Raw genomic sequence first — 72,089 nt, forward strand, 5'->3', positions numbered from 1 at the left:
TAAACTTGGGTGTATTTTGCCAAAGGAAGGGCTGTTGATGGCCACGCTTCCAAATATAGAAATCAGTCCAAGATAGTTCACATCCCTACATAGAGACTGCTTTTCACAAATGAATAAACTCATATTGAATCTTATTTCCATATATATCACAAAAATGGAAGCAAAGTCCATCTCATTCATAAAAGACAATTGTTATGAACTTGATACAATTTTCTACTTTTGACATTATTGAAATACAAGTCTGTACTTTGTTACCATTGAAATTCTAGTTTCTACTTTTGATACCATTGAAATTCTCTGGCCATGTTTGCTAAAGGAAAGGGCTGTTGCCCGGAACACTCTCAATGCTTAAAATCAAGAAATTTCCTATTTTAAAAACCAGTGGTAAGAGCGTGTGGGGAGGTGACATCTTTGTAGCAGAGCAGGTTTTGATTAGAATGCCTCCTCGGTGGTCTTGAATGTATAGGGATCTGGCAGTGCCATGGACTTGCACCCTTGGAGGAACAAGGGCAGCCTTGCAATCTTAAATATTTGAAATTAGAAAATTGTGCTAACTAGGAAAAGAAGAGGACTCTGCAGTTTGGCCTCCAACCCTGCACCATTTTCTATCAGAGATTGTGTGCTAACCAGGACAGGCTCACTTACTTCTCTTTCATCATTGTATATTTCTAGCCTATGTCCAGGTCTGGCTTCTCTATCAGATGATGGCTGTCTTTTTCCTACAACTCTAAGCAAACTTTTGATTAGTAAACTGGATTCCATGGCCTCTCTGGCTTTCAAAAACCTCCCTTCTCTTGAAAGTATATCCATCTATAGGTACCCTAAGCTCCAGTCCAAAGGGCTTCCTGAAACACTTCCAAGACTTGAGATAAGCGACTGATAACAATGTTCCACATGAATTCCAGGTTTTCTTCATGAAAAAAAAAAAGGAAACTCAATCAGGTATGGTATGGCTATTTGGAACTCAATCCCAGTTCCAGATTGTCCTCTCATGAATAGATGGCTTTAGCAGCTGTTACTAATTGGCATTTTCTCTTTAACTCATTGGCCTCAGTTCCACACAAGCATGGTTAGTTCTACTGTTCTATTGAAATTTGCTTATGATTTTATGTTCTTAATAAATAGAACAAACATAAAGCTAAAACTATGTTTAGACTCTTTTCACATGCTTAACTGACCTGTTCTTCTTTATTTCAGATCAAGACATCCCACATCCATTGCCTGCCATTAGATATTCATCATATGGGCTGCTTGAAATGAAGGCAATGATATCTCTTCCCCTTTTTTCAGTAAGGTAAGCCTTGCCCATTCACAATGTGCAGCTCCTGTTTTCATTGCCCCAATACTGAGTTCATTTTCAGATAAAGAGTGGAAGTTTCTTCTCTACATTTAGGAAAGAAAGAATAAAAAGAAGATGCAGGTGAAACCCAAAATTTCCAAAAATCAAGAAACATATTTGCATGTCGATATGTTCTTGACCTCAACAATTCATGATTATCTGTTTTCTAAACACTTTTTGGGTAAGCCGGATAAGTTACTGCCTCATTTTTTAAATTTAGTGCTTCATTTTTAGAATTTCTTCTCTCAGGTAAGAAGAAAAGAATGATGAAGGTGGTGAATGCTTATTAGGACTTTCTTTTCTGCAATTATAAAAGTGATCAAAAAGATTGAAGATTGGCAAGCATGAATATGTTACTTTGAGTTATCAACATGTTTTTTTTTTCTTTTTTTTTGGAAATGTTTCATGTTTTCAACATGTTTTTAATCAATTTTCATTTCTTCCATTCTCAGAAAAAAAAAAAATAAGAGCATTCTCATCTCTGCTGCCAAATAGACCCTTATACAAGTTTAGCATTCAGCATCACTCATCTAAGATTTCACTCTTCCTTTTCTTCTTTGTGTTTGAAATCAGCTGGAAAATAAAAATGTCAGAAAGTATAGAGGTGGCCAAGGCATTGCTGCATACACTTGAAAGAGACCTGTTCCTCAAGGTCTCTCTCTCAAACCAGCTCTTTCTCACATAGCAGTAGACTTACGAAGGAAGTAGATGATAGCTAGTGCTGACATGGTGGTTTGGTTTGTATGTAAAAATAAACAGGTCCATGATGCTGGTCAGCCCTGAGCTGCGCTAGAGCTGTTGAAGAAGTGGACTGAAGACAAACTTCCTCAAAAACCCATGCACTGCTGAATCAAAAAAGGCAGACAAATGGGCTGCTCAACTGTTATTGCCTCTGTTGTGTTGAAGCCTATATCTTGTTTTATATTACACACAGTTGAATAATTTGTCCATGCTGAACATTGCATGCAGCCCTTGAATTCTCAGTATGCTTGTAAATATTTGCCCACAGCCCACAACTACAAACTCTGGACTCAACAGCTGATGAGGTAACCAAAATTTCTTTTGGGAATAAGAATGTATGCAGCTTGTGTATATCATTCCTCTTTCTTGTTATCTTATTGTTTGCTGTTCTTGTGGGCTTATTCCTTTGACTTGGATTTGAAGTTTAATAAAAGTGTACCACTCTTTCACTGCCATTGCTGCTACAAGCCTATTACTTTCTTCTTGTTTCTTTCTTCCTTCTCTGTATTTTACTTTTGGACTTGCAAAATACATCTGAATCCTCTGTTTCAATTAGATCATTGGTTTAAGTTTTACTTCAATATTATAATATTAAAAAACTGAAAGATATTTCATCTTTTTTATCATTGGTATTGACATATTAAAGGATTTTGATAACATATGAATATATTAATATTTCTAATTTTATTAAATGGCATAATCATATTTAAAAAGATATATTCAACAATAAAATAAAATTTTATAATTTACTTTATCCAAATTTTGGGTGTTTTATATTTTAATATTCTGATATTATAATATATTAAAAATTAGAGATATTCGGTTATAAAACTTCAAATATTTTTTAAATTGGAAGAATAGTCTCCATTTTGGACATTATTACCCTTTTTTATTTCCTCAAAAATGTCATTTCCCTCTCATGCTCGAATCATTTTCCTCTCATTTTTCATACATACACACTCTCTTTTCTTCTAGTGAAATTCCAAACCTATAATGAAGATCAATGAATAAAAATCAACTACAACTCTCTCACATCCTTATTTCTTTTTTAATATCATTCATCTTAATTTCTCTTTATGTTAGGGGTTTTGTGGTTGTTTTTTGCAATGGCGTCTCTGTTGAGATTTTTTAAGTTGTTTTTTGTTGAGATTTTTTGAGGTTGTTTTTTGTTGTTTTTTTTTAAATTTTATTTAAACTTCAACAATGTTTTTTTTTTTTTTTGTTAAGGTTTTTTATGATTCTTTTTAGTTGGATTTTTTTGTAATTGTCTTTCATTGGAGGTTTTTCGCAATTATTTTCTATCGGAACTTTGACTGAAGTTTTTTGTGGTGGAATTTTGGTTAGAATTCTTTTGCAGTTGTTTTTTATTGGGGTTTTTTGTAGTTGTTTTTTGTTGGTTTTATTTTTTTTGGGTAGTTTTCTTTAATCTTCTAAAATGTATGAAGATGAGATTGTAGAGTCCTATAATCTAATATTTAAGTCGAGATGAATATTCTAATGAAAAACTTAATCTTAAGCAAGTTTGAGAGTTTCAAACTGTGCTTGTGGGAAAATGGTTAATTGTCGTTTTCCACATGCTAAGGATAAGTAAAAAGATTTGATAGATAACTTGTCATAATTGGATTTCTTCCAATCTATTTTATCACACTCATCTCTTGTAATTGAGCTTGTTTGCAATTTTCTAAAAAAGGTCTCTACTCTTTCAAATTCCCAATCATAGAACTCTTTGGAGAAGTGGGAACTCCATTAATCCACCTCCCTTACTTGTTCCCATGTCTCTACCACCCAAGAGTTTTTAGCGATGACTATAATAAATAAAGTCGAGAAATGCTCTTTCAAAGATAGGCCACCACACTACATACTAACCCCTCTCCTACTTGCTTCCACACCTCTACTACCTTAGAGTCTTTAATGATGGCTATAGAGAAAAGGGAAAAACTTTTCTAAAGATGTCACCATGTCTTCTATCGTTTCAAACTTTAACTATTCTTCTATTACCAACTGTGAAACGAGATATACTTTTAAAAACCCTCATCATTTCTAATTACTTTGCACACCCCCACTCCAAAACCTTCCCTCACACCCCTCAAGCATTATCTTCCCTCTTCTTCCTCAAACTTTCCCATCATGGCCCATTCCCAAGGTGACTCTCTTAATTGTGAATTTTAACTCTATTTGTCAATGAAAGCCTTATTTAGAGTAAATAAATTTTTAACGTCAAGACTTTCATTCTTTTTGTCCAAGTCGATAATAAGCCAATTTACCCAATAAGGTCTTTTTTACAAATGCTCCCTCACTCCAAACCATATCTCTTTGGATCTACTCTAATATTAATATCACCTTCTTGTAATGATAAATAGAGACATTAAATAAATTAGAAGGCTTAATCACATATTTTTGATCGAAGTAAATTTCTCTCCTTTTGTGAGGTGTTACCATTGTACGCATGACTAGTCTTCTTTGAAATCTCTATGCTATCACATCTTAAATCCCTTGCAGTTTTGTTACGACGCTTTCAAAGGTAGGCTCAAGTATGTAATGGATGGATTTCCCACCCTACAACCTAGCAATGGCTCTCCTATTTTGAAGTAATTTATTTTTCTCCAACTTAATTTTTAAACCAAATATTACCTAAAATCATAAATATTCAGCTGAGATACTTTGGTTAGAGTATAATTCGAATAAATTTGATATATCATTTACTCACTAACTAATCATTCAAGTTTTTGTGTCAATTTTTAACTTGACATGATATCATTGATATCATATTTATTTTCCATGATTTGTTATGCTTAGTTCAAAGCCAAAAGGCAAGGAAAGTACATGTTGGTTTGGCATGTTTTCTAAAATTTATTTTTAAAAATTACTTTCAAATTAAATAACAAACAAAAATAGTTTTCTTGTATTTTCTAAAATAAGAGTATTTGAAAAGTTATTTTTAAAAATATTTCTTAAAAAAATAAAAAACTCATTTAAGTAAATATATTTTAATAATTTATTTTTATTTTTATTTTTACTTTCAATTTATGTTAATATCCATTAAATTCAATTCAAGTCTTATTACAAATAAAAAAAAAATGGTTTCATAATTAAAAATAAATATTTTTTAGTAAAGTATGAATACTAATATTATAATAAAATCATTAATAATATTTTTATTTAAAAAATATATTATTTTATTAGATATTATAAAATATGGATATTTACATTTGTAAATTCATACTTGAATTCTCTATATAATGAAGAATAATACTTTTAAAATAAGAATGGTTAAAATATTTTATTTAAAATGAATTTAAAACTAAGTGAAATCTTTTAAAAATATATATATTCAAGCTTTTTTATTCTATGTACATATTTACTGCTCAATTATAGAAAAAGTATTTTGAATCAATTTTACTTAGTACGCTATTAATTGAATCGGTAACTTAAATTTCAAATTACTATTAAAAATTAATAGATTCATTAGAAATAAAAAAAATTAAAAATAAAAATTAAAACAAAACATTAAGAGCATATTTAGGAGTATTTATATTTGAATTATTTTCTCTAAAATTATTTTTAAAATAATCATTTATCAAATATTTATCTATGAAAAACTATAAGTGATTCTTTCAATTTTTTAAAAGAGTTTTCCAAATTTTGTCAAATGCCTAATTTTTCTTCAAAAGTTCTTTTTAAACTATAAGCATTTTTTTTTTAAGTACTCTCAAATGGACTCTAATAGGTTGTTTGCTAAGTTAATTTATTGATTTAATAATTTAATTTAAATCATTAAGTAGATTAAACATATCTAGTAAAATAACTTAATATTGTTAATAATAACTTTTAAATATTAAGTCAAAATAATTAACTTATTTTTAATGTCAAATTTATTTTATCTCATTTACCCATATATAGTGAGTGTCTATTTTATGAGTATAACTCTACATCCATGATTGAATTTTATAGTAAATATCTTTTGATTATTTTATGTATTTGTAATATTTTAAATATAAATATTTAACAAACTAATTCATTGTTTGAAATTAATAGCATGAGATATTAATTAAAACTAATCAGTGTAAATAATAGTTAAGATTCATAAGAGTGATTATGTCAATTCGATGATTTATAATAAATTTTAAGTTAATAAAGACCTTTAATACTTAAAGTAAAAACCAAATAATAGGTTTTAAGTAAATAACTTAATAATAATTTTAAATTAAGTAATTAAATAATAAATATTAGGTTTTACCAAACAACCTTTAAGTCTTCCTTGATTTATTGGTCTCTTTTGATTTAGAATTTATTTGTTTATATGCAAAGGAAAAATAGTAAAGATAATTTGTTTTATACTAGGTTTTTTCTTATATTATTTTGTTACATTGATTTTGTTTTTTTTTTTTTTTTTTTTAATTTTAAGATATTTTTAAAAATTACTGTTAGGAATTTGAGGCTAATCCAAACTATGGTAATCACCCTAGAGGGGGGGAGGGGGTAAATAGGGTGATGGTCTCTTTTTCACAAATTTAAACTATGCAAAAATAAGAGACAATTATATGCAAGTATATAATAAACAAAATAAAGACAATTGCATATAATGTAAAAGAGTTAGGAAAGAGAGAGTGCAAACACGAGAGTTTATAGTGGTTCGACACTTCTTTGCCTACGTCCACTCCCCTCAACCTCCTAACTGAGTGAGGGTTCCACTATCTTGAAGCTTCAACCAAGCTTTCAATCTCTTTACAATTGGATTATGGTTCCAATTCACCCTCTTGGACTTTTGGCTCTAAGCACCCTTTACACTTCTCAAGAGTTATCCCACTCTTGAACAACCTCTCAAGTGATACCCCTCACTTGAGAAAATTCCTCTCAAAGATATACAAATAACGATCTCTCAAAATCCTAGTAATGGAACTTTAGGCTCAAAGATACAAGAAAAACTAAGATTGAATGGTGCACTAAAGATATGCAAGTTTTGGAATAATGGTGCACTTAAAAATACTCTTCCAAGGCTCAAATATAATCAAGAAAGATTTGGGAAGGTTTAACTTATGAAACAATGAAGTTTGGAGCCTTTTTATAGAAGAAAAAAGTCATACTAATCGTTGGGGGTTCGACTGGTCGAGCTAGGGGTCGACCGGTTGACTAGCCGTTAGGAAAAGTGACTGTTGGGCCTCAATCGGACCTCAACCGGTCCTCAACCTTGGTTTCACAATTACTAAACTCATTAACAATATATTAAATGTCCTTTAATTTGAAATTCATTTATCGAATGAAAAAAAATCATAAAAATGCAATTATATACAAAGTAAAAATAATGAAGTCATTTTAGATGAGATTTAACTCATAAATTTTTATAGTAAAGTTACTTTTTTGTTTTAATTACATTGTAAAGAGAAGCTAATAAAATCATTCAAAATCACTTTTATAATACGACTTTATGGTATTTAGAGTGTGTTTAATAGCGTTTTTCCTTTGAAGAGTTTTTAATGAAAATGTTGTTTTTAAAGTATTTTTGAAAGAATCACATATTATGTTTCTCTAGAAAATATTATAAATGATTTTTCAACACTATTTATAACTAGTTCGGTAATGATTTTAAGAAGTGTTTCTAAACTTTTTAATACTTTAAAATTTGTATTATTCAAGTGTTAAAAATGTTAAAAACGTTTTCTAAAATCACTACCAAACGTGTTCGTGTGTTTGGTAGTGATTTTAGGAAGTATTTCTAACTTTTCTGATACTTACAAGATAAAAATTTTCAAGTCTTAGAAAATCTAAAAATACTTCCTAAAATCACCACCAAACTCATAAGTGTTTCTTAAATTTTACCAAACACTAGTTTTTTTAAAAAAAAAAAAAAAAAACATTTTTTAAACTAAAAACATTTCCTATAATCACATTTAATTGTACTCTTATTAGATTGATTTTCTAGTATTAATTCAATCAATGTTTAAGTTCTAAAGATTTTAAATGAAAAACAAATGATTCTAGAAAGAAAAATGAGGAGCTTCTATTTTTTTTTTCTCTTTATTTGTTTTCCTTAAATTTTTCTCAAAGAAAATCATATTTCAAGATTTTAGTTCTAAGCAATGGAAAAATAAATAGATTATTTGATTAGAAGAGTTATTGAAAACTCCATTTTGAAAATTTAATCATTCATCATTTTTTTACCACATTTTACAAAAATGCTCTCATTTTTTTCTTATAAAAATAACCATTTCTTTTAAAGCTTATGTATAAATATTTAAAATAATTAAGAACATTCATGTCAAAAATAAATTATTCTTTAAGAAAAAAAAAACATGAAAAATATTAAATTCATAAACAGGGGATTATTTAATATCTTTTAACCAATTAATTCAAAATAAAATAAGAAAGAGAACATGTTGTTTGTTGTAAAATAATAATGTTGTAAAATAATAAAGTAAAAGAAGAAGAAAAAGGAAAAGAAAATAGAATGTAAAAAGAAAGTTGAACGAATTTTATTAGAGATTCCCCTTTTACAATGAGTCAAAAAAAGATATATTGAAAGAATGTAAAAATAATCGGTTTCGTGAACAATAAAAAAATACTGAAAACATTTCTAAAAAAAAAAAAGGGCTTTTAAGAACAAGAAATACAAAAAATAAAAATACATCCCATTTCTCAAACATGTTTTTAATGTTTTTTGTTTTCAAAACAGCAACCAAACTTCCATCCTTTCACAAATCACATTCCATTTAAATTCTGAATCATCCTTTCTTACTTTCTTTCTTTCTTTCATTCATGGATCATCATACACAGCTGTTTTAAGCTTTGTTTTTCTAAATCACTTTCTAATTTTGAAAACACAAAAACAAAAACAAAACACTCTGAATCTGAATCTGCTTTCAGCTAATATATTTTCAAAAGATGAACAACAGTAATGACGTCAGCACTGAGACAAAATCATTATCCACTGGTTCTGAACTTTGTTACAAAAAACAAGGCAAAGTATTGTAACCACAATCGGAGCCACCCAATCAGCTTCCTCCACCTACACCGCCCAAACTGCCACGTGTCCGGCGGCGTCCGTCGGCGAGAATGCCAACAACATGAGGGCGGCCATAATGCCCACGGGGAAGAAGAGAAGCATCAGCGGCGGGGGAGGCAGCGGCGGCAGCATCAACGGCAGGACCACCAGCGACGCGGCTAGAACCGCCAGCACCACGACGGACCCCACACTGAAGAACCGTACCATCGTAGAATAGTAATGCCTTGGCTTTCTCTCACTGTCTGCCTCGTCGGACCTCTGACCATTTCTCTCGCCACCGGCTACCGTCCAGTATCAGGGGTGTGGTTGTTGGGCTTGGGGTGGTTTTTCAGAGACGAAGTGCGATATGGCTGGGTGGGCCGTCTATTTATAGAGGTCGATGAGCGTGATTTGATCCTCGCCGTCCATTCCTGGTCTTAATCTCATGATGATGCGGTGAACTTGCCTTTGAAGGAAAGTAATAGTACGAGTGAAAACGTGGTTTTTTGTTTTTTTTCTATTTTCCTTTTAATTTATTTTAATTATTATTTCTGTGGGTCTTTGAATGTTGTTGGAAATCAGGTTTCGTACTGTGGTCCGAATCAGACAGTATCACACCTACAGATCCCCATATATTCGGCCAAAACGCTACGTTTTGGAGGAAGATATACTAAACTTCTATTATTTATCCATTTTTATGCTCTTTAAATTATTATTAATTTATTAAGATAAAAATAAGTTATTTTATTGAGCTCTTAAATAAAATAAAAGGGTCGTTCCTATCTCTTGCATACCAATAATATATATGTTAAAAATAAATAATTCATTTTTATAAATATTAAAATTATTTCTTTCTTTTTTTCATTATCTTATAGTCTTATATAGTAATTATTTTAAAAAACTATTCCAAAAAATAATCTTCCAGAATGGTTTAAAAAAATTATTTTTCAATGTTTTATAGAATAAGGGTATGTTTGGAATCATAAATGTTTTTAATGTTTTAAAAATAATTTTATATATGATATTTTACTTTTATTAATTATATATGTATAATTATTTTTTTAAATAATTATAAAAAATAGTCAAAAATTTTTAATTTTTTTTTTTGTTATTAAACCTATTTTCAAAACGATTCCTAAAATGTATGCAAATGTAAAAATAATAAAATAAAATAAATAAATGGTTTTAGTGCAAAAAAGGGTCCAATAGATGAATTAGGTATGGAATTAAACGTGACAAGTTTAATAGAAGTAGAAAGAAAACATGTGAATAAGAGAATAAAAAGAAGCGAAATCCCAATAAAAGAAGTCCTAGTTGATATGATTTCCACTACTCTTCTAATTCTAGTCCACCATCATAATTTTGAATTTGTCTTCCACACATACTAAAAAAGAAATGAAATTTAACATATGGCAGAGACAAAAAAAATCTTATTAAAGTTATTTTTGTCTTTTTGACCAACATATTTTCTAAACAAATTAAATTTAGGTATAAATCAACTTCCTCTTTTTTGGTCAACTAATCAAAGAGATGTGATTAGATTTTCTACTTTAATAGCATAGAGGCATAGAGGCTATATTCATCACTTTTTCTTTTACCCATTTTAGATGTAAAAATCAAAATTACAATGAATTTTTTTTTAAAATAAAAATAAAGATGAACCCTTTAATGGGTGGCAAATGGGCTGAATGGGCGGAGGAGAGCAACACACATAAGCTGATGAAGTAGAGGAAGAGAGAAAGGGAGAGAGAGAGAGAGAGAGAGAGAGAGAGAGAGAGGAGAGGAGACTGAATTGGAAAATGAGAGAGATTCAAAGATTCTCTCAAAATCCAAGAATGCTGGTGATTGAGGAAATGAGGGAGTGTCCTGGTTCAGAGAATGGAGTCTTTTTTTTCTTCAAAGGTGGGTGGTCAGAGGGAGGGAGAGAGGGAGAGAGGGAGATGATGATGATGATGATGAATGATGGGTGCTTTGTATAGAGAGAATATATGTGGAAGTAGATAGAGATACGAATCAGAATTGGGCATCATCTGCTTTAATGTGGTACATTGTATGTGTTCTCCCTCCAGCCTCCCCCTACTTCTCACTTTCCAACACACCCTACTCCTCTGACTCTGCCCCCCCTATCTTTGACCTTTTTCACTTCTTTCTTCCATATTCTCCCCCCTCCTCCTGTCAAACTCCTATTGCTCCTTTTTTTTTTTTTTTTTTTTCACTTTTCATGTTTTTTTTCTTTGCTTTTAGAAATAATTTTTGTTTTTTCCTCTCTTATTTATAACAAATTTCAATAGCATAATGATGGATTAGAAATAAAGGTTATTAATTTCCAAAAGTTATAAAGTTGTAGGGATTTCTTAATTTTGAACATTCTTATAAAATTTATTTAATTTAAATTTAAAATATGATAAAAGTAATTTAACAAAGAATAAAATTCGAATTAGAATTTTAAGATAATAATGATGATTCTCTATTTTATATTGAATTATTTCCTTTACTGTAAAATATATATATATATATATATATATAATGGTTTTTATTCATTCCCGTTACCTTTCAAGAAGAATCTTGAAGTGAATTTAGAATTAATGACTTAATATGAGCTTATTCACAAGGTTATGCACTCTTTAAATAGGAATTCATTTTTAAAAAGATTTTGACTTTCGTATTTTGGTGGGTTTTCGAGATACTTTTGATGACCCATTTTTCTTCTAACTTCAAAATTTTATGAGTTAATTTTTCTACCATCCTAATAATTTTTTATTATTTAAATATTATGATAAATTTATTTATTATTTTGAAATTTAAATTGAAAACATACCTTATTAAAGGTAAAGAAAAAAAAAGGATTAATTAGGTAAATTTATAATTCAAAACATGTTTCTTTTTTATAACTTTTTATTGAAAATAATTTGTTTTAAATTTTACATTGTTTGTTTTTCTATTTTTTCTTAACTTATTATAAATTTTTTATTAAATGGAAAAAACATGTTGATTTTTCTTTATTTTTTAATACTTAATAAAAATAAAATATTATAAGAACAAACAACCTAATACTTAATATTATTAAGCATTAAAGTTCTATTTAGATTTAAGTAGAAAAACAAACACTACCTAAAGTTAAAAAAAATTAAGAGTTTCAAATGCTAGTAAAGGTAGTTAATGACATGTTCAATATATTTTTAGTTTAAATTTTGAAATTAAAAAAATTTAAATATTCAAATAATAAAAGGATTTATAAGGATGTTGGACAAAATTAACTTATAAAATTTTGAAGTTAAGTAAAGAAAGGAGGGGTTAGATAAGTAAGTTTCATAGGATAGGACAAAAGAGTTATTCAATTAAGAATCTAGAGCAACTTTACGAAGATTTATTAATTTTTTTAAAACAAAAATTCATTAGGATAATTTTGAGGAATATAACTACATTTATATTAAACTTTTATACAATGAAAATCTCAAAACTGTTCAAAGTTATTTAGCGTAGTATTATCCAACACTCATTTATTACCGATTAACAAATTTTTTTTTTTTCACGTGACACTTTATCATGATGATTTTGACAAATATAACCACTTCTTTATTGATATTTTGTTTTAATATATATATAATTTTTAAGAGGTTTTTCAATATTTCAATGAGTTTTAATTAATTTTAGTTTTATTGATATTTTGTGTCAAAATATCCACCAATATTTTTCGATATATCTTGATATATTCATAAAATCAGGTTATCAATATATTTTTATCAAAATCGATATTTTCATCCTTGTTCACAATCATTTGAGAGGTAAATTCGATTCTAAGGTTTTTTTTAATGTATATTTCTAGGTCCAAAAAAAAAGGCAAAGTGTTATCATCCACCAACTAGACAAACATAAGTTAAATTTCAAACCCCACTTTGGGAAGGGTAGAATCATAATAGTGAGGAAGATAGGTTTTTTATGACAATGGGAACAAAGGAAGTAGTAATTTGAATGTTGCTCAAAACCAAACTCTTTCAAGTTTTCTTAATCAAAACCAAGTACTTCTAGTGTCCTTAAACAATTTCAGTACAAAAGAGTCTGAAACCATACTTTTATTAGACCCTTCACTAGAAATAACATTTGCTAAAAATTTAGAAATGTAAAAACATCACCGATTCTTATAGAAACGGAGAATTTGAGGTCCAACATGCCTACTATGAAGGTGTACTCTAGGAAAAAAAAAACTTTTTATCATTCCACAAGTCCCAAATTTCGACTTGATATCAAGCAATGAAAATGTTAATCATGATGTTTATGCTAACAATGATTTGGATTTGCTTATTACTCTTAGGAAGGAACTCGGTCATGCACTCAACATCCAATCTCTCACTTTGTGTCATTTGAGAGACTATCCCCACAATATCGTGGTTTCACTTCCAAAATATCATTCCATGAAACGGTGGAAGGAGGCTATGAACAAGGAGATGAGAGCCTTCTAAAATAAATAAATAAATAAAAACACGGGGAATTGTACACTTATCCAAGGAGAAGAAAATAATTGGATGTAAATGGATCCACACCATTAAATCCAAAGATGATGGAACCATTAAATGGTATAAGGCAAGGTTAGTTGCTAAAGGGTACACTCAAACATTTGAAGTAGACTACTAAGATACATTTGCATCAGTAACCAAGATGAACACCATTAGGATTCTATTTTCTTTAGTAGCTATTCTAGATTGGTCATTACAACAACTTGACATAAAAAATGTATGTCTTCATGGCAATCTAGAAAAAAAAGTGTACATGGGCGTCCCACTTGGATATGTTCACAAAGCATTGATGAGCAAAGTGTGTAGACTTGGAAGGTCTCCCTATGGACTCAAATAGTCCTCATATGCATGGTCTGAGGGGTTTGCAAAATCCATGGTAAAAAGAAGGAATTGTCAAATTCAAGGTGAACACACATTGTTCATAAAGCATTCTCCCTAAGAGAAGATAACTAATATTTTTTGTCCATGTTGATGATATTATAGTTACTAGAGATGATCAATAGAAGATTATAAAACTAAAAACATACTTAGCAAATTAAATGAAATTGAAATTAAAGATTTGGGAAGGTCTACAATATTTCCTGTGTATAGAAGTTGCTTGATCTAAATAAGAGATTTTATCTCGCAACAAATATATATACAAGAAACAGGTGTGTTAGGATGTAAACCAATTAAGACTCTTGTTAAGGCAAACCAAATGCTAGGGGAGAAAATCGAAGAAGGTTCAACAAATCGAAGCACTTATCAATGAATGATGGGAAAATTGATTTATATATCACATGTATGGGCAAATATCGCTTATGCTATAAGTATAGTCAGTCAATTTATACATGTTCTACTAAAATCCCACTTAGAAGTTATATTCAAAATTACCAGATATCTAAAGGCTACCTTGGGTAAAGGAGTAATATTTCAAAGAAATGATGATTTAAGATTGGAAGCCTACACTGATGTAGATTATGCATGATTTGTAGTAGATAGAAAGTTAACAAATGGATATTATATGTTTGTAGGATGTAATCTCATCACTTGGAGAAGTAAGAAATAACCCATTGTTACTTGATCAAGTCTAAAAGTTGAGTTTAGAGTTATGACTCAAGGCATTTGCAAGCCATTATGGCTAATAATTATGCTCATTGGCCTTAAGATCAAGATAAAAGATCCTATGATATTGTATTATGACAACAAGATAGCTATTAATATAGCTCATAACCCGGTATATTATGATTGTACAAAAAATGTGGAAATTGATTGGCATTTCATCATATCTTAGACAAGCTTAGAATGCAAAATATCTTTGCACCCACTTGAGGAGAAGTGTTGGAAGATTTAAGTTTGAATATGAACCTAAATACACTCAAATTTTTCTATAATTACTCTCGTATAGTTGACTAGTATAGTTGTATATGTTACAACCATCTATATAGCTGTTAGATATATATTCATTAGATAATTCTTTAATTGATAAAAATTAGGCTATCAAATCTCTAATTAGGTTAGGAATATTAATTCCTTTTTCTCAATTCTTTTGCATTTTAAATACTCTGTACAAACTCATAATGAATAAGAAGAGAAGATTTTTTTTTCTTTACTACTTTCAACTTCTTTCCATTTTAATCAATCATTTTTATGTCGGGATTCTTCACATTTTGAGGTTTGGGATCTTAATCATTTTTTATGAGCTCAAAAGCCACTTGAAAAGCCAAAGTGTTGTTAATAACTTATTAAGATCTCATTATTGTAAGATACATATGCCTCTTCAAGGGCTACTCGTTCAATTTATACTTCTTTAGTGGGCTACTTATTAAATATGTCTCTTTAGGAGTTATTTGTTTTATTTGTGCCTCTTTGAGGGCTATTGTTAGTCATTGATCAACCATTTTTTTTTTAATTCTTCAAGAGTGTTAATTTTTCCTTGTATTCTCCTTCTTCAGAGAATTATATCCTTTAAGTTAGTAAGTCTAACACACTTCGGGACTTTGCTAGATTCATTTATTAGTTGTCATGCAAGGACATCAATTCACGTTGGAGTATTTGCAATAAAATATATGACAACATATGATCAATAAGCCTCATATTTGTATGATACAACCAAGGATGAAAATATCGGTAATCACGGATATATCGGTAACTTGATTTTATGGATATATTGGATATATCAGAGAAATATCGACAAATATTTTGAAAAAAAAATTTGTAAACAAAAAATTGATCAAAATTCATGGAAATATAAAAAAACCTTATATTAATATAATTAAAAGTATAATAGACAATTTAAAGTTGTTTTGGTGAATAATTTGATATATATAGATATATATAATACGATTTGTGATATTATACATAAGTATATTTTATCAGTTGTACTTATACACTCATTATGAAGTTTCATAAAAAACTTATTTTAGTAAATATCAATAATTTATACATATTATTATATAGCTTGAGGTTCAATTCTGACCATTGGATCATATCCAGTTTCAATTTGGACCATCAAATGCAAAAGGGTCCAAATTGAAATATCAATAAAATATTTTATTTGAGATTTAATTTCTAAAATTTTATTAAAAATATGTGATAATAACTTTTTTTATTAATATTAATTTATTTAAATAATTAAAATTATTAATAATTTGTCTTATCAAATTAATTTTAATTCATAAAATATCATCGATAAAAATCGAAATTTTAATTCATGGTAGTTATTTAATCAAAATAAAGATGGATAATTAATAATTATTTATACAGAGAGTGGAAAATTGTTCTCAAGATATGTTTCCTTCTTCTTCTTTTTTAATCTCTACTAAATCTAAAATAAAAAGGCCACCCACTTCTCTCACTCGGGCAGCAAGAAGCACTTTTCTGAAGTTGCCCTCCAGGCGAGAGAATCCCTAAAAAGGCCCTATTTTCCTCTGCCACTCTCAATCCTCCCAGGTACTAATCTAATCTTGTTATTTATTTTTATTTTTCTGCAACCCCGTTTGATTCCCAAGAAAATCCATCCCCCATTCGTTTTCCGGGAGAGTTCATCCTCGTTTGATTTCCGAGAAAATCCATGCAAAATCCCCAAGGAAAACAAGAAAGATTGCTTTTTTTTTTTTTTGCTTCCTGTGTTTTCTGGATCTGTTCTAGGGGTCGCTTTGCTTTTGTGCCATTGGATTTAAATTTCACGAACCTTAAATCCACGATTTTTGAGCCAGGCTAAAAAACACAACCTTTGCCTGCAAATCATGATCAGATTTTGTATCCTGTGCGCGGGCTGGACTGGTAGGAAATATCGGGAAATTTCCCGAAAAATCGGAAATAAAATCGGCGATACAAACCGAAAATTCGCCGATAAATTGCAGTATCCGGCGATTTTTGGAAGATTTCGCCGATTTTTCGCCTGCATCCATTTTTCGGCGATTTTTTCGCCGATTTTAACCGAAATTTGGCGAAATTTCTCCCATCAACATTTCGCCCCCCCCCTTTTCGTATCGCCGGCCACCGAAACCCGAAATTTCGGCCAAAAAATGGAAACTTTCATCCTTGGATATGAGAGAGAAGTCGGGTTGGGAAGGGTGGAGAGAGGGAGAGCAGAGCAGCAAAGAAAAACCCCTTCTTGTTTGGTTGCCGAGAAATTCTAACTTTTTTCTACAAGAGCTCCAGGTATTTCCATTCTTACTGCTTTGGTTCATTCGCTATTCGATTGAGTTTATCTCCTGATTTTTCGGTAGCGATGTTGTGGAACTTCATAAATATTCAATCCAATTTTTATTTTTTTTCTTTTTCTTTTTAATTTAGAATGTGCTAACAAAAATTTGGAATTTCAACCATCTAAAAACGAAAAAAAAATTATGCAAATTAAGTGAAGATAAGAGAAAGGTTTAGTTAGAGGAGGTTAATATCTTGAGAAATTTAAGCAATGAGTAGAGGCAAATAGGATTGAGTACAAAACTTGAGGATAAGATATCAGAGACTGGAGATAGAAGTTTGGGCTAAACTTAATCTGTCTTCTACTTTTCTACCTTCCAATTCTTGTAAAGAGTAAATTTGAACCTCTAGTGTTTGTCTTATGCTAGATTGGTTGCTTAGAAGAAAACAATGTTTGTTCATGTGTAGCGCTTTAAGATTTCTTCAAATTTTTAGGGTAAAAAATTCAAAGCAGTCCAAATATGATATGAAAATTATGGGCAACTTTGAGAAAGCATGAATTTCGAGTTGCATGTATTTTAATGTTATTTAAAATCAATGGGTTAGGTTTATTAAGTTCTAGAACAGATTTATCAAAAATGTGTGCACATCTTTATATTTGATTCCAACAAAGGATTTGAATTCGACCCCTTAAATCTGAAGCTTCTCAGTCCAAATCCAAGTTTCCAAGCCCAACCTTAATGTCTTGTGCTAAATAAAAACCAGATATGTGTTTAATGGAGTAGAAGGACCATATCACTTATAGCCACTATCATTCAATCATGATGTAGGTTGGATTTCTTGAATTGCAAGACATGAAAAAAAATCACTTGAGCCAATTTTTCACAAGCTTAATGATTAAATTGTTGTATATAAGTCTACGAATTATCTTCTTGTGATACACACATAGGTTAGACATTTTAATACACCAAAAAATATACTCTTCTGAGCTTAATGTTGGAAGATCTTTAAGAGAGTTTTCTTTTTTTCCTTTGATAAGTAAAGATGTAAGATTATAGACATGGGCCAAAGAAATAGTGCATCAAGATATGCAGGTCTTTAAGAGAGTCAGTTTTGACTGAACAATAGAGTTAGAAGTTGTTTTGCTGCATTTGAACTGCGTGGAGGTGATCACTATGATCCTGTCTCTGCTATAAAGAAAACTTAATTTAGAATAAGCTTATGAGAGGACATGAAGCTATTTTCATTTATATTTTAATGAACAATTAAGTGAACCAAAGAAAGGAGTTGATTAAAAATATAAAATTTTTGTTATACAAATTCTGTTTTATGTATTCCTATGCTTGGTTAAATATCTCCCTATTTTTTTATGTGATGTTTAATGCAATAAGAAGCTGAAAATATAAGCAATGTGCTTTGAAGTGAGGTGTGTAGATCAGTAGATTGAATGAAAATGACAAGGGAAAACTTTGGTGGCCAAGAAATTAGGGGTTTGAAGAAATATTTTTGTTGGGTGATGGTACAAAAATATGCTTCTAGGAAGATCTTTGGTTGAGAAACTCTTATTATTTTCTTAGTGCTAGTTTCTTCCTCCCCATCTATATCTTATAACTTCAATTTTTGCTGCAAGCCTGCAACTTCTTAAAGCAAGGAATTGAGGAACCTCTAATATTTGCTTTAGCCCATGTCTATTTGTCACTTGCTTTTTCTAACAGGAGAGTTTGGTCCTCATCACCCTTAGGATTGTTCTTAGGATTGAGGAACTAGCTCCTTCTTTAATGCTATCTTTGCTTCTATCAATTCAGTTCCTTTTATTCCTGTAAGTTTTATTTGGAAATCCAAAGCCTGACCAAAAGTGAAGGCCTTTGCACGAGTTGTGGAAAACAAGAATGTCAATACAAATGACTTGCTCCAACAACGAAGACCATACAAAGCATTTAACTCAGAATGGTGTATCATGTGTAGGGGGAGTGGGGAATCTATACATCATGTTGTTTTTCATATGGCAGTAGCATCAATATTATGGTGTAGATTGTTTCGATTTGTAAGGATTGATTGTGTTCAACCTAGAAGGATGGAGGAGATATTGATTATGTCCTTTAGAGGTTTTGGGGAATTGCCTACTGTCCTCTACCCTGTAACCAGGATGACTATTTATTTCAATCCTTTTATACAAAACTTGTAATATGCATAAGAGGATGGTTTTTTATTGCTATCTTTCATACTAAACTTATAATGTGCATACATAAAAAATGAAAATAAAATGTGTATCAATTCTTACACCATTCAGATCTGTTTTTGTGAAAATTAGTTTGAAAAGCTGATTTTATAACTGGCCAGTTTAAAATATGGTTTATTTTATAAGGTTTTTAAACTTTTCCAATAAGGATTGTATTTTTCTTTAAGTCCATTCAACCTCCTCCTCACCTTTCTCAGATCTGCACTCAAATATTTCTCTTTCTTGACTTCCAAGCCTTCAGAATTAACTGATTCTAGCCCCTCATCATTTTCTTTAATCTAACATTAGGAACTTTTAGTACTAGGTTCAAATTTTGGGAATCAATGTAATATATTTAGTTTGGTTGACATGTAAGTAGACCAAGTTAAACAGTAGTTTGACTTGGTTTAAAATCCACAACTTCATTTGCAAAATCTAATTTTTTTATTCCAACTGGCAAACCCTAATTTTACTCTATTCCCAATTGAAGAAGAGCTCTAGGCAATTCTCATTCTCACACTGATTCTATTGGAACTTTATGGGAATTAGATGAACTTATAATTATTTCTAGTGGTTGATTTGTTATTCAATTAAATTAATCCTGTGACATTTTTGTTGATATGTTGATCTATGAAATGTTAGATTTTTGTTCTCTCTCTCTATCTCTCTCTCTTTCTTTTTGTTTTTTTTTTGGCTATATTTTGGAAATTTTCGGACAGCTAAAAAATCTGTCATTTGATCTTGAAACTTTTAGTTGCTTTTCTGAAATAATATAGGAATATAACAAGAGTTAGCATTTTGTCTCTTCTGTGGAGTCTGACTTGTTGTTGCTTTGTTTAGAACTTCACATGTTTAAGTTTTTGTTGAAATGAAGAAGTTGATCAATACAGAAGCTGGTTCATACTTGCTTGTCAATGCTTGAGGAGCAATAATATTCGAAGCTCATTGGTTTCACCCTTGGTCTTCCCCAGTGATGAAGATGTCAGTATTCTTTAGGTTCTATATTTTCTGGTTTTGCTAGTTGGTTATTTTATAATAGTGATTTCAGCCTCCAGCAACTTTCAGGTTCATTTATTTGATGGCATGGTTATCTTACAAAGTTTGAATGTCCTGCAGAAAAAAAGCCAATGCTGGTGCACTTACCAATTTTGAAGTACTTGACTTTTTACGGTCTAGAGGTGCTGCAAAGGATCCCACTCGGGTGATTGCCCCCATAGCAGCATCTGAGTTTAAGGTTAGAAATGGTTCCTGATTTTGTTTTTATTGGATTAAATGATGTGAATCTTTGTATTTCTGATAGTCCAGATTATATTATAGGTCTATGACTATCTGGTTGAGAGTGCTGCTTGCAATCAAACAAGAGAGAGCATTAATGAGTTGTTGGATAAATGTAAAAAGTATGACCTTGCAAAGGCTGAGATCCTCAATATAATCAATATCAGGCCAGCTTCACCAGTTGAAATTGACCCGGTAAATTTTCTTGGATTGTTGCTTGTTGTGTGTTGTTGTCATTCTTGTTTTATTTATTGACTTATTTATTTTTGAACTTAAATTATTAGTTCTCTCTCCAAATGTCTTCACCTGTGAGGTAAAAGTTTATTGAACCAAGAAAGAAACCTACCCTCTCCTTTTGTTTTCCATCATTAAACGAATCAATGGAAGGAAGTGGTGGGATGTTTTAACAATTCATTTCTCTCTACCAAAGGTGTTCATGATCTGAAAATTTTTCTGTTTTCTAAAGGCAATGTATCAAGCTATGAAATCAGAATCCAGTATGTTAAAAGCTTTCAAGAAAATGTAGGGGATATAGCACACTACACTAAGCTTTCACAGCCAGTTCCTACTAAAGAAGTTCCTTAATGGAAATGATAAGGAAAGCTTTGGTAAATTTTGTCTTGTTCTTGTACCGAGCGTTTGAACCTCTCTAATCACCTTTTATAAGTTATAAAAAGGAAATGTGCTTGCATTTGTAATTCACAATCTAGTTGAATGATATAAATGTAGGTTGTGACAGCTGACTAACCCCAAGATTTCAAGCGGGAGTTGACTAAAACAGGCATTTTAATAAATAAATAAATAAATAAATAAATAAACGAGTTACAACATAACATGACAAATAAGTCCAGAACTCTTGAAACATGTTATTTTTGTCTTATTTTAAATATCGGGTTCAGTTTCTAATTGTTGATACTCCTTGTTCATCTTGCACCCTAGTTTTACTTTTTAGAATTCTCAAATTGTATGTTCTCCATTAAATTCTTGTGGGTTTTAAATTCAAATTTGTAATTGTCTTTAAGATTAAATTCTTGTAATCATCTGGAAGTGTAAATTTCTGGTCCAAGAGAGGTCTGGGCAAAGGCATTACTGTACCTTGGTACTTCGTATAAGACCAAAGATTGCATTGTAGCTAGAGAATATCCTTGCTTTTCATTTGCAAACTTGTTTAATATTTTATGTTGTAATTAGATTATAGAGGAAAGCGAGAAGCGGATGGGAGAAGGGATTGAAGACCTGATAGAGATGGTGACAACAGTGCTGCCACCTCCCCCTACCCAAATGAACACCGGAGAGGAGGTTGTTGCTGGTGATGAAGAAATTGCCGATGGGGAGCAAACGGCAACGGCAATGGCAACGGAAAACTAAGGGAGGGCTTTAGGGTGATGACTAAATCCATGTTTGTTATAGTTCTTTTTTTGGCTTAGTTTCTGTAGTGAAGAGGGCCATATGAGGAGTAGAGTATGATACATAACAGTACTACCATTTTAGGTTTCGATATGCTATCTATTTTATCACTTGCTTAGCTCTAAGTGAAGTCGAGCACAATGTATAATTAACTGTTATTGTTATTTAAATTATTATTAAATTAAATTAAAATTGATTATTACTGCCTCATAGATAATAAAGGAAAAACAAGTCCGACATGGAGCTTGTAGCATGCCTACTCTGTGATCTACGGCCGCCCTTGCTTCGAGGCTCGAGCTGCTCGGAAAAGCTTTGGGACTGGCATTCCTTTTATTTTGTGGTCTCATTGGAAATCATATAAAGACAATTTCTATGGGATATAGCTATTAGTGCAAGTATTTTATGATTAAAAAGTAATTGCTTCTTGTGCAAATCGTGTATTATATCAAAGTTAGGAAATGTTGCTTCTTATAGAAGTTTTATTTTGGCTTATATAAGAGTTCTTTCATGTTTAGTAGAACCGTTTCAATATCGATATTGCCCTTTAAAGTAAATTGTGACTCTGGCTTAAGTTTCAACTCTTCCCAAACAAGGCCTTTTTTGTGGACAAAGCAATTAAAAGAAAATTTTGAAAGAAATGGTAAGTTGACAAATTAGAAATTTCTGGGCTTAGGCCCATAAGGCTAGGTTGGGCCAGACTCAGAGGCCCATTACCCCATGGAACTCGTCATCACCTATGTTGGGAAAAGGTAGAAACGGAATGAATTTCTGATCGGACGGATGGGGCTGCTTCAGCAGGTACCCTCGGAGGATCAGGACCCTTCCGTGCAAAAAGTAGCAAACTCCGGTTGACTTCTTAAAATGCGGCGTCGAGACTTTGACCTTTGACCTAGTCTCACCGTTCGATCCGCTACTTTCTCTCTCTAGCTCTCGCAATCCTCCTTTCCACATTTGAGTTTCATTCTCTCTCTATCTCTCTCTTTCGAACAGAGTGAAACCCTATCAGCCATTGGATCATGCTCTGAAGGGCTCATCACAACCGCAGCACTCATCAACAATGGTGGAATTATCCAGCGGAATCATCTGCATAACCGCGACATCAATGGCCAATCACCACCTGGGTTCATAGTGAATAAAAACCTTTTCTCTAATACTGAGCATGTCTGGTTTGGTTGCCCGTACAGGTCGTCATCAGCAGCGCTACGAAGCCGGCTGTCGCCTTATTGCCGGGTAATCAAATTCCCCCCACTGTACTCTTTTATTTATTTTTATGTCTTATGATTTGTTGCTGTCATTGTTGATGGTGATGTATATGTTTGTAAGGTCATTTTCATGGGAGCCACCTACTTATTTATTTATTTTCAATTTTTATCTTTCATTTTTTTATAACTTAATTTGAATAACCTTTGACTTGTTGGTGGGTAAGTGGGTATGTGTCATTTTTGTTAATGGAAGTAAGAATTGGCGTTTTTGTTGGTTTTAATTGTAGGGTTTTGATGGAGTTGGTAGATTAAGCCAGAATATACTGCAAATGCCCGAAAAGTATGTATTCTTGATAATGTATTACAAATGTGTGTATATGGTGTATGTCAAACTGGGTAAGGATCCAAACGAGGGGATTGAATTTGGGTGTGTGGTGGGATCTTTTTTTTTTTTTTTCCCTTTGAATCACCAATTATGTTGTTGGATTTAGTTTGAAATGATTTATCTGAATTCTGAATACATTTTTGGGTGGAGTTTGGATGGTGGGGGTGCATTTACTTAAAGGGAGGATGATCTTGGTTGGGACTGCTTTACTAGTACTTTGATGTACTATGCTACTCTTTACCATGCCTTCATTAATACAGTGGAATGAAAATTTTAAAGGGACTTTCTTTGGGGAGTTTTGGAACATGATTTAAGTATCATCTTTTGAATTTTTAAAAATGGTTTTGCTTGCTTAATGGGGTGGAAGGTTTGGGAATTTTAAGCATTGAAAATGTTTTGAGGAAGAGGCCAATTGTTGTGAACAAAGCTTTTCATGTGGAATAGTAAGAGGATATGAGTAGCCATAGGTGGTGGGTTGTGATTTGAGGTTGGTCCCACAATGACTTGTAGAATAGGATTGTAAAAGTGTAGGCAGATTTCCAATTCCGGTTATTTCTAAAGTAGATCATGGAAAGATTTTTATTTATTTATTTATTTGTGTGTGAGGGTGGGGATATGTTGGGGAAACAGTTCCAGTTTCTTAACATTTTAGTAGACAAGGGTGTTTTAATGGTAACACTGTGATTTATTCTAACCTTTATGAAACTTAATATTCAAACAAAGTATTGATGCATGTTAAAAGAAATACTAGGTGTATCAAAAGCAAATGATGAAGATTTAATCCCTGGTGGTTCTAACCTATGTCCACATGGTAAATAATGAGTTTGATTAGATAACATGATTTTGGGTCATCAGTCTCTCTTATACACTTGGGCTTGGCAAGATGGCTGGATTATAGTAGGCAATTTCTCTTCTGGTAGCCAAGTGCTAGTCCAGGCACCCAGTTTATCATTGCCCAGATTCCTAGGTGACTCGATATGACACATATCTTTATGTTATTCCTGCTTTTAATCCTCAACATGATTTTGATTTATAATTTGAATAGGAACAGGATTTGTTTTGATGACATTAAGAAGTGAGAACAAGGCACTGCATATGGGGGTGAAGATATTGTAGAGGGGTACATCACTGTTAGATTGGCCTTTTATTTGGGGAGGGGAGACTCAGCTTATGGAATTATTTTCGTTGGCACTGTGTTGTGAAAAGAACAGTTTGTGCTAGTTAATGGCCTTTTATTTGGGAGGGGAGACTCAGCTTATGGAATTATTTTCTTTGGGCACTGTGTGATGTGAAAAGAATAGTTTGTGCAAGTTAATTTCAACTACAGGTGAGTGAGGCCCACTAGATAGTTATGCAATTTTAGAGTTGCTGGATGCTTACTGCCACATCTCAACAAAGTTTATATCAATTTTTGGTTTCCTCTTACATAACAATCAAGTGGTGAATAATTTAGCCAACGATGAAACTGATTTCGATCAAGTTCTATTAGCAATTTCCTCTGTAGTGCCATTTTTCTCCTCCCATATGGATGAGTAGAACCCAGCGGATTGGTTTATTGGCCTCTTTCTGTATATGGTAGCTTGTTTTATTTATGAACAATGTTTAAAGAACTTTGCATAATCTTACTCTTAGTCTTTGGTGTCAGATCAAAAATTTTTGAACATTTGTGTGATGCTACTCTCCAATCTAGTTTCCAGAAGTTAACTCATGAGAATTTTGACAGGTGCATTCCATTTAAGCATAGAAATCCTGATGAGGGAAGCAATGAAAATTCTGAGAAGGTTGTTGAAGTGCTTATGATCAATTCACCCAGTGGTCCAGGTCTCTTGTTTCCAAAGGTACGCAGTTATGAGAATTATCTTTTCGATATATTGTCTAAGGAATGATGTTTTTGCTTGTTTATTTGATCAACTGCACTACAAGTAATTGTGATTTGCTATTTTCTATGTATACACACAAGCAAAAACATTTATCATTTGGTGTTGTGAAATCTTAAAAATGGATTCCAAATACATCTGAAATCATATTATATTGGATATGAGATTTTCATATGTGGCAAGTTGGTTTAATATCTTGATTCCTAGATTTGTAAACACCAAGGCTAAGCAGTGCATAATTTGCCACTCATCTGCCTTCCATGTCTTTGATACATGTATTTAAGGCTTTGTTAGGGTTGTAGATAAGTTTGAGTTTTTTATTCTTACAGTTCTTACTTTGAATCTATATGGTTTAAAATTAAAAAAATAATAATAATAATAAAATAAAATAATAATAATAATAATAATAATAATAAAAACAAACTTACTTTAGGCTAGCTGGTGAAACCGATGCTTGGTGCTATAATTTTAGTCATTTACGGTTCACTGCAGTTCTGTCACCTGGAGAATACATGCATATTAAATTTCATTCTGGTGATAATTGAATCTTAGTCATTTTTTAATATTGAATAAATGTTATAACTGATTGTTAAACTGTTATAGGGAGGCTGGGAGAATGATGAAACTGTTGAGGAGGCAGCAATAAGGGAAGCTATTGAAGAAGCTGGAGTCCGGGGGGTTCTGATGGTATTTAATTTTCCCATTTGATTTTAAAGTCTGTTTGGTTCCATAAAAAAGAACCTTTAGTTTTCTCTCTCCTTTATTTATTTATTTTTTTCGTAGAAAAGCTTATTGAGTTCTTGGGATATGATAACTATCTCTCTTAAATTATCTAATTGTTTCTGAAGGTTTTTTAAATTTTAGGGGCTGAAATTAATCCTGTCTAATCAAATTATCATCCATTGCATCTTTAACATGCTAGTTTTTAGTATTTGTCTTCTGTATTTGACTATTGCTGCCATTGGATATGACTTCTGATGCCCTTATGTGCAAAGTTCTATTTCAGTGAATTGTCTTGTATTAACTATGCATTTTCCTTCCCATGATAGTCACCATTAAATCCATATATGATCTCTTAGTACAATTAGTAGTCATCTTTGCATTGTCTGTAAGTGTAGGTTACCTTAGTACCTTAGTAAGGAAAATGCATACAACATCAGGTCACTATGTGATCCTAATCAATAATATCTTAAAACTTGTTATGGATAATCAGGTCATTACATGCTTTGAGATGTTGAAAAACGTGAGAGGGAGGAGAAAAAAAAGGAAACAAAAAGAAGGACAGGTTTAGATCAGAAGCAAATGTGGAGGATAGAACTATTAATATGATGGAAGAGTAGGAAATTTATTTATTAGATTGAAAATGCTAGATGAATTCTTAAATTGACTGGTTTCAATTTAACAATTAAAAGATGTGGCAGGTTTTGTGTGCTCAGAAGAAAGTCAGATAGGTGGTCGCACTTGCTATAGATGGGGTCATATGGAATGGGAGGAACTATATGATTTTTATGGTGAAAGTGTTGGCAGAGTTGGCCTTCAGCATTCAAAAATTTAGAGAGTTCTTTTGGTTGTTTAGCTGACTGGATGACTGTAGTATACTCTTGCTTTGTACCTGTGCAGTTGACATGGTCCTTGACCCCTCCCCTCCTAAAGATAAAGTCAAGGTTAATTTTGATTAGACCTCTTTTGGAAACTCTGGCCAATTAAGTATTGTAGGCATTGGAGGGACCCTGGAGGTACCATCATCCCACATTCTCCAAACCTGAAGGTTATGGCTTTGCAATTGAAACAGATTTAATCAGCCCTGGGACATCTGTGTGAGGCCTCCTCTAAGGGTTTGGATGGGGGTCATGGTTAATTCCTGGATGAGGAGGGGAAACCTTAGGTCATTGAGATATTGCTAACTTTTGACAGATTTGGGGCTTGTGTCACTCCCTAACTTGTTCCAAGTAAATTGGTTAGCCAGAGAAAATAAACTTGAAGCAAATTCATTGGCTAAAAGGGAGAGCCCAAAGTTGAATGAACTCTATTGAACATTTTATTCCTTTTGCATTTCAATAAGTTTTGTGCTCTTTCATATTACTTTTCCATTTACCATAAGGGAGGGAGGGAGGGAGGATGCACTATCTTTTTTGCCTTGGTCTTTTTAAGGAAGAAGGATTTTTTCTTCCTCTTGTATTTCAAATATATTTTTCCATCGGCCGTAGCAAGGGAGGGAGTCATGCATAGCTTTGTTGCATGGAGATGAACTTTCAACATGGATAAAAGAACTGAAAATGCTAATGAAATCTATGGGAATAAGCAATGTGCAAAGTTGAATGAACTCTATTGAACATTTTATTCCTTTTGCATTTCAGTAAGTTTTGTGCTCTTTCATATTACTTTTCCATTTACCATAAGGGAGGGAGGGAGGGAGGATGCACTATCTTTTTTGCCTTGGTCTTTTTAAGGAAGAAGGATTTTTTCTTCCTCTTGTATTTCAAATATATTTTTCCATTGGCCGTAGCAAGGGAGGGAGTCATGATAGCTTTGTTGCATGGAGATGAACTTTCAACATGGATAAAAGAAGACTGAAAATGCTAATGAAATCTATGGGAATAAGCAATGTGCAAGCTATAAATCATACCAGTGGCAGTTGCAATGAAACATCTGGGCTTTTGGAGCTGGAGCTTCAGGATTAGATTCATAGGCATTGTTTCTGGTGAAGCACATAATCTCAGTTTTCCTATGCCCGGTCTAACAGGATTTCACATTTTTCAATTACAATTTTAATGATTACTATTATTATTACTATTCAGAAAAGAAGATTGGTCTATGTCATTACTCTTATTGTTGTCATTATCATTGTCATTGTTATTATTTAGGTGGTAAAGGGAAACAGGGTAAGGATGAGAGATCTTTGAGAACTAAAAGAGAAGCAAGCAACTAGCATAAAAGGAAAAAAAAAAAAAAAAACGCCACTAGAAACCCCTGGCTGATTTAAGGAAGAAAATTGCTGAAGTTTAACCATTTTGGTAGTTATTATGATATTATTGTCTTTTTCTCTCTTTGGGTACTCTCTGGCATCTGTGAATCCAAAAACTAGACGGGTTTGCTTGATCAAACCGTTCCGTGCAAGGCTGTTAACACCAGGTTCAAGTGTATGGATCCAGCCGAAACAGATGTTGGCAATCATGGGGCTTAAGAAAAATGGGAAAATGATTGCTTTAGGATCTTGAGGTTTTGGCCACTTGAATATGCCAAATTTGTCCTAAAAATACTTTCCTCCCTCTTCTGCTATTCCTTTGAACGATCTTTCTTTCCTCAACTATATTCCTCCTATCTATTCAAATTCTTTATAATGTGAGACTTATGCTGTAACATATCTGTTTGTTCGTGCTTTACTCGGTTACTTGGACCTGAGTGGGACTAACCCCTGTTTCTGTCGCGACTTTTTCAGGAATTCCTTGGGCATTACCATTTCAAGAGTAAAACCCTCCAAGATGAGTTTAGCCCAGAAGGATCATGTAAAGCTGCAATGTTTGCCTTGTTCGTGAAGGAGGAGATGGAGTCATGGCCAGAGCAGAACACCCGAAGGAGAAGTTGGTTAACCATACCTGAAGCATATGAGAACTGCCGGCATCCATGGATGAGAGAGGCTTTGAAAGATGGCTTTTCCAAGTGGCATGAAAACAAGATAAGCACAGGGGAGGCTTTCCCAGATCAAGATTGATATGTCAAGTGTCCACAAGCAAGACCCATGAAAAAAGGTCATGAGTGGGAGCAAGCATCCGCCCAAACAATTTTCTGGGGGCAATTTTTTTTCTTTTCCATTTTTTTTGTCATTTTTAATACCTTGTGGACAGTAACGACGATATTGCTGTTACAGATGCTTGCTCTCGATCACGCATAGTTTCTATTTCTTCTAGCTGTTTTGTGTATGTTTTCTAGGATTTTCAAAATGCTGGCATCCTCCCACCATTGGTTGGGTGTCGACTGATGGGATCACTTTCTGATTTCTCATTGCCTCGAGCCTCAAAGCCAAGGCATAGTTGGAAAGGTTGGAAATTTTGTTGAACCTTTTGGGGAGTCAAATTTGTTATGGAACTCCATTTTCCCAGGTGCAGAGTAATGATGCTATCCTTCATGATTTGTACGTATTATTAATTTAATTGACGCGACGCTATAAGACTATTCTTGAAATATGAACTCCAAAAATGGCAACAGACACTAGCATCAGATGTTGCTTTTGCCAACATGATCCAAAGAATTGTGAACCTGCTGTCGAGTTTGGTTGGGCAGATCTGTTGGGCGCAGCCAGTCGGTTGTGTTGGAAGATGGAATGAAGCAGTGTCGGTGGGGGTGATCCATCTAGGTGTTAAAGACCAGGAAGAGAAGAAAAAAGAAAAATAATAAAGCAGGGGAAAAAAGGAAGAAAAAAAGGTAATAGCTCTGGATATCATAGGGTTCAAATTTGTACAGAAGAAAAATATAACCATATATATACCGGAAAAAAGGTCATTTATCTATGAAATAAAAATGGCCTACTCCTATCTCTTTCTTGGCTGCTCTTGTATCCTATCATTAACAGTAAGGCAAGCCAAGTTCTCCTCACTATCCATCTCTCTGCTCTTTCTGTTTATTGACAATAAATAAACTATACCATCATCGCAGCATACACTTACAATGATCGTATAATTTCCAAGCAACTTCAACTGCATAGCGCACAATCCCACTAGCAGCAGCAGCCGCTCCCACTTTCACTTCCCTGATGAATGAGCGAGAGGCCCGAAACCAAAAGTCTGTGTAATGAACTGAAAGATAAGGTTATCATAAAGTGCCAGTAGTGCCAGGTATGGTCTCATCAAGAACAATATCTGCTGGATCTCCTAGCCAAGTCCTCCCTTCTCTCCACTGGAACTTAATCCTCAATTTCCCATTGGCATCTACTCCCACCACCTGCCCTTTGCTTGCATGTGTCTCCATTCCCCAGCCCCACCGCGGGGTCACCAGCCCTTCTCTGATCCTCACTCTATCCCCTACTTTGAAAGGCCGAACTTTTTCCATTTCCCAAGCCTTGCAAAGCCATAATCTCTCCATGAAGCAGAATGCCACCCATAGCTCATCATTTTCCATCCGATGGACCACACCAATGCTTGCATGACTGACTTCTCCCCAATGGTGAGTAGGGGTCGAGACTGATGCCCTAACCCTAACCCAGTCTCCAATTCCAAGTTCCTCTTCCTCCACCAGCTCCACTTCTGCTGCATCCAGCATCCATGCTTTTGAGCCTGCTGGAGTATATATTCTCAGCTTTCCATCAGCATCGATGGCTGATATGGTCCCAATGCTTCCATGACTATGGCCTGACCACCCAAACCTTGGTTGTTTCACAGAGAGTTTAACTCTAACCTTCTGCCCAACCATGAGCCTTTCCACACTTTCAAGATGGGAAGTAGGCCCCACCCATCTTTCTTGCTCCCCACAAAACCCAACAGAAATGGTTCCATCCCATTCATCTCCTTCATAGCCTATACCTTGTACAATGCCAATGCTACCTGCCCCTATGGTTTTCCAGCTACCAGCATCATCTCTTATTCTCACCCACTCTCCCACTTCAAACAGCTGCATTATCTCAAAATCTGCAGGATCACCTCTCCACAATCCTGGAAGACCAAAAAACGCCACCCTCATTTCTCCATCAGCATGCACACTAGTTATAACACCACGTGAATCAGATCGCGTCCCTCTCCAGCCCCACCTTGGCTCATGCAATCCACTCCGGAACTGAACATGCTGCCCAACTTTGAAGCAAGGAACCTTTTCAACATCTGTATAATGTGTAATCCATCGCCCTTTACGGAAACAGCAAGCCAACTCCAGATAACCAGTATCCTGTATGCTATGCACAACTGCTAAACTTTCTTTCCCAAAAGTGTTCCAGTCATAACTTGGTCTAGTTCCCAGGCTGGGTTTTGAACGTACCCAATCACCAACTGCAAATCCTGAAAGCTTCTCTGCATCTCCAGGAGAAACTTTCCACAAGCTAAGTCTGCCAGGTACTTTCACCTATGTAAAAATCATCAAAATTGGCTCCTTATCTATCAGCATACTTACGAAAAAAGAAACAAAAGAAAGAAAAGAAGAAGGGGCTAAAGACTAAATAAACAAGCTATTAGTTTCTACAATAGTTGAAGCTGCCAATCACAATGCACCATCCGATGATACTAAAAAGGTGTGGGTGCTACCATCATTTTAAGTAGAAGCAGAACACATGAATAACTAAAAACACCCACAGGAGTCTCAGTGAAACGCCACCAGCACCCTGTACCTTGGCATGGCGCATTGTGATAGGCAACAGGTAGTCAACAACAGTAGCCATCTCCTCATACAAGAAATTTAAATAAACAAGAGATAAAGCATGCTTACATTTAAAGCCCCATCCATGTCAATTCTTACTATCTTTCCAACAGTAGCAGCAGTTTCATTTGACCATCCAAGCCGTGGCTGAGAAATGGATGGCATCACATGAATCTCTTGTCCCACTTCAAAGGGAGGCATCTTCTCTACATCTGTCACTGAACAACGGAAAGGCTTGCTCCTGAAGCAGAAAGCAATACCCACATCACCATCCTCCTCCAAGCTATGGATTAGCCCAATGCTATTCCGTGTTACGTCCTCCCACCCATATTTTGGGGAGGATACTGAAGCTTTCACTCTAACCCAATCCCTAACCTGCTTGTGTTAGGAAAAAAAAAAACAATTTACACAAGAAAAGATTAATCTTATCCCACCATGGATATTTCAATTTAAGTATTAAAAAAAGAATAAAGAACCAGATATTACACCTTGAAATCCTCAACCTTTTCCATGTCAGAAGGATCAGCCTGCCATGGTATTGGTCGTTTTGGTATTTCAATTATCAGGAGACCGTCATTCTCTATCCCACTTATCCTTCCTACACTATGATGGGTCTCACCACCCCAAGCGTATCTAGGCTCTGCAACAGACCTCTTCACACATACCCGGTCACCAATCTGTAATAACCAAATAACAATTAGTATGGGGAAAAATAAACTGAAGGGGGAACATTGTCAAGAAAAGGAAAATTTCTCTTCCTTACCCTGAAAGGTACAACAGGCTCAACCTCCTCTGGTTCACAATGCCATGGATTTGGAAGATAGCTCAGTTCCAACAACAGGCTACTATCTGGTCTAACACAATACACTATACCAATGCTCCCTGGGGTTACAGATCCAAGTCCATGCTTTGCTGTTGTAAGAGTGGGACGAATACGGACCCAGTCCCCAACCTTAAATTCTTCTACCCTTTCCATTTCAGCTGGATCAGCTTTCCATCCTCTGGATGCTCCGGGGAACCCAACACGCAAAATCCCATCATCATCAACACAGAGAACAGTTCCAATGCTGTCACGTGATTGGCCTCGCCAGCCAAACCTGATAATAGAAAATAATCACTTACCATCTTTAGCCATGCAATCTAGTTAAAGATTATGAATATACAGAACCTGCTGCATGAGCAGATAATCTAAAAGCTGACTGGAAGATGCCTTACAATTATTAAGTCTTTCAAAATGACAAAAGAATCATAGAATTATAATGTCATAATAGTCAAGAAGGGTCACATGAGCTCATCTGACATGCCATATTTTTCAGAAAAATAAGAGATGATGCAAAAAGCAACCAAACTACAATACCTCTGGTGATAGTGTCTCCTAAGTAAAAACAATATACGAGGCAGCATGCAACACATCGTTCTTGCCTATGCCTATGCTAATGGAACCAGAAATGATTGGAAACTGAGAAAAATAGTAATATTAACATAAACTAACAAAAGTCCCTTTCCACTTCCTGCTTCTACCTAAGAACATATCATGTTATAAAACAAACTTACTAGTAGACAGATACAAAGTTGAGGGTATATCAGATTCGCAAACAATGAACAAATTCTCTCATTTATCAAAACCTATTCCAGGACATTTCTGAGCATCCAAAACAGTATAACAGGAGCATTACACAAGAATCAAATTATCAGGTTTGTTAACCATTACAATTCTTACATGACCGCCATCCAGGCTATGCCATCCGAATCAAAGCCAAATTGAAAACCAAATTTCCATCATCTTTTGATTTCTAAAAATAAGTATTTTGACAAAGCTAACAACATATAAATATTTCATGACAATGCACATCTAGAGAAGCTTGATATAAGATTCGCGGAAGAATGTCTAATGAAATTTGATCTAAATAATTTATTTTCTGAACAGTGATTTTACTAGAGTAACCATTCATGATGAGCCTGTAAATGCTGATCCTTTGAATCCAGCATTCTTGAACCTTCTATATATGCCCAAAGAATCAGCAAATAGGACCATTCTTTTACTTAAACAAATGATTTTTTAGCTGATAAGCTTTTCAGAACAAGTAAACGATATCATATCCTTAAAAAGGAATAATACACCTTGGGACTTCAACAATGAAACTTTGATGGTGAATGGGGTACCCAACATGTTTTCAAAATAAAATGGGCATAAACTGGCTTGATTAAACTTAAGTGTAAGCAATTTACCATAGTGATAAGGAAAACATCATATAAGTGGTAAACTAACTCAATATTGTGTCAGCAACTACTTCGAAATCAAACCTTGGCTCTTTGATATCTGGTTTAAGTTTCACATGCTGTCCCCTGTCTAATGGAATCACTTTTATAACTTCATTTGCCAATACACGAGCCTCTCCAGAACAAAATGCCACAATTAGATTGTCCCTGTCTGGAACACTCTGCACAAAGCCAACACTCTTATGTTTCGCACCTTGCCACCCATATGAAGGAGTAGATATACTTCTTTTAAATTTCACCCAGTCTCCAATTTCAAATCTGAACACCATGGAAAATTAAAACAAAAATTAATGTATGTTTTTTCATAATCAAATACACAAACATTAAAATTTCCTGGCAACACAATTATATATAATTCTTTTCCTCACACTGTAGTAGAAAGATGAATCCCTCTATTCATGAGTGCCTCCATTAGATCTTCAGAAATCCATTCCCGGGGAAGGGCCTCCAGAAAGTCCCTTAATGTCTTCCCACTGTGGGAAAACAAAAATCCCTTGTCACAATGTTGAATATTTTAAAACAAAAAAATTTAAAATAAATAAAGCAAAAGACACAAGAAACTTTTAGTGTGCCAGGGAAGCCAAGCCATATGAAGATTCAATTCTTCTAGTTGGTACTTACTTGTGATTTCTAACTTCAACAGCAGCATCTGGATTCCTCAGCATGATAATGAGCCATTCAAGATTTTCACGTATCATTTTTGCTGCATCAGCTGCTATATGGAATGCGTTGTCACCTTCATCATCCTGCTAATGATAAGCAAGCACATGGTCCATAAGTGGGTAAGAAAAGAAGAGATTTTCTCATGGACGATAGAAGAAAGAGTTAATATAGAAGTTAACATGCATCTTAATTTTTTTTTGTTTCCTCTTTCATTTTATTTTTTTATTTTTATGGTGGGTGGACAAAGCTCTTGTTTTCAACATTTGTCTCCAGTAGGCAAAAGGGGAGTGTGAAGAAAAGAAAAGGTAAAGGAAAGAAAATCAGAAAACCAGCACAGGGAAACACCTGACTGTGCAAACATGTTCCTCAACCAATTTGTCTTTGGTACATGGTCAGAAGGAACTTGGCTGTCACATGCTGAAACATACTGAAGTAAAGTTTCCTTTTTGTCTTTTATATGTTTGATTATATAGAGACCCATTGCAGGTACTGTTAATTTTCATGGTACGAGTGTCACATGGCTTCAATAAGTGAAGCAGCCCAAAAAAATTACCAGTTAAAGAATCAAACACACCTCAGATCATCATAGATTATTACCAGCAACAGGAAAATACAAAATTTACAAGAACATAAGCACCATTATCAGAAATATAAAGCAAACCATTCATCTCGATTATGTAACTGAGAACATATCGCAAATTAGTCTAACATGCATACAAAATAATGATGTATCTAAGCATCACATAATATCTCTTCCAATTAAACATTCATAAACTATGAATAACAGCAATTTAACCAAACATATGTACACAAATTAGTGATAATGGAACTTTAACACAGTGAGAGTGAAGAACCTGCAAGTTACAATTTGCCCCAGCAGATAAAAGCAATCCAACGCATGATTTTGCACCCCTGGCCAATGCGACATGAAGGGGAATTGTGTTATGCACATTCCGGATGTTCACGTCGACCCCAGCATCAAGAATAATCTACTCAAAGATTTGCAAAACAACAATTATGTCAACCAGAAAAAAGAAAAGAAAAGTGAAGATCCCGAAGGTGTAGATATCTCCACAACATGCACATGGCATATGGCTTACCTACAACAGAAAAATGGTCACATTCACAATCATATAGGGGAAGCTATTTGGCTTACCTTGACCAATTCAACATCATTAGCCATAGCAGCAGTGTGCAAAGCTGTTCGCCTATGCTGCACATCTTGAGCAGTTGGATCTGCCCCAGCAGTAAGCAATATCCGTACTAGTTCTCTCCCCTCTACAGGTAAAATATGCATCAATTTTTTTTTTAAAAAAAAGGTGCAATCACTAAAGGAAATAAAAGAAGTTAATAAGAGAAAAAAAAAAGTGAGCCATGCAAGGAGCCAAATTCCAATTATTTATTACCCTAAATAAAACCAAACTCCGTGCCCCCCTCCCTTCAAAAAATAAAAAAATAAAAAAATAAAAAAAATGCAGTAATCATCAACAATACAAATATTTAATCACTGATGGAGCAATGAGGGTCCACAACAATGGAACTATTAATAGCCAATATTGATTTGGGAAAATGATGGAAGAGAAAAATGAGCTTATAAGGAAATGTGGGAAGCATAAATAGAGATTTTAGTGCTAATTAGGGACACAGACACACACATATGCACAAGGAAAAAAAAGGGAAAAAGAAATCTTGATCCAGTTTCCATTAACTATGTTTCAAATGTAAGTGTTATACTGGATGTCCACAATATGGCTGTTGAGCAGGCATCTTACTATTCAAACCTTTTCATCAATCCTTAGAACCCGAATAAATCACCAACTTAGTTAGGGGTGATGATCAGTTTTTAATAAACATGAAAAGAAATATAGCTGAAAATGAAATTTAAGAATGGCACTAATTGATGAAACAAAGCTCATGACAGTTTCTGAATGATGGTTGCCATCTAATTACATTTGAAAAAGCCTCAAAATTCTGAGATCTAGCTTTACCAATTTCATGATCCTTCTTTAAAGCAGCTGCCATACACAGTGCAGTGCCAACTGCACTTGGTATATCAATTGCCTCAGCGATCTCTTCAGGAGATGCCACCTCTACCCACCTTCTGACAACAGCCACATTCCATGTTGCTACGCACAAGTGCAAAGGTCTGGAATATTCAAATATTTAGGGCGCAGCACAACAAGCAACTTACTAAAATAAAAGATAACATATAAAGAATAATATGCCCTAGATACAATAAAGTTCATAGAATTTTTTTATGTATTCCTAGAGGATCTTTAAGATTCTGGGATGGTTTTTATTGGTTTTGCTTTGGATCCTCATATTTTCCTTTTAGTTCTCAAAGAATACCTCATGCTTCCTTGTATTTCTTCCTTAATTCTAATAGAAGTGTGATGTTTCAAACTATTAAAGAAGAAAAGATAAAAAAAAAAAACATGACAAAAAAATAATAAAGCCACTAATTGGTGAAGTGGTAGAGAGAGAGAGAAAAAGATTTAGGAAAGGGATGGCAGTACTATACTCACGTCAGAGTTTTGGAATTCAGAACAGCCATAGACTCACAGCCCCCATTTTCCAAAAGGACAAGGGCACAATCTGTATATTTCTTGGCGATTGCCCTGTGCAGCACAGATTCACCTTCATCATCCACTGCATTTGGATCAGCTCCAGCCAACAGTAGCTCCTGTTGTCATTAAAAAAAGAAGAAAATATACGCACATATCAAAACAAAAATTTGAAGAGGAATAACTGAGAAGAAGAATCATGAATACCAGTAATTGAGGAAAAACCTACACGCATGCAATCAGGTTGGCCATGGAAGGCACAGACATGAGCAACTGATGGACCAAAGCCTTCCCTCAACCTAGATCTGACATTTGCACCTCTTCTGATGAGAGCCTGAACGCATTCTGGCGATCCAGCTGCTAAAGCAAAAACTAGGGGAGGATCCCCATCTCTGTCCAGGACATCCACATTTGCCTCTCTGTGCTCCAAAATTGCCTCAACAAGTTCTGCACTTCCACGTCTACAAGCCAAGTGGAGAGCAGTTTGGCCATCAGAATTTTGTGCTTCAAATAGAGAATAAATTGAGATGCTACTGCCTCCTGAAGCAGCCTTTGCAAGCAAATCTCTGTACAAACAAAGAAAGGGAGGAGAACATCAGAAACAGAACCAAAGATACTCCAAATACAGATCTAGCACAAGTAGGTACCAAAATTTACTAACCTTACACCATTCAAATCCCCTTCAGATACAAGTTGATGTAGATGGTTGGGATTATCCTGGAAAACCTCCAAAGGTGCAGGCGCTGGTTCTGACACATTTGTTCCAGGAGGTCTGGGAAATTCACTGTATTTCCACAAAAAACATAATGATAAGCAAACCAAGTAAAATATATAAGGTCAGGTTAAATAGCTGACATATTAGCACTTGCACATGCACACATCTAAATATCTGCTTTTGAAGACCAATCAAAGCAGAAGCAGCTGCTAAGTTGCTTCTTGCTCCAACAGTCTCACCTAGAGTTCCAGAGATGTCACTTCCAATAAAATAAAGATATCTCGACCAATGTCTTGAAAGGCTATTGAGACCTAACACCTAGAAGCTTGCCTCAAGGCAACATGCAATGGATTAGCCCTCGAGAATATTGAGGTTTGAGCCTCAAATATTAAATAGATTTTAATGAGTTTGGGGCTTTAGTGTCTTTGGCATCAAATATTAAATAGCCTCAAATTTTTTTTTACCTATGAAAAAAAAAAATTAAATAGATTTTAATGAGTTTGGGGCTTTAGTGTCTCTGATATATATTTAATAAGTGCCTTAAGACCTAATATTCAATGGGTTTTGTGCTTTTGTGGGCTGTTGCGATTGCTTTGGCTTGAAGGCTTGTATTGAACTTTTTACAAAATTAAAGTTAGTTGCCTTTCATTTAGCTTTTGAAAAAAAAATATGACAAAAAGAAAGAAAGATTTAGAAGAAGAAATATACAAGTTGGACCATATGGAAAGCAGGAAGGAATATACAAGCTTTTAGGTGTGGTTGTGGTTGGACTAATACATAATCGTTATCTTATTATTGAAAGATTCAATGCAATTGATGGATGATGAAGAGGAATGGATAGACAATACACTGAAGGAGAAAAGAAATTAGATATAAGGACAATTCCATGGAGGATCCAATAGTGGTATTGAAGGTAGTGCTGAAGAGTGAAGACTATTTGATAGGGCCACAAGAAAGTTGAATTTTACAAAAAGAGAAACTAATTAGAGACTATTAAAAATGACAAACAATCAATTTTCTTAGTATATATTATGGTTTTCTTGTCATTATGTCTTTAGTGATTTACTAGCATTTTTCTAATTTTTTGAGTTTTTTTCTTTACTTTTATTTGTTATTATTTATTATTTTTTCCTTTTGTGTTTAAGTTTCTATCTGGAGGCTTACACCTCACCTCATTTTGTTGGCTAACACCTTACCTCATTTCAGCAAAATGACTAAGGATTGACTTTTGCCTTTTTAAAACATTACTTTCAACTAGTATAAAAGCGTCTTAATAAAAAACTAAAATATGGCATGATTAGAAATTAGAATTCTTACTTCTCAGGGCTCGCAGGAGGGCTGCGAGGTATCTCTTGCAAGTGACGGAGAAATGTTGCTAACATTGCATTAAAAGTTGGTCTTTTGGATGCCTTGAATTGTAGACATTCACCAATCATCTTCCACAATTCCCTAGGTATTCCAACACCAACTACACCTGCATATTGAGGAGGTTGTCTGCGAGACTTGACAACAGCTCGATAGATTTCCTCTGCACTTAAACCAGCCCACCTGCACAAAGAATATAATTTTGTTGTTAAGCAACTCTACCATTAGAAGGGAGGGATAAGGAGAGAGTAAATGAAGTGTTACATACGGGATGGAACCAGTGCACATTTCCACCAATGTACAGCCAAAGCTCCAAGCATCAGACTCAGGAGATATACCAATTGCATCATCCCAGAATATATTTAACGGCTTCTTTACTGGTGGTTCCCATGCCTCTGGGGCTGTGTAGTGTGGACTGAGCATTGTACAATCCATACATGAATGGATTCCAGAGGAATCACACTCTGATTGAGCTTTCCTGCAGGCAGGTTTCTTCAAAATTGCTGGAAGTCCATAATCAGAAACCACTGCATGACCATTGGCATCCAAAAGAAGATTGGATGGTTTCAGATTCATACAAACAACACCTGCTGCATGAAGTTCAGCCACCCCTCGTGCAATGTCTGCCCCGTACCTGCGATCAAAAAGCACTCAGAATGTGAACATGTGAAGAGTTATCCCCAACATAATAACCATTTCAGCTTATTATAAACTCGAAATTGGTTATAATTTTGGGCAAAATAGCTTGATTTTAATGGTTCAAATGTGTGCCTCTTAAATAAATTTTATATGCCTAATAAGAAAGGAGTACAGTCTGTTGAAAGCTCCAACCATTATAGATATTCATCTTGAAATTAAAGCAATTGCTTGGCAACCCAAAAGTCCTCAAATGTGAAGTTAATTTGGGCACCCAATATTACGGAATAAATATTTGCATTTTCTGATACAAACAAAAACACTACTTTTCTCTAATCTTCTCAACCTATAATTCAATCAATAAGGTTTGGTTTGTAGAGGAAATGTCAAAAGTCAAGATATTAATCATCTCATTGGATCTTCACCCCTCATTGCTTGCATTCTCCCATAAAAGACTCTAAGAGAACATTCTCTCTCCACCCTCTAAAATCTGAGATGAGAATTCTCACCATGTGCACAGTTTGCTGTTATCAATTCCAAAACGTATAAGCATCTCATCTCCATCAAGATATGTTCTTAGCTTCTATGAATTTCTATGTGGAAGTCCAGATTAGCCTATTCTGAAACATTTAATGAGCTTGATCTCCAAACTAAGACCTACTATAAATGACTTTTTCTATATTTAAAATATTAATATGGATAGTTGGTGCATTGACTGGATCCACCTTCTTAAAATCTCACAGGTTTGCATTGTACACCAATTGAGCCTCATAATTGAGTGATCCTAGTAGGGTGAGAAAATTAAAACTAGTCCAAACTAACTCTGAATGTTGCTATGCAAATGACACCAATGAAGTAATCTGTTACTCATGTGATACACATAAGAAAATGCATTCAACATGCACGAACAAGTGCATGAGGAGAGAAACTACATAATGAAACATCTCAAATAAGATGTAGAGCCCTTCATGCCTGGCCACACTATATATTTTAGCTATGACACCAAATGTACAATCCATTTCACATCTGTGCCACATTGTACAGCAGTTGCTCAAATAGCAAAACGCTCTTCACCTCATCTCCGCATGCATTGGTATAGCTGTCATGGCACCAAATGACAGCCAATTTCACCTAAGCTCCAATGCATGCAGAGCGTCCTGTCACTGCACCAAGCAAGATTAACAATTTACTCATTCAGCAATGTCATTTACAGAAAAAAAAATGTAACAGGCAAATAAAATGTAACACTTTCCCCATATGACACTGTCGTTTATAGACACAAACGAACAAGGCAAATAAATGTAACATATTCCCCATTCATCATAGTTGTTTATAAACACAGAATAATGATTAAAAGCCAAGAAAATGTATCACTTTTTAGTTTGCTTCGCTGCTGCCGTTAATCGGCACAAAATAAAAAGTAAAAGGTAGGCAACAAATCTAACACTTCCCAGTTCATCGCTGTCGTTTATGCACACAAAAGAACAAGTAAAAGGTAGGCAAACAAATCTAACACTTCCCAGGTCATCGCTGTCGTTTATACACACCAAAAAACAAGTAAAAGGTAGGCAAACAAATCTTAAACTTCCCAGTTCATCGCTGCCGTTTATACACACTAAATAACAAGTACACGGAAAATAAGTGTAGCACTTTTCCCATTTACCACTGTCGTATAGACACAAATTAACAAGGCAAACAGACATCCAAAATTTGCAGCTGTCATCAATAGACTCAAAATAACAAGTATAAGGCAAACAAATGTAACACTTCCCCATTTTGCTGCTGGCCCTCTGGTGAAAGCAAAGTGAAAAGTTATTCAATTTATAATAATTTAGCATGCATGTAAATGTTCAATAATGTTAACATTGAAACCCTCAAACAAAACACAGATTCACTATCAGAAGTCACTATCTCAAACCCTAGATCCAATTTCTTTGTAACATCTAAAATCAGAGTCAGTTATGTTTTCCAAACAATCCCTTGCATGCATCAAGTAAAGATTTATGTTCCAGTACATGAAGTTCACACACAAATGAAAATCATAAAATTCAAATAATTCATCCAATAAACAAGCAAGCAAGAGAACAAAACCTCAGGATTTGCTCCAAAGTAAGCCGCCCTTCATTGCGCTGCATTTCGGACTGAACGGAACCATTACATCTATCCATTATCAGACAAAGAGAACCCTCCATTTTCGTAGCTCCATGGAAAGTGCACACATTTCTACACCACATTGATGCACGCCTCAAATTATCGAGTCGGTTCTGCACCCAACCCAAATCAGTGTCCTCCCCGACCACCACCTTCTTAGCCGCCACACCGTGGCGGCACCGCCCTGACCCGCCGGAGAGCACAGCCGCCCACATTTCCACTCCGGCGCGCCGCCCTTCCCCAATCCGCTTCACCAGCCTCAAGTCCTGGTGCGACGCCAGCTCGATCACCGGTCCACAGCTGGAGCTCGACGTGTACGAGCCGCGGCTGCATCGGCGGCGCCGGTGTGACTCGTCGTCCTCCTCCTCTTCGTTAACAAGCTCGTCCTCGTTGTCCTCGTCTTCATCTGTAAAATCGCAGTCGAACGCCGAGGACGGCGCGGAGGATGACTGGATTAGCGCGAGGACGCCGTAGTTCTTCCTCAGCGCCTGAACGGAGTTCCCCACGGACGACACGTGGCGGCAGCGGGGGCAAGAGAGGTTGGTATCGGGAGATGCAGAGAACAATCGAGAGAGACACTCCTTGCAGAAGCCATGACCGCATTGAAGCAGCAAGGGAACCCTCTCCTCCTCGTTGTACCGAGTCTGGCACACCAAACAGCAGGGAATCTTCATTTCCCCTCACTTTCTCGCCCTAATTTTCTCCAGAAAATTAAAGTCAATAACCAAAATTGCTCGATTCACAGCTGAATTAGAGAGATCCAGATGAGAAAATTACAGAAATGACAGATCCAATCACCCGAATTGGGGCAAGCCCGGAGAGAAAGAGGAGCCAAGTCTAGAGAGAGTGTTGAGACGAGAAGAGGGAAAAGAGAAGAGCGCAGCTGCTTGGGTTTTTTCTTTTCTTTTTCTTTTTCTTTTTTGTTTATTATTATAAGTTTTTTTCTTCCCCTCCGCCTGCGTTCCCAACCCGTTTCTTTCGCCTCAAATACTTTGGTTTTATTATATTAAATTTTTTTGGAAGAGACACGAGGGTTAGCCAAGCACACTGCACACCATGGCGCGGCTCTGCATGGCCCATATTTGGCAAAAAAGGCTTCCTCCTTTTAATCTCAGCCGTCCACGCATGATTTCTTCTAAGATTCTCCCAAAGAAGATTTTCCCTTCTTTTACGCTCTTTCGCTCCTTGGCGGTGCTGCTCATCCATCCCTCCTACTCTTTCTACCATTTTATCCAAAATATCATAAATTTTCACTACTAGTGAAACTAGAAGCATTTCCATTGGGATGGAAATGGTTTTAAGATTTTCATTCCACCAAATTTTACATTCTCGAATGATTTTTTTTTCTTTTATTTTTATTTAAGGATAATAAAAAAAATACAAATTTTTTTGTCAAGTACTAAAACATTCTTAATCTTGATCATATCAATCGAATTTTACGATAGGTTAACAATAACGAATTAAATACATTTCAATTGGATTGAAAACGACGTCCATGTGCATTCGATTAACAAAATAGTTTTTTTTTTAATCTACTTTAAAAAAATATATCAAACCATAATGATTTTATTTTGTTCAATTATCAAAAATGTCTTAATCGCCTTAATCTCAACAAAGTTTAAAATTTGAATATGTTTTAAGTAATAAGAGTGACTTAATTATAATATCTTGAAATTCAAAGTTGAAAATAGCTTAATTTCAAATGAAAAGTCAATAAATCACAACTTAGGTAAGTTAGAAATCTAACTCACATCTGCCCTAACTTAACTTTTTGGTCAAGTCTTTCAATCTAGGATCACCTTTCATGGTGTTGAATCAAGTTTCTTGAATTGAGTAAAATAATATTATTAATATAGGAATTTAAATTCTCAATTAATTTAACATAATGTTTTTATGTATACAAATTACAAGACAATATTATTCAAATGTTGTAACCTAGTATTATATGACATCACTAATGATAAAACATAGACAAACACAAGAAAAATGTATTTGATTAATGTGTTTTAGTAATGTGCCACACATGCCTAATTCCATAATAAGATGGAGTAGCACATGCCTCTACTTCCATGATAAGATGGATATCAATTTAGTATATTCCAAGGTGTGTTTAGGGCATGTTTGATAATTATTTTCAAAAATAGTTTTGAAAAACAATTTTTAGTAACGGTTTTTTAAAAATTGTTATCTAATATTTTGTAAAACAAATGTATGTCAGGAACCTGAAATATTTTTAATCTATTTTCTATATTTTTAAATATATTTTGAAAATGACTTTTATATGTAATGCTTTATTTTTAAGTATTTATACCATTATTTTTTAAAACAACTTTGAGAAAAATAATTGAAAACAACTAAAAGTTGTTATCTGAAAATATCATATTTTCTATTTTTAAGAACAAAACATTGTTCTAGTTACCAAATGTATTTTCCTACTTTTTGTTATAAAGAATAGAAAACTATTTTTAAAAACAATTACCAAACAGACACTAAAATTCTAAACTTTCAAAACTTAAAAACCTAATTACACCCAAAAGAATTCTCTTGCTATAAAAAACTCTTGTTATATTTTTCTGTAAAAAAATTTTAAAACTCGAAGTGTGAATTAAAAAGAAATTATAGTATTTGTGGTTAAATTTCTTTCATTGATATACTTATGAAATAAAGTTCTTTGAGTTGAAAAACTTCAAGCTTATCTTGTGTATTGATCTAGTTGTGACAATTTTAAAATTTTCTTGGTTTGAGATCAAAAGAGTCGGATTTTGTTTTTCCATGTTGATAATACTAAATATATATATATATATATATATATATATATATATATATATATATATATATATATATATTTGAAATTTTTATTTTTAATAATTTTACTTTAACAAACTTTTTCATAAAATTTTTAATAAAAGCTATTGCTTTATAATTAAAACTGAAAAATCATACTTTGGGTTTACATGGAGTTTGCTTCTAAAAGTATTTTTATTAAATTTGAACTAGGGTGTTTATGCATTTACATTATAAACTTAAAATAGTAGAAAAATAAATGACAAAATAATAAATACTGATATTTATTTTTAAAATTGGCCTACTTAAAGAGACTTGATGCACTTGAGTTCAAGGAAGTAAACCCGTCTTTGGAATAAATTAAGTGGCGTATCTTTCATGAAGAAATATGATGCACTTCCAACCCCGTAAGGGATGTGTGTTAGGCTTTGTGGAGCTTAGTTTTGTTTGATCCGGTTTGACAACCCGACCCGAATAATATTACATGGCTTTTTAATGGGAGATTTACTGAGGCCTGTTGGGCCCGTTTAGCCCACTGTGGAACCACCTTTTGTAATTAAGGTTTTTTAGTGTGGTGTGGTTGCCATGTTATATATAGAGAGAAAATATTGTAGCCGCTGTGATTATACTCTGTATTCTTCCTTGATAATAGTGATATCCCTGCAACTCTGTGGATGTAGGCAAATTGCCGAACCACGTAAATACTGTCTTGTGCGTTTGATTGTTTTTTTCTTTGGCGTGTGTTTTCTCTATTTTTGTTTCTCATAGGTTGGGAATTCGGTTTAATTCCCTTCAACTGGAATCAAAGCCTAGGGTTAGGTTTGAGTGAGAGCAATGGTAGAGGAAGCAGGAAAAATGTCTGGAATAGAAAAGTTCGATGGCACGGACTTTGCGTATTGGAGGATGCAGATTGAAGATTATCTCTATGGGAGGAAATTGCATTTGCCTCTTTTGGGGACAAAACCTGAGAGTATGAAGGTTGAGGAATGGGCACTTCTTAACAAACAGATTCTAGGAGTTATTAGGTTAACTTTGTCTAGGTCTGTTGCACACAATGTTGTAAATGAGAAGACCACAACAGATCTGATGAAGGCTTTGTCTAGCATGTATGAAAAGTCATCTACAAACAATAAGGTGCATCTGATGAAGAAACTGTTCAATTTGAAGATGGCAGAGAATGCATCAGTAGCACAACATCTGAATGAATTTAATATAATCACAAATCAATTGTCGTCTGTAGAAATTGATTTTGATGATGAGATTCGTGCTCTGATTGTCTTGGCTTCTTTGCCAAACAGTTGGGAGGCAATGAGGATGACAGTAAGCAATTCTACGGGAAAGGAAAAGCTCAAGTACAATGATATATGAGATTTAATTCTGGCTGAGGAGATTCGTCGAAGAGATGCAGGCGAAACCTCAGAATCTAGTTTTGCTCTAAACCTTGAACAAAAGGCAGAGGTAATGACAGAAATTCAAACTGGGGTAGATCAAAATCCAAAAATTCTAATCGGAACAAAAGTAAATCTAGATCAGGCCAACAAGTACAATGCTAGAACTGTGGGAAAACGGGTCATTTTAAAAGACAATGCAAAAATCCTAAGAAGAAGAATGAAAATGATTCTGCTAATGCTGTAACAGAAGATGTATAGGATGCATTACTTCTTACAGTAGACAGTCCACTTGATGATTGTGTTTTGGATTCAGGAGCTTCGTTTCATACCACTCCACACCGAGAAATCATACAGAATTATGTCGCAAGTGATTTTGGGTAGGTATATTTGGCTGATGGTTCAACCTTGGATGTTGTGGGTTTAGGAGATGTTTGGATATCATTGCCCAAGGGGTCTGTTTGGTTACTGAAGAAGGTTCAACATATTCCTGACATGAGGAGGAATCTGATATTTGTTGGACAACTTGATGATGAAGGACATGCAATACTATTTGTTGGTGGTACTTGGAAGATTGCAAAGGGAGCTAGGGTATTAGCTCGTGGAAAGAAGACTGGTACTCTATATATGACCTCAAGTCCAAGAGGCACAATTGCAGTTGTTGATGCAAGTACTGATACAAGCCTATGGCACTGCAGACTTGGTCACATGAGTGAGAAAGGGATGAAGATGTTGTTGTCAAAAGGAAAACTATCAGAATTGAAGTCCATTGATTTTGACATGTGTGAAAGTTGCATCTTAGGAAAGCAAAAAAATGTGAGCTTTTTGAAAACTGGCAAGACACTGAAGACTGAAAAATTCGAACTAGTACACACTGATTTGTGAGGGCCTTCTTTGGTTGCATCCCTTAGATGTTCAAGGTACTACATCACTTTTATTGATGACTCAAGCAGAAAGGTATGAGTTTATTTTCTGAAAAATAAATCTGATGTATTTGAAACTTTTAAGAAGTGGAAGACCATGGTTGAGATAGAAACAGGTTTGAAAGTAAAATGTTTGAGGTTAGATAATGGAGGAGAGTACATAGATGGAGGGTTTAGTGAGTATTGTGCTGCACAGGGAATTAGGATGGAAAAGACTATTCCTGGGACACCACAGCAGAATGGTGTGGCTAAACGCATGAATAGAACTCTCAATGAGCGTGCTAGAAGTATGAGGTTGCATGTTGGACTACCAAAAACTTTTTGGGCTGATGCTGTTAGCACTGCAACTTACCTGATAAACCGAGGACCATCAGTTCCCATGGAGTTCAGACTTCTTGAGGAGATTTGGAGGGGTAAAGAGGTGAAGTTCACATTTAAAAGTTTTTTATTGTGTTTCTTATATTCATATTGATTCTCATGCTCGTAGTAAACTTGATGCAAAGTCAAATATATGTTTTTTCATTGGCTATGGTGATGAGAAATTTGGCTATAGGTTTTGGGATGAACAAAACAAGAAAATCATCAAAAGTAGAAATGTGTACAAGGACAGGTCAACTGTTGTGTCAGATATTACAAAGATAGATAAAAAGAAATCTAAGTTTGTCAACTTAGATGAATTGACTAAAAGTATTGTCCAAAAATGGGGTGAAGAAGACAAGAAGAATGTAAATTCACAAGTAGATCCGAGTACACCTGTAGCTGAAGTTCGCAGATCTTCCAGGAACATTAGACCTCCGTAGCGTTATTCACCTGTTTAAAATTATCTCTTGTTGACTGATGGTGGTGAGCCAGAGTGTTATGATGAAGCCTTGCAAGATGATAATTCAAGCAAGTGGAAGTTAGCTATGAAGGATGAGATGGATTCCCCATTGAGGAATCAGACATGGGAACTAACTCAATTGCTAGTAGGAAAGAAGGCTTTGCACAACAAGTGGGTATACAGAATAAAAAATGAACATGATGGTAGCAAACGTTACAAGGCCAGATTAGTTGTTAAAGGGTTCCAGTAGAAGGAGGGCATTGATTACACAGAGATATTTTCTCCAGTTGTGAAGATGTCAACAATCAGACTTGTACTGGGAATGGTGGCTGCAGAAAACTTACACCTTGAGCAGTTAGATGTGAAGACAGCATTCCTTCATGGCATGGAGGAAAATATCGCGAAATATCGGCGAAATATCGCCGATATATCGTGTATCGGGCGGCGGCGACACGGCATTTGGAGGAGAAATATCGCCGGACGATTTTTCGGAAAAAATCGGCAATAAATCGCCAATAAATCGGCGATATATCGGTGAAAACCGATAAATCGGCGATTTTTTGCTGAAATCGCCTGAGGCCGTGGAAAATCACCGATAAATCGGCGATATTTCGGCGATAAATCGCCGACTTTTTGGCGATTTTTCTCCCCCTCTCTCCAGCGCGATCTGACGACCCAGATCACGCCCGCGTTGATCCAAGGGCCCAGATGCGATTCCAACGTTCTGAATGTGATCTAACGGCCAGATTTGTCCCAGCTTGTGATCCAACGGCCATATTTGAATTTCAACGGTAAATTGGTGTTCCAACGGCTATTTTGGCCCAAATTGCTTCTATAAATAGCTATTTATCCATCAATTTCACCCATTTTTGCTTTCATTCTTCATTTGCTCTCTCAAGGTTGCTCAATTATTCAATCTTAAGGTATGATTTAATGTTATTTTTATATTCAATAGTAATTAATTTGTATATTTTTATTAAATTGACTTAGGTTAATTTGATCATTTAATTATAAATTGATAAGTTTATTTTAGATAATTATTTGTGATTTAGTTTCACATTTAATTAATTTAATTAACATGAACTAGTATATTTTGAATATGAAATATGTTCATTTTTATGATTATTGAGATTTTTTTTCATATGCAATTATGATTAGTTTTTAATTTAGTAAATTTATCATAGAATTAGATCTAGATTTAAAAAATTAACATAGCTAAATTATTTAATTAGTTTAATTAACATGAACTACTATATATGGAATATTAAATATATTCAATTTTTATGATTATTGGGATTTTTTTTCATATGCAATTATGATTAGTTTTTAATTTAGTAAATTTATCATAGAATTAGATCTAGATTTAAAAAATTAACTTAGCTAAATTATTTAATTAGTTTAATTAACATGAACTACTATATATGGAATATTAAATATATTCAATTTTTATGATTATCATGATTTAGTTTCATATCCAATTATGATTAATTTTTAATTTAGTAAATTTTTCATAGATTATATTTAGATTTAAAAAATTAACTTAGCTAAATTATTTAATTAGTTTAATTAACATGAACTATTATATATGGAATATTAAATATGTTCAATTTTTATGATTATCATGATTTAGTTTCATATCCAATTATGATTAATTTTTAATTTAGTAAATTTTTCATAGAATTAGATTTAGATTTAAAAAATTAACTTAGCTAAATTATTTAATTAGTTTAATTAACATGAACTACTATATATGGAATATTAAATATGTTCAATTTTTATGATTATCATGATTTAGTTTCATATCCAATTATGATTAATTTTTAATTTAGTAAATTTTTCATAGAATTAGATTTAGATTTAAAAAATTAACTTAGCTAAATTATTTAATTAGTTTAATTAACATGAACTACTATATATGGAATATTAAATATGTTCAATTTTTATGATTATCATGATTTAGTTTCATATCCAATTATGATTAATTTTTAATTTAGTAAATTTTTCATAGAATTAGATTTAGATTTAAAAAATTAACTTAGCTAAATTATTTAATTAGTTTAATTAACATGAACTACTATATATGGAATATTAAATATGTTCAATTTTTATGATTATCATGATTTAGTTTCATATCCAATTATGATTAATTTTTAATTTAGTAAATTTTTCATAGAATTAGATTTAGATTCAAAAAATTAACTTAGCTAAATTATTTAATTAGTTTAATTAAATATATGGAATATCAACTATGTTCATTCTTTATCATTATTTTGTACATTTCTCATATATTTAAATTTAAATATTGACTTGATTTTTGTTTACATTGAAATCACATTCAAGTGTATTTTTATTGCAATAGATTTAGCATGGCTAGTGAAGGTGGTTCTGCCCTGCCAGGGCGAGATCCGACTTGGAAGTATTGTTTACCAATTGAGGGTAACCGAAATGGAACAATTTGTAATTTTTGTGGGTTGGTGATGAAAAGTGGAGGCATCACGCGATTCAAGTTCCATTTAATGCATAACGACCCGCATAACAACACCAAAAAGTGTTCGAGTGTGCCGCCCGAAGTGAAAGAAGAGATACGATTCCTAGTGCGTGACAAAACAAAAGCAAAAGCAAAGAAAAATGCTGATATTGAAAACATTCGTGCTGAATTACGTGGCACAATGGGGACTCATCATACACATTTGGTAGACGAAGATGATGATGAAGATGTTGAGAATGAAGATGTGTATATGTATCCGGCAGATATGCACCCAGATGAGCGGGATGCGTATCGATCTGCAGTTCGTGCCTCGAAAGCATCAGAATGGGAACGTGAACAAATGAGAATATTGTAGGAAGCAAACGCAAAATGGGGGAGTCTTCACAGTCTACTGGATTACCGTCGATGATGCAAAAATCACATAGTATGCGACATTCGCAACAATCACCCCCTATTGCCCCTTCGCTTTACAAGTCTTTTGCAGCAAAACAAAAAAATATCAAAGATATATTCAAGGGTGATGCAATTAAAGAAACGATGGGACGCTTAATTAGCAAATTCTTCATTTATGAGAGCGTCGCACCCGCAAAAGCAAAGTCTCATCACTTCAAGAATATGATTATTGGTGCACAACAAGCTGGTAATTACTAATTTTTGAAATGTTATATTGTGCTATACTTTTAGTAAATATAGTCTTTTGTGACATGTTTTACATATTTTTTTTATATGAAGTGTAGGAATGGGAATCGAACCTCCATCTCCATTTGACATAAAGAACAAGTACTTGGAAATGGAGTACAGAGAAATGGAAGCTTATGTGAACCAACAAAGAGATAAATGGAAGACATATGGGTGCACAATAATGTCAGATGGATGGACAGGGCCCACGAAATTAAGTATTATTAATTTCATGGTTTATTCTAAAGGGAGCACGGTCTTCCTTAAGTCAGTTGTGCATCGAACATATCAAAGACCACAAGTATATATACGACCTATTGAAGACTGTTATCAAAGAAGTCGGTAAAGAAAATGTCGTCCAAATTGTCACAGATAATGGGTCGGCGTTCATGAAAGCAGGGAAACAATTGATGAAGAAGTATAATTTATACTGGACTCCGTGTGCGGCGCATTGCATCGACTTAATCTTTGAAGACATTGGTAAAAGACCCAGTGTTATCGAGGTGATAAACAATGCTCGCAAGATAACTAACTTCATTTACAATCATGGTTGGTTACTAGCACAAATGAGACTGTATTGTGGTGGAGACATTGTTCGACCAGGAGCTACAAGGTTTGCTACCAATTATATTGCTCTTGATAGTCTTCTTAAAAAAATGGTCGATTTGAAAAAATTGTTTATGAGTGATGATTGGGCACAACACAAGCTGAGTCGAACAAAACATGGATGAGAGTTGGAGCAATTATTGTTTGACCATGCATATTGGGACAGAATGACAAATATAGTTTCATTATATGAGCCATTATACGTGGTGCTTCGACTTATGGATTCTGAAGTTGTTCCCACAATGCCATTTGTGTATGAGCTTATGCACGTGATGAAAAAGAACCTTACGCATCAAGGAGCTGGAGATTGGATGTTCAAAATAATACAAGATCGTTGGGAGAAAACACTAAAACATCCACTTCATGCAGTAGGTACTTAAGTACTATATATCTTTATAAGTTTTTACTCTGTATTTGATTTTGTTTTAAAAAATACTAACTCTACTTAATTTTATTGTAGCATACTTCTTGAATCCAAGATTTCAATATAGGCGTGGAGTTGGTAGTGATCCGGAACTACTTCAAGCGGTCCATGATGTTTTTGCAAAATTAGATCCAACTACTGAATCACTTGGTCAATTTGGAAATGAGGTAAATAAAAAACTGTTATTTGTCTATAAAACAATAATTTCATTCATCAATTTATTTGAATGTTTACTTACAAATATGATATTAACAAATTAAATGTTCAATACATAGCTTGTGCTTTTTCGAGATGCAAAAAGAGGATTCGGTGATCGAGCGGCAATTGCAGCAAGGTCAACCATGGTGCCCGGTGAGTCTTTATAGGAAAAAATTGATTATCATTATTGTAAATTCACCACATAAGTATTTATATGATTATCAAATTGGTTGCAGCTGAATGGTGGTTTATGTATGGGAATCAAACACCTACATTGAGAAAGTTAGCCATCAAAGTTCTCTCACAAACTGCGTCATCTACTGCCTGTGAGAGAAATTGGAGCACGTTTGCTCTCATCCACACAAAGCAACGAAATCGTTTGGCTTACTCTCGATTGGAGCAATTAGTTTTTTGTTACTATAATATGAGGCTAAAGTTACGCGATATGGAGGCAGAAAATGATCGAGTTGCTGAAAAAGATTATCTTGATCTTCTTGACATTTCAGCCGAAGTGGGTGAAGAAGAAGATAATCAATTGTTCCAATGGGTGAGGCCTATACACTTGGATGACGAAGTTGGAAATCCCGATCCACGAATTGCCGCTCATGCTCGAGAATTTGGAGTTAATGTTGAACGTGTGTTGTCTGAAGAAGTTCACTCTGAAAGTTTTAGCAAAGATACTGATGATTCCCACCAAGAGATTGACTCCACAAGTGCTGGCCATAGTAGTAGACCTAGTGCTGCAGGTACTTCTGCTTCTGGTTACGATGGTTCAAGAGGTGGAACTGATGATGGCGGTGATAATGCGGGAGGAGATATTAATGAACGTCAACATAGTCAATATCCAGTCAGCCAATTCACCTGTGAAAATACTTTCACACACTGCACACAGGATGAAGACCATGGCTCTAGAAGAGCTGGTCCAGGCATAGGAGCTATTGGGAAGCCTTATAGAGGAAGAGAACGAATGATGGAACCATATAATGAGGAGTTACTTTCAGGGAGTTTTGAATCTATGAGTATAGGAACTCAATTTAGTGACTCCTCGAATGAGACTAATGTCTACCCTCCTCATGTGATGAGTTATGGTCAACCTTCAAGTTCAACAGATGAAGAGTATGGTATGTCACGTTATTCACCTTCTAGACAAATGCCTTACCAAGTTCCATATCAGATGGAAGGAGGATTGGGCATTAACACATGGGTGAACTTTGAGTATCCTATCCATGTAGAGGCAGTGGGCAGGACTCAAGAGATATATGCATGGCATGTTAGAATTTTTAACCAATATTATCGAGGCTCATTGAGTTGGTACCAATATTGTCTCCAACAGCAAGACGGCGTTCCTTCATCTATCAATCCCATTGAACCACATCGATCCTCATTTTGGTACTAAAGGGACATTGTAATGTAATGTGTACAAATTATTGCTATTTAATGAAATGAAGTATTTTATGTGACTTTATAATGAGAACAATTACAAAATTAACATTTCTTATAAATCGACATGATATAATTACATTTAATATCGCAAATTATATCATATGTATATCAAAATTTTCTACAAAACAACTTTAAAATGTCTATTATACTTCTAATTATATTATTATGAAGTTTTCTTTACATTTCCATGAGTTTTTAAAAATTTTAAGCCTACCGATATTTTTTTCCAAAATATCCGCCGATATATCTCCGATATATCCGATATATCCGTAAAATCGAAGTACCGATATATCCGTGATTACCGATATGTTCTTCCATGCTTCATGGTGACTTGGAGGAAGACCTTTACATGATTCAGCCAAAAGGGTTCATTGTTCAGGGACAAGAGAATCTATACTGCAAACTGAGAAAAAGCTTGTATGGCCTTAAACAAGCTCCTAGACAGTGGTACAAGAAGTTTGACAGTTTTATGCATAGAATTGGGTTCAAGAGATGTGAAGCTGATCACTGTTGTTATGTTAAGTCTTTTGACAATTCTTACATCATATTACTGTTGTATGTGGATGATATACTTATTGCAATGTCTAACATTGAGAAGATTAATAATTTGAAGAAACAATTGTCCAAACAGTTTGCAATGAAGGACTTGGGAACTGCAAAGCAAATCCTTGGTATGAGAATCATTAGAGACAAGGCTAATGGTACATTGAAGCTTTCACAATCAGAGTATGTGAAGAAAGTTCTTAGCAGGTTCAACATGAATGAAGCTAAACCAGTGAGCACACTCTTGGGTAGTCATTTCAAACTAAGCAAAGAACAGTCACCAAAGACAAAAGAAGAAAGAGACCATATGAGCAAGGTGCCCTATGCCTCAGCTATTGACAGCTTGATGTATGCTATGATGAGTACAAGGCCAGACATTGCACATGCAGTGGGAGTTGTGAGCAGATTCATGAGTAGGCCTAGAAAGCAGCATTGGGAAGCAGTCAAGTGGATTCTAAGATATCTGAAGGGTTCATTAGATACACGTCTTTGCTTCACAGGTGCAAGTTTGAAACTACAGGGTTATATAGATGCTGATTTTGCTGGTGATATTAATAGTAGAAAGAGTACTACTAGGTTTGTTTTTTACTCTAGGTGGTACAACTATATCATGGGTTTCAAATCTACAGAAGATTATTACTTTGTCTACTACAGAAGCTGAGTATGTTGCAGCAGCTAAAGCTGGAAAGGAGATGATTTGGCTACATGGTTTCTTAGATGAATTGGGTAAGAAGCAGGAGATGGGCATTCTACATAATGATAGTTAGAGTGCAATTTTTCTTGCTAAAATTCAGCTTTTCATTCAAAGTCGAAGTATATACAAACAAAATACCACTTTATCCATTACCTTATTGAAGATAAACTGGTAATACTTGAGAAGATTTGTGGATCTAAGAACCCGACAGACATGTTGACTAAGGGTGTCACTATTGAGAAGTTGAAGTTGTGCACAACTTCAATTGGTCTTCTAGCTCGAGGACAGGAGGATGAGTTGCAAGGATGAAGGATTGTTTCTTGGAGGATAGCGGTTTGATGTTGGTGATTGAACTAGTCTCCAAGTGGGAGATTTGTGGGGCTTTGTGGAGCCTAGTTTTGTTTGATCCGGTTTGATTACCCGACCCGAATAATATTGCACAGCTTTTTAATGGGAGATTTACTGAAGCCTGTTGGGCCTGTTTAGCCCATTGTGGAACCACCTTTTGTAATTAGGGTTTTTTAATGTGGTGTGGTTGTCGTGTTATATATAGAGAGAAAATATTGTAGCCGCTGTTGTTGTACTCTGTATTCTTCCCTGATAATAGTGATATCCCTGTAACTCCGTGGATGTAGGCAAATTGCCGAACCACGTAAATACTGTCTTGTGCGTTTGATTGTTTTTTGCTTTGGCGTGTGTTTTCTCTATTTTTATTTCTCATAGGTTGGGAATTCGGTTTAATTCCCTTCAATGTGTACCCAATCTTGATGAAAATATGTATGCTAAAGTTTAGTGCACCTCAAGCACACTTGGAAATGTGCACCCAAGCCTAGTGCACTTCTAAAATGTGTGTATAGAAGATTGACCTACCTAAAACCTAAGTTAACCACTCCGATATGAAATTTGCTTATTTTTCATACTTTCTCCATTTTTTTCACATTTGAAACTCCTTAAAAACATCTTAAACTTCATTAAAGAATATGAAACCTTAAAAACTCTCTTACAACCAAAAAAGAAGCTTAAATTTATGATATCAAAATCAAATATGTGCTTAAAAGACAATAACCTTCACCACATATTCTAATATACATAACCTAATATTACAACCCTTGTCTTATTTCGACATACAACACCATGTAATGAAAAACACTCAAAATACACAAAAATTCCACATGTAATATAGCTGACAAAATCTTCTTAGGCTTCACATCATAGTTCAAGTACGTCTCCTCTCTTATACACCTTGACCTTTGTAAGAAAAAAAATTATTTTTGAAAAAAATGAGCCACAACTCTTCTCCATCAAGTAGAAGTTCATTCAATAGTATATAATATCACCAAGGTATGTAAATATTTTCATCATCTACAATTTTAAGCTTACCATATACCTTTCATGAGACTTTTAAATACCTTTCTGGGATTCGTTAGTTATTTGTAACTATGAAAATCTGTATTTTAGGAATTCTCACCCAGGGACATACTTTTATGCCCCTTTATTATATTCACACATGGATCTTCCAAAAAATTATTTTGGATCTTTCATCCTAAGGTATATTATACCTTTCTTCCTTTAAGGCCCTCACCTAAGGATCCCCCTTATTATTTTCTATAAGACAACCTAACATGATGCCTTAATCTGAATTTACAAAGCCTTAAGCACTTCTCCATGTTGCTTATGCCACAAATCAAAGTTAGTTTCCAAACATAACAATACATACATACATATGTATATGCATGCATACATATATATATATATAGAGAGAGAGAGAGAGAGAGAGTATATCTCAACCATAAACAATAAATTTTAGCATTTCAATCAATATCATATTTTTAATTTCATTATCACATATGATCAATATTTTCTCAACAATAAATAATTAGCATGTTAACCATTTTTGTAACTCATACATAATCTAAAATTATTATTTAGATAACTAGTACTTTTAGTTCAAAGAACCATAAGAAAAAACAAAATAGAGTTTTAGAATAGCAACTTCTCTATTTATTATGTAAGTTCATTTTACTTCCACTTTCAATTCTAAGTTTCTAAAAGAAAAAGAGAATTTCTAAGTTGCTTCTTGTGCTTTAAGTTTTTTTCCTTTCAACATTTAATATTTATTTTTTAATACATAAGTATAATTTCAAGCTTATAGAAGTTGACTCACTTTTAAGCTACTACCATGCCACACAACTAGTCATCTTAAATGTTCCTAATCGGTCCTCTATTCTGCACTTGTTCTAGCCTCTTTTTAGATGAATCTTGAGATGAAAAATTACTTCTACAACAACCATTAAAATGTAGAAAGGCAGGTGAATTCTAGTCACATAATAATACTAAAGCTTAAAATACATAATGATTCTAGTTAAGGAAAACTAGATAAAGAATCACTACTACTTGTAGTATCTAAGTTTTTATTCTCTGAGATTAGCACTAATGTGTTTTGTTATTTAAGTTTAAAACATCAAATCAAAACTAAACAAAATTAAAAAAAAATGTTTAGAGAAAATCACAAGTTCAATGTCATGAAAGAAAGTGGAATTTTTCTCACTTTGACAATCAGTCCAAGACTAAACCATATCTTAAGATTGGTTTAAATTTGGAAATCTGATTTGACAGTATACTTTAGATCTAAAAACTAATTAAAATGAACCTTAACCTTTGTTTATTATTTTAATAATCAAACCTTATATTCATCCGCAAAATTCTTCTCAATCTTATGTACAATCAATCAAAATAAGTTATCTAATGATCAAGATGCAATCAGATATCACTAGAATCAAGTTTAGACTTAACCATCCCTTGATTAAGAGGAACTACTTAGAGAATGTATTCCATCACATTTGAAACGTAAAATTAATGACTTTAGGAAGGAAGCCACCTTCCATGATTCCTCATATGAATTTTCCTTCTCTTAATTCCTTTCTCCAAGTCACATACAATCAACCAAACATAGTGGAAAGATCTCTCTTAAAGAACTCATGTTTGGTTGCTAAGAAAATAGAAAAGAAAATACAAAGGAAAACTAAATTTCTATTAAACTAAAGAAAACAAAACAAAGTACATACTTGGATGGATGTAAATCCTCTCTCAAACCCTAACAATGAGAGTTTGTATACTATTTAACCCTAAAAGGACATGCAACACAATCTTATCAGCCACTTGCTATGAAATAACAATGAGAATCTTGAAAAGACATACGAAAAATCTAATGTCATAATTTTAGAATTGATTTCAAAGTAATAAAATGACAACTTTAAAATAACAAAATGACGATTCCAAAATGAGGTTGCTCACTTAGAAATGGACAATGTTAATTTGAAATTGAGCTTCCTTATTTTGAAATGAGGTTCTTGATTTTGGGATGAGTTCTTCTGATTTTTGAAATGAGTTACTCATTCGGTTTTGATGATTTTGAATTTCAAATTTCTAATTCATGCATTGATTTTCAGGTTTAGCTTCTTTTAAATTGGTTTGACTTTTGCTTATCAATTTAAGTTTCTTTTGTTCATTCCTTACACCCATCAACATTGTGAAATCCTTGTTTCCTTGGAAGTCATTTAAATCATGGTTTTTATTTTATTTTTGTTGCATTCTTCACTAGTTTCACGTATTAGTCCTCAAACAAGACTCATATTTGAGTTAGGAGAACCAATTAACACTCAAAATGCATTATACAATCCTTATTTTAATTATAAGAAAACCTCACTAAAAAATCAAAAATCCAATAGGGAACACCTAGAAAGAGGGTGAATGAGTGATTTAAAAATTTTCAATAAAAATTTATATGTCATACCCAATTCTTTTAACCTGCGAGATGTTACAAATAATCTTTTCTATTATTTATGGACAATTTAAATAAAATATCAAATATAAAATATAGAGACAATGAAACACAAGATTTTTATATGGAAAACTCTCAGACTAACTATGGAGATAAAAAATCACAAAGACTAAGACCTACAAATTTAAATCCACTATACGAAATCAAGTTACATAGATTAACATGGTCACTTTACCCTAAAGACTTATTCTCTAGTACTTATGACTTGATTCATGTTCGTGACACAACAACCCTCGATTGCTCTAGTGGATCACTTTAGCCTCGTCAAATGGATGAAGGTCTTCAAACCAATATTCAAATAATCAATCCTTGAATGAGAGATCGAGAATGGTATGGCACTTGAAGTTTTCTCTCTCGAAGACCTTCTCTAAAGAATGAAAGGTCTCTAAATGATCTCAATGTGATCTCTTTGATCTTTAACCCTTAAGAGGTTAATAGACGGGTATTTATAGGCAAAAACCCGAAAGGTTCAATTTTGAAAGAGTTCTAAATCATATTTGCATGAAAAAATCTTGGCAAAATCTACATGACTATTTATGCTAACTTACCCATTGCTTGAGCGCCTTGGGCGCTTAAGCTATATGGTTTGCTTAAGTGGTCCTGAGCACTTGAGCACTCCAAGTTGCTTGAATGGTCCTACTCTATTTAAAAATCAATTTTAAATCATTTTAAGTTTAAAACAAAATCGATCCTTTTAGTACCTCAACACAACTTGATTTGCCACAAGTTAAACCTCTTTAGATGTACCTGTGACTTTCTTATTTGACGAAAAATAACACTTAATCTTCAGTGGGAAGAGAGTCACTATCTAAAGAGACTTCTATGACCATACATTATAAGGAACAAAATTGCCAACATATAGACACTACTTATTGTTTTAACATTCACGTTTATGTGTTAATTAATAATCTTGACTCAAATTCTAAGCTTATAGACATTTTCATATGTACCTTGACAAAAATACTTGATTGTACTATTTTATATGTGGAATTACTATGTCTCTCATCTTTAACAAGATAAGAAATTGACAATGATTAAGCAATAATTAAAATTATCTCCATAAACAATTAATTTTGTATCTCTATAAAATGTCTGCATGAAATATAGGACTATGGCTTTTTATTTTTATTTTTTTTAGTACAATGGCATGGGAGTACAGATAGATTGATCAAATATTCAAGGCGTTGCACTACCTTGATCAACACACAATGGTAGGAAGATATGGCTCGACTATAATGTGGAGCAATCAAGGTAGTGCTTTGAGATGTGGGCTTTGTAAGGTGCACTTCATAGGTGGATGAGGGAGGACACTTTATTGAGATGCACTTCATATGTAGGTCTGAATGCTCAAATAAATAAGATAGTAAAGTGAAATTGAAATCATAATATACACATTAACGGAATCATATCTTATTATATCATGTCCTGTTTTTTTAAGGGTTTTTATCCTAACAATCTCTTACTAGCCCTCAAAGTATGTTGGATATACATCTAACACCTATTTTATCCTTATGACCTTCAAATACTTCCTCAACAAAGTCTTGGTGAAGGAATTTGTCATGTTTTCCATAGAAAGTACCTTCTCCATGGTAACATCACTTTTCTATACTATCCAAAAAATAAGGTGGTACTTCTTCTTTATGTGTTTACCTTTTTTTATAGTTTCTTGGTTCCTCAAATTGTGTCATCGCCTCATTATTATCACATATAGGATCATGGGTGGTATAGCAAGGGGACTACCTAGAGTCCCATGAGGAATTTTCTAAGCCTAATGAGTTTTCAAGCTTGAAGACCAAAATATAGCTTCTCATGGCTTACACAATAGTTTTGGCTAGTTGAAAAAATGGTCGACTGATTGAAACAAATGAATCAATTGCCTAAATCTATCGATAGTCAATCCTTGCCTAAATCGAAACTTCTCCTGAGCTCCAAATAGGAAGAAACTTGGGAGACTCCTAGGGTGCTACTAAGATCGTGGTAACATGGTGTCAAAAATCCCTTTGAAAGGACTCTAAAAGTTTCTCAGAAGCAACAATAAATTCAAGTATTGTTCAAACCAATAAGGAGTAGGATAACATTGGTAAACACTCGAAAAATCGACATTAGGACTCTACAATGTCATTGACACGAAAATAATCGGTGAAGAAGTGAAACCTAATCGTGTGGTGTATAAGAAAGAAAGTAAAGAGCACCAAGTTTAGGGTTATTAGGAAGATTGAATTACTTTATTCCCTGATCATGAGAAAATCCATGCATGGATTAATGGGATGGAGGGAGGTCATAAAGGCATGTCCTTGGGTAAGAGCTTCATAATTCTTTATGTACTATTATAACTAATATAGCTTATGGAAAAAATTGTATTCGAGAAAGATAGATGGTGTGATAACTATTGTTGGATATGATATAACTAATGTTTTAAAAATCGAATAAGTCATTGAATCGAAAAAGTTACCCGTTCACACTTCAATGGTCAAACTGGTGGTCGAACCAGCAACGTCATAAATATATAATTTATATTTTATTAAAATTAAAAATAATTTTGAGAAATTTAAAAATATATAGATATAATTCAAATTTTAAATAATATTTTATTTTTTGTAATTGATATGTCAAATTAAATAATAAAGATAAATATAGATGTATTAATATATTAAATTTTATTTAATAGAATATGTATAATATTTAAATATAAAGACATATTTAAGATGAAAAGAATTATAATATTTAATTTTATCTATATATTTATATATTTTATTATTTTAGAAAATTTTAATTATTATATTAATGAATTTATAATATTTTCATACTTCTCATTAATAACTATTATAAAAATAAAAATAAAAATAAGAATAAATATAAAAATTTATATTTGTTTTTAAATGTTTTATATGGTAAAAATTAATAAAGAACATTAATATATAGCTTTAGTGCATTATTTAATAAGGTGGTTTAAGTAGCTTAGCAGTCACATGTGCATTTTGTTAATGATAGGTCCAAGGCTTAGGCCCTCATTGTGCAAACTGTTTTTTCTTTGTATTACAACCAATCCCACATTAGAATATTATGAACTCCATATGCAGAATAAATACATTCCACATGAACTATGCTTATAAACTGGTTGGAGGCTCAGACGAATGTGTTGCCTGTTGATAGATTAGGCCAGAATGAGAGCAAAAAGCCCATGTGTTTTTAGGTCAAACATAGGTTGATCGGTTCATTGGAAGCCAGTCGGCTCATCTGGTTTGACGATTGGACCGCCAATTCGAATGATTTGATGACGGTTCAACTCCCGAGCGGCCCATTCCATCAAACCAGATCAAAGAGGTGGTCGATTGACGGTCCAACCAATTGGACTGATCAATCCGATCCGATTTTAAAAACAATGGATATAACTATACATATGAAGTGAAAAATCTATGTTTTATATGATTTGTTGTTCTATGTTATGCAAAATATTTTACGTAAGTATTTTACAAATTCTTTTTTGATAATCAAACTCTTGTCTACTGAGTTGTAGCTCACCACTCTTATGTAAAATTATTTTCTACAGACTAAGCAAGAATGGAGCAAGAAAGAAAAAGAAGTTGAGTTATGGCGTTACAACTACAGAATTTGGGATGTTGTGTTTTTGAAGTATAAATGTTTTCATATTGGAAAGTTTTGTAATATTAACATAAATAGAAAAATATAATTGTATATGATAGTTGTACTAGTATATAAGTAACTTGAATAGCACGTACTGGGCTTTGATGGAACAATAAAATGTAAATTTGATATTTTGGATTGAGATGGTTTAATATTGCTTGAGTTTATGTATTGTTGATCATTGAATTATTCCATGATTTTCACAATAAAAAGACTATGAAAGGTTCTTCAACGAAGGAAAAAAGATAAATTATAAAACATACTCTAAAAATAAAAAAAAATACTAAGTTAAAACAAGAGAGGAAAAATTGCACATGTGGTATATAGGGTTAGTGGACAATTTGAGTTGAATTGATAGTGCGAGAAAACAAGTGCACAATTTGAAAGGTGCGCATGTTTTAAAGGAAGATGGTGTGTAATTTGAGTAGTGACCATTATTCAAGTGGTGCATTGAAGTTGCACAATTTGAGCGGTGCACATTGGAGGTGCCTAATTTGAGTGGTTCATAGATAAGTGTGCAAAGGGGTGTGCAATTTGATTGATGCATAGATTAGGCACATGGCACAATTTCACTCATAATAGCTATGTTAATAGCATTATACAATTTTACTCAAGTAAATGTCCTCATTTATTATTTTGTCATTTATATCTCAATTTGTTTTAAGTTTACAATGTAAATAAAAATATACCCCTTATTTGAATCCAGTAAAAAAATACTTTCAGAATCTAATTCTAGGCAAATCAAAATTTGATTTTTCAATTTTAGCTATAAATTGACAAATTTTATTAAATTTCTTTGAAGAAAAGTTTGTTTAAGTAAAATTATCAAAGATAATATGGAAAAATTGTTTTGGGTATCATCAACATTAAACAACTAAGTTCGCTACTTTTTTGTTAGGATAGAACACTTAAAAGCGAGATATGATGTAACAAAGTTAAACCTGAGTTTCCACTTATCTAACTATCATTTGTATTGATATTGATTTGAGCATTCAGGCTTACATAACTAACATTGTACCTAGGAGTTATACGAACAAGTCATGGGTTCCTTACAAGATTGATAAGATGCTTACAGCTAGTTCATGAACTTAGGCATTCCATATGAAGTTGTAGTACACTACCACTGAACTAGAGGGATGACTGGTCTTGATCATCAAGATGGGTTTCCCATGATGAGTGCATTAGTGTGTATGGTTACACATTGTATAGGATCTATGGTTAATCATGACATTAACTATTGAGTAGTTATGAGTCACCAAGCTACCATACTACATAGACTCTCAACCTTGAGAGAATACTAAGCATATGTTGAAGTCATCAGGGGGCTTTAACCTATAGGTGATACCTTAAGGTCGTTATATATTTTTTATGGATTAGGTCATTGTTAATTAAGGTTACTAGCAATAGGCATTCTTAATAAAGACACAAAAATGATTATCGCATCTTATTTTGCATTGCTCCTATACTATCACTTCTTTATTCCCTAGTTTAAGTTGCACACATGTTATAGATATTATGAGGTTTGTCATGATTTTATATCCATTATTTTTTCTTGTAAGTTAACCCTATTTTCTATGAAAGCATGTTGTTTGCTATTGAGATATACTTTTTCCCTTCTACATTTATGTGATTCTATTAATATGCTTGACCTACTTTGATTCATTTAATATCATCATTGCATTATTCTTGTATATGTCATTTGGTATCCACTAATTTATCAATTACCATAGTTACCTCTACTTGATTAGTAGAGACCTTTTTAGGGTTTAGATAGGTTCTACCTTATGATACCTTCTTAATAAGTAACACGACCCTTAATCTAGACTGGGTTTTTCGTAGACATGTTTTTCCTTTAAAATGAGTTGCTTAAGGTTTTATTTCTTATTTTGTTTTCTCAATTTTTTATAAAATCAAATTTTCACAGTAAAAAATGAGTTTCTCCATTGAGTGAGGCATGTGAAAAATGCAAGCCCACACTTGAATTCGTCCTCGACCTTCCTTTCCTTTTCCAAAAAGACTTAGAGGCTTTCCGTGGAGTTTTCAACATAACTCTCTAGCATGTCTATTAGCCTCCAATAGAAAGTACACCATTGAGAGTCCCTGTTGATCAACCTTCTGTCATCACTTTTTCTTGGTTTCATTGCGAAGGTAATAATAGCAATACCAATAGTTTGGCCAATATTGGCGACAATAGTCTTTTTTTTTAGTTGGATATTAACTTATGTCAAGCCATTGACAAAGTTTTGATCTAGCATAATGCCTTTTTATCCTTCCCTTCTAATAATTGTAAAATCTTCCCTAAGTAAAGTAGAGTACTTAAGCAAGAATTGGGACTCCAATATCATCAACATCATCATGTAAACCAAAAAAAAAAAAAAAACTCCCTTCCAATAAACTCCTAATACATGATTGCATCTTTGTCAGACTGTATTTTAAATTTTAATGATGATCTAATTTGAGTCACAACCCTCACATCTAAGCATTAAAAGATTATCTTTTTGGTATTATGATATAAATTCTATTCTTTAGTTTGTAAATCAGAGTAACATCTCCCACTTTTGAATAAATTTGACGAACGATCTCAAATTTCCCTCGTTACAAATCTTTGGCTATATTGAGTTCTATAACCAAGACATTATCTAAGAACCTTCCTTATTGTAGGCACTAAATTTGAAGTCATCCTTACCATCTCTAGCTTGAGTTAATTTCTTTTTCTTTTTTTTTCCCTTTAAGCATGTATTTACCAACTATGACCACTTTAATTAATTATTCAAACACTCTAAACTTCTCCTAGAATTGGGACTGGGATATGAGTATTTATGGTTATTTAGAAATAATAGAAGGTTAGATTTTTCTATCATCTTGAGTTGAATAAAAGGTACTCCAATTTTTATTTTTATTTTTAATTATTAATAAATAATAATAATAATAATAATAATAATAATAATAATAATAGGAATAAATTTCAACCACACATTTCAGCAATATTTTTGACACTAAATTTTAATAATTAGTGTTAATAATAAATTCTAATAGGAAATCTTAACAAAAGCACAAATTTTAAGCTTTATGTACAAAATATTTCAATAAATTTCATAAAATATAAAGAAAATATTGTAAAATAAATATATTTCTTCTTCTTCTTAACCTAATTTGTTTTTTTTTTTTAAAAAATAATATGTTTGAAATGATTGGATGGGACTGTAGAGTGCATGATTCCTATGATGATAGGAACCAAGATTGATATTCCAGTAAACTCTAGCATGCAGCTAAAGACCAACATCAATGAGGAAGAGTGAGATACGTACCCAGCTACACTCAAAGGAAATTGAAGCCCAAACATATGGTTTGTCAAAGGAATGAGTTGAACTCAATCATAAGGCCCTAGCCTTGAGTGCTAGTCATATGGGAAGGTGCGATGGACCATTAAGTCTTGCAAAGAGATCACAAACATCCAACCTGGCGGAGGAAAAAGCAATGGGACTCCAAAAATTAGAACTACTAGAAAGGAGATATAAGCACAAGGTGGAAGATACTGTAATATTCCTACCTTGAGGGATATTTATGAATTTTAAAATTTTAAAATGACCTATCTTGAATATACGGAAATTTTTTTATTTTATTTATTTATTTATTTAAAAAAAGAAGAAGATAAATTGGATATTTTTTGTTCCTTTAAGAGTTGAATATCTTTATCTCCTCAAAAAAGAATGGAGTAGTTAAGCCGAAAAAAATCAACATCTTTTAGAGTCATGCTCTTCTCTGGTAAGAAGTTGTCTTGCCTATATGTTATTTGATTAATTGTATGCCTACATTCCATTAAGTTAATGTATAATTTTGTTATTTCGATTTTCTTCTTCTCATTTCAAGAGGGTGAGCTCAATCAATACATTTGAGTTTTCTTTCGATTATGGTTTCTTCATATCAAAAATTGAAAAGACAAAATAAAGAGGAAAAAAAAAGGTGTTTGAAAAACTTTAATTTGAAAAGTTAGAAGATAGAAAATTTTAGTATTTATTTCTTTTTGCAATTTAAAGGTATTAATTAATTCTCTAGGAATTTGCGTGAATTCTTTTAGATAAGGGTTAATAGCGTAACAAATCATTTTATAATTTCTTATCTATTTTCATATGAATTGAGAATATCATATGATTTGTTTTTTGCCTATGAAATGAATTGAGAATATCATATGATTTGTTTATTATTATATAAGTGAATTTTATTTTTAATTATCATGATTTATTTATAATTTTTTTAAAGTCTCGTTATGACCTCGATCAACAGGGGATAAGTTGTTGACCTTCATGACCCTTGATAAGGGTAGTATTGGAGTGCAACCCCAATCAACAACAAGGATATTATTAACCTTTAGTTTACCATTGATTGAAAATCATCTTGCCTATCAATAAGAGGAATAAAGTAAGACTAACTACCTAGTGTAAGTCATAATATTTGAGTACAACACGACTATTAGTGGACTAGAGTAAAATGTTTATTTATGATTTTTTTTTTTTTTAACAAGAATTGAGTATGTAAAGTGTATTATTTGGTTTATCTTTAAATTGAAAGTGTTGATTTTTTTAAAAAAAAATTAAATTTAATTATTGAATTAAATAGTGCACCTACTAATTGTTTTTTTAATTTTTTTAAATGATATCTCCCCGAATTTAATTTCTACTATACATGATCCTTCAAAGAGCAAAGCTATTGACATATTTTCTATTGAAAAAATAGTATACCATATTAGCATACTAATGTGATATAACTATTCATTCATATTATGATGATCTCATCAAGAATTAATCATTTGTAAAAATATGAGCATCTATTGTAAAATACGAGCAACACCAAATCCCTCTAAAGCCCAAACCTCTATTTCTCTTACCCATTGCCCCCCTTACCCTTTAAGGGGTTGTTGTGTAACAAGTGGATAATATCCACGAGAACATCCATGGATTTTATCATCAATTTGATAAATTAATTTCAAAATATAAGGTTTTCCTTTATTGAAAGGATCTCTCGTTTTTTCATCAAATATTCCGCTTGTTCTCGAATGTTCTATTCGAATATTCGTGATCTTATAAAAAATTAATTAATGGTAAAAATAAATAAAATAAAATGTTATTTCATTAAAAAAAATATTAAATTTTATTTTTGTAATAATTAAAATTCGTTTAATTATTTTAAAATCCAAATAAATTTCGCTTTTTTGTTTAATTTTAAGTTTAGAGGTGACAAAATATGAACAAGCAATGAGATGGTACAAGCCTGAGAGATATTTTCTCAACACTTGTATTTTAATTGACCATGGAAAAAGTAAAAGCATGTGGCTGTTTTTTTCTCTTTCTTGGTGCAGTTTTCTAACACATGATTCAGTTTCTACGCGGTGGCCAATTCTTCCGTGGCATGCTACCATACGCTGCAGTATAGAAATAAAAATATTTAAAAAAAAAAAAAAAAAGGACGACCAAACCCATGACCAATTCCATGTGTTTGGTTGTGGGTTTTTGAAGAAATCTTTCATTGGATTTCCTAATAGTTGGTGGGCAAGAAATGGGCGTTGAATGTGATGGAAAGGGTATTTCTATTTTTCCTTTTTCTTTTTTGGGTTTCAAATAAATTTTTTTTTTTTTAGCTTTAATTTTTAAAATTTTTAAAATTATTTTTAAAAATTATTATTAAAAAAATAAAAATAAAAAATAAAAAAATAATGTTCATCCCATAAATATCTTTATCCATAATGAAAATGATATGTAAAGTGTAGATGTCAATCGATGTATACTTTCTTTTCTTAGTCAATGCAAAATAATTATAGAATTGTTAAAGTTGTGGGTCTCTTTGTTATCACTTCAAAAATGACAACCATGTTTATTTGACCATTAATTATAATTATAATTGATTTTTAAAAGATTAACTATGTTATGAATCAGATTAATTCCATTCATTTTCTCAAGGTTTTAATTGAATATATCTTATTTTTATAGGTTTAAAATTTCATCCGATGTCTTTCTTATATTGAATGAGATGAGAAATAAGTAAAAATTAGAAATGAAAATGATAGAAGTATTTGAAAAAACATTTATCGCGAACTCTTTAAGAAATGAAATTAATCCAAACCTTAAAAGGATGAGAGAAATGAAATTAACTCTATAAGGAAAAGAGAGATGTGATATGAAGCAGCGATTTCTTAACAAAATGTAATTTGGTCGTCGAGAGAGAGATGGAAAGAGATGCGATGTAATGTAGGGACTTCCAAACACAGAGAGAGAGAGAGAGAGGAGGCATTTGATAACATTTCTTGAGGGAAGTCGGTGTTTTTAACCCAAACCACAAAGGAAGAGGGGAGTGAAATTAACCTTTCAAGAGTAAAAGAGAGAGAGAGAGAGAGGCATTTGAGATAAGAGGTATTTGTTTTTAGTCCAAACCTCAGACGAGGAGCAAGAGAGAGAGAGAGAGAGGCATTTGAGATAAGAGGTATTTGTTTTTAGTCCAAACCTCAGACGAGGAGCAAGAGAGAGAGAGAGAGAGAGAGAGAGAGAGAGAGATATCAACATAAAAAACTAAGTCTAGACTAATGTTTAATTAATTACAATGATGTATTATAATTAACTGTATGTAAACTATAAACGATGTGCAAATTTCCCAAAAAAGAGAAATAGGTACACAAAACTCACACCCCATCAAGCCTTCTCATCATCCCATCCATCTGACGAAATGGTTCGCACAAAAAGCTTGATGGGAACATCATCCCCACAGACCCCTCTTCCTCCCTAGGCATGAATGAGTCCATGTCAAAAAGGCCGAACAGTAGAGACTCAGAGCTGGAACTGGAATGATCAACAGCCTCCGACCCTTGATCCATAACCATTTTCCGAGACTCCTCCCTCTCTTTATTCTCCATGTAGCGCGCCACATCGGAGTCCCGGCCGGTGAGCTCCTGGACGAGAGCTCTGAACTTGGAAGCAGAAGTCTTCACTTTCATGGGGCTTGATATGTAAACCACCTTAACCGCTGCTCTTCTGCTTTTCCCTTGTTTCTTCATCTTCTCACATCCACATAAAACGATACGAGAATACTGGATATGGGGGGTTTTAAATAGGGTACGGAAATTGGATTTTTTTGGCCGCGGTCGGGGCTTCTAGGAAGGTGAAGAGTTTGGGAAAGAGGAGAAAAGGGGGAAGGTTATAGGAAATTGGGACTGGGTACAGGGGGGCATAGAAGATTCGGCAAAGCTGCTTCCCTGACACGAAATGTCATGTAGGTTTTGTGTTATGTGGCTGGATGGTGACGTGAGGATAACAACAAGCACGTGCCCTTTTGGCATGGACCTGGAATTTGGAAAATTTAAACCACGACCGGAGCTAATAGCCATGCGCACTGCGGGGGTTGCTTCCTTTGTGGGGCTATGTGGTTCATTCTCATTTGTTGGATGAGTGGGTCAGGGCTGCATGGCTCTTTGCGTTTACACTTAGGCCACATTTTCAAGGTTAATCTAATCCAAGTGTAGCCTCTTACTTTGTCTCATTTCCAATAATATCAAACTTTCATTGTAGAAGGTCAAAAGAGATGGGATTAAGGTGGAGAAATTTACGGAATTACGGAAGGTACTAGCCTTTTAATCCTATCCTTCGTGTTTGTATTTTTTATTTAATTTTAATATTTAATAGTGTTAAGTATTAAATTATTTATTTTTTAAATATTTTATTTCTATTAAATATTAAAAAGTAAAAAAAAATTAACACAGTATTTTTCTATTTAGAAAAAATCAAAATATTTTATTTTTCTATTCAACCAAAAGTTTATTATAAGTCATTAAAAAATAGAAAAAACAAACAATTGAAAATCTAAAAACAAATTGTTTTCAACAAAAAGCTGAAAAACAAATGTTTTTTAAGTTTAGTTTCTGTAAAGTACTAAGATTATGTTTGGTTATCTTAAAAATGTTTTTTATATGTTTGATTTCACCGTAAAAAATATGAAAGGAAGAAAATCAAATATAATTAAAATTAATTAGTAATTTATTCATTTTAAAATTATTTAATTTTTATATTTAATCAAATATAATTTCATTTTCCTTCATTTTTTTTTCTTTTTATTTTTCCTCTCTATTTTCTTTCCCTCAAATTTTCTAAGAACCAAATATAATCTAAAAAAGAAAACGTAAAGGAAAATGGTTTTCTCATGTTTGGTTTCATATAGAAAATATATATAAAAAAATCAAATATAATTAAAATTAATTAAAATTTATACATTTGAAAATGATTTAATTTTTATATAATATAGAAAAATAAGTTAAATGAGTTTGAAAAAGCATTTAAAATAATTTATTAACTTTGAATCTATTTTTTATTTTCCTTCTACTTTTTGCCTCCATTTTCTTATTTCTCACATTTTTCCTCAAATTTTATGAGAACCAAACATACTCTTAAGGTTAACAAATTATATATACCAAATTTAAGTAATTTAAAAAATAAATTTTTAATTAATTATAATTAAATTAAATTTTTATATTTTTATGATAATTAAATATAACAAAATATTTTCTTTGATATTTTTATGGAGCCAAACATAATGTAAAAGAATTGATTAATAAATTTAATTTTATTGAATTTGGGAAAAATTACATCATGTGATATGCATAACATATTGAAATTTTATAAGAAAAAATGAGATTTGATTTATTAATATGAAAATATATGAAAAAAAAAGAATTTCAAATTTTTTTAATTAGTATTATCTTCATCTATTTAAAAATAATTTGAAATACATACATTTTTTAATAAAGCATCCAAATATTTCCAAAAAATGTCACTTTACTTGCTATAACATCCAAATCAGTTAACAACTAGACTCTTCCATGTAGATGTTTCACTTCATTTTAGATATTTTATTTTATTTTTTTATTTTTTTATTTGGGATTTTTTTTTCTCTAGAAACAAACACCTCGTTGGATTCTTATTTTAACTTCCTAAAATTTTTGGAAATATTGTGCAAAAAAATCCTATTTAAATAGGATTAATATTTTTTTTTTCTAGAGTTTCAAGAGGAAATATTGTCCTATTTAATCATAATTATCAATTCAAAAAGTAATAAGATTATTTATTAAATAATAAATTTAATAATATATAATTATTTTAATTATCATTCATTTATTTAATATAAAATATTTATTTATTTATTTTTATATTATATATCAAATTACAACCATATTGTAAAATATTATATATTTGAAAAACTCTTACAACAAATTTTATTCTCTATTATATTAAACAATTATTAATATTATATAATAAATACAAATTTATTATTGGTCTTTTATTATCAAACTTATTTT

General features: G+C 33.1%; 4 protein-coding genes across 12 annotated transcripts in view; 3 read left to right on the forward strand and 1 right to left on the reverse strand.

Moving 5' to 3' along the window:
- LOC117927660 (putative disease resistance protein At3g14460) overlaps window positions 1–2,532 on the forward strand; it is a 7,530-nt gene extending 4,998 nt beyond the window's left edge. Inside the window, exons 6-8 of the mRNA XM_034847290.1 lie at window positions 1,198–1,294; window positions 1,913–1,991; window positions 2,099–2,532. The gene's annotated coding sequence lies outside the window, so the exon portion shown is untranslated. The remainder of the gene's footprint in view (window positions 1–1,197; window positions 1,295–1,912; window positions 1,992–2,098) is intronic.
- Window positions 2,533–16,462: 13,930 nt separating this feature from the next.
- LOC117928145 (DNA-directed RNA polymerase III subunit RPC9-like) lies at window positions 16,463–22,302 on the forward strand. 7 transcript variants are annotated; one of them, XM_034848019.1, is made up of 5 exons: window positions 16,463–16,504; window positions 20,296–20,402; window positions 20,538–20,655; window positions 20,739–20,891; window positions 21,888–22,302. In XM_034848019.1, exons 2-5 carry the CDS (start codon window positions 20,395–20,397, stop codon window positions 22,062–22,064), a joined length of 456 nt encoding a protein of 151 aa, XP_034703910.1. In that variant the 5' UTR covers window positions 16,463–16,504; window positions 20,296–20,394; the 3' UTR covers window positions 22,065–22,302. The 7 variants fall into 7 exon arrangements, with proteins under 7 accessions (XP_034703910.1, XP_034703914.1, XP_034703908.1 ...); XM_034848023.1 differs by having other exon boundaries at window positions 16,476–16,504; window positions 20,312–20,402; XM_034848017.1 differs by having other exon boundaries at window positions 16,478–16,504; window positions 20,262–20,402.
- A 577-nt stretch (window positions 22,303–22,879) lies between these two features.
- On the forward strand, window positions 22,880–29,678 carry LOC117928144 (nudix hydrolase 16, mitochondrial-like). Of its 2 annotated transcripts, XM_034848015.1 has the most exons (5): window positions 22,880–23,333; window positions 23,593–23,645; window positions 25,414–25,528; window positions 26,171–26,254; window positions 29,007–29,678. In XM_034848015.1, exons 2-5 carry the CDS (start codon window positions 23,635–23,637, stop codon window positions 29,277–29,279), a joined length of 483 nt encoding a protein of 160 aa, XP_034703906.1. In that variant the 5' UTR covers window positions 22,880–23,333; window positions 23,593–23,634; the 3' UTR covers window positions 29,280–29,678. The 2 variants fall into 2 exon arrangements, with proteins under 2 accessions (XP_034703906.1, XP_034703905.1); XM_034848014.1 differs by lacking the exon at window positions 23,593–23,645 and having other exon boundaries at window positions 22,882–23,333.
- A 299-nt stretch (window positions 29,679–29,977) lies between these two features.
- Window positions 29,978–43,196, reverse strand: LOC117928143 (E3 ubiquitin-protein ligase KEG). 2 transcript variants are annotated; one of them, XM_034848012.1, is made up of 17 exons: window positions 43,058–43,196; window positions 42,221–42,973; window positions 39,762–40,127; window positions 39,446–39,676; window positions 38,075–38,197; window positions 37,643–37,979; window positions 37,375–37,532; window positions 36,838–36,995; window positions 36,006–36,127; window positions 35,704–35,838; window positions 34,808–34,935; window positions 34,555–34,659; window positions 34,211–34,444; window positions 32,670–33,003; window positions 32,395–32,583; window positions 31,976–32,281; window positions 29,978–31,615 (listed from the first exon to the last, which is right to left on the reverse strand). In XM_034848012.1, exons 2-17 carry the CDS (start codon window positions 42,952–42,954, stop codon window positions 30,377–30,379), a joined length of 4,899 nt encoding a protein of 1,632 aa, XP_034703903.1. In that variant the 5' UTR covers window positions 42,955–42,973; window positions 43,058–43,196; the 3' UTR covers window positions 29,978–30,376. The 2 variants fall into 2 exon arrangements, with proteins under 2 accessions (XP_034703903.1, XP_034703904.1); XM_034848013.1 differs by having other exon boundaries at window positions 34,808–34,932; window positions 42,221–43,196.
- Between the last annotated feature and the right edge of the window lie 28,893 nt (window positions 43,197–72,089).

Source organism: Vitis riparia, chromosome 13 (genome assembly GCF_004353265.1).
Source record: "Vitis riparia cultivar Riparia Gloire de Montpellier isolate 1030 chromosome 13, EGFV_Vit.rip_1.0, whole genome shotgun sequence".
In the NCBI taxonomy this organism is placed as follows: Eukaryota; Viridiplantae; Streptophyta; class Magnoliopsida; order Vitales; family Vitaceae; genus Vitis; species Vitis riparia.

What these genes read in the sequence shown, in the direction of transcription:
- LOC117928145 (XM_034848019.1), top strand. An exon ending in TAGCAGCATCTGAGTTTAAG is followed by an intron (nt 20,656 to 20,738) that starts GTTAGAAATGGT and finishes ATTATATTATAG; the next exon opens with GTCTATGACTATCTGGTTGA. An exon ending in CACCAGTTGAAATTGACCCG is followed by an intron (nt 20,892 to 21,887) that starts GTAAATTTTCTT and finishes TGTTGTAATTAG; the next exon opens with ATTATAGAGGAAAGCGAGAA.
- LOC117928144 (XM_034848014.1), top strand. Translation starts at nt 23,263, where the DNA reads ATGTCTGGTTTGGTTGCCCGTACAGGTCGTCATCAGCAGCGCTACGAA. An exon ending in GGCTGTCGCCTTATTGCCGG is followed by an intron (nt 23,334 to 25,413) that starts GTAATCAAATTC and finishes GAATTTTGACAG; the next exon opens with GTGCATTCCATTTAAGCATA. An exon ending in CAGGTCTCTTGTTTCCAAAG is followed by an intron (nt 25,529 to 26,170) that starts GTACGCAGTTAT and finishes AAACTGTTATAG; the next exon opens with GGAGGCTGGGAGAATGATGA.
- LOC117928143 (XM_034848012.1), bottom strand. Translation starts at nt 42,954, where the DNA reads ATGAAGATTCCCTGCTGTTTGGTGTGCCAGACTCGGTACAACGAGGAG. An exon ending in GCCAACCTGATTGCATGCGT is followed by an intron (nt 37,533 to 37,642) that starts GTAGGTTTTTCC and finishes TAATGACAACAG; the next exon opens with GAGCTACTGTTGGCTGGAGC. An exon ending in ATTCATCTTTCTACTACAGT is followed by an intron (nt 34,445 to 34,554) that starts GTGAGGAAAAGA and finishes CATGGTGTTCAG; the next exon opens with ATTTGAAATTGGAGACTGGG.